Raw genomic sequence first — 59,339 nt, forward strand, 5'->3', positions numbered from 1 at the left:
GATGACTGGGGGGATTCCAGAGTCCCAGTGGCCCTGAGGCAGCCCAGTAGGTGTCTTCTGACCCAGAAGGGATGCAGGCAAGGAGCCAACCTTCCCAAGGAGGAGGGGCCTGGACTGGAACTGAGACAGGAGAACAGGGGCCTGAAGGGGTTTCAGGACTATGACAGGGACATGTGGCCAGGGCGGCAGGGACCCTGGAGACCATGAAATTGCTCAGGTCACCTGCCCAAGACAGTCCCACCAGCCAGGGCTGCAGTCCTGCTCACACAGGGGCTCCTCCAGGGTCCAGTGTGGGGGGAGTGAGGCCCCTCCCAGCCCGCCCCCTCCTGGGACAGCTGCCCTGTTTCCAAGGGACTATTTGCTGAGAGGCCCCCAGGGCTGAAGGGCCAGCACCCTGAGCCCCAGCCCGCTTCCTGCCATCAGGGGCCTGGTCACCTTTGCTGATAACAAACCCTGGGACAAGCTGAGGCTGGAAAGAGAGACAGGGCAAACCTGAGAACCGCCCTGGACTCCCAGAGCTCCTTGAGCCCCAGTTGCCAGGGGAGCCCTGGAGCCTGCGGCCTCCCCGTGGGCACTGCCGGGGGTCGTGGCAGAGCACCAGCTGTGACAGAGGCTGGGGTGTCACTCTGCCTGTCCCTGAATTTGTTCCCAATTTACTGTGAAAATGACCCTGCGACTTATACCTAAGGCTAAATAATAACTTTGGATCCGTTTAATACCACAGAAGCAGAGCTTGGGAAAGGAGAGGCATGGGGGTTCCAGCTGTGTGACCCTGGGTAAGACCTGTGCCCTCTCTGGGCTTCAGCTCCCTCACCTGGAAAGCAGGAGGTTTACCTGAGTCTCCCCAGTAGCCTCTCCTAGGCTATAATCTGTGAGCCTGGACGTGGTGCCCCGGTCAGAGCACAGCCTGGATGTGGCTGAGCCCTGCCTGCCCAGCTCCAGGCATGTGGACTGGAAGACAGTGAGCTGGGAAGGTCATGGCCGGGACAGGGGAAGGAGGAGGGAGTGTCAGAAGGCAGAGAAGGTGGAGGGGAGATGAACACTCAGAGTGACAAGGAGTCTGTGGGACCTGGAGGAGACTCTAGAGCTGGATGATCCTGGGCAAGTTATTCATCAGAGGTTCCGTTTCTTCATCTGTGCAATGGGCTTAATACCTGATTTGTGTCAAGTAAATGAATAAAAGCATGTGAAAGTCTCCTCAGAGAGCCCAAAACAAAACACAATCATGCCAGCTAACTGTTCCCCTCCCCCTCCCCCTCACAGAGGACCCAGAAGGCCCTGACCCCACTCTGAACACAAGTGCATGCAAGCTTGATTTGCTCCAGGCCAGGGGCTGCAAACCTATGTGTCTTAAAGGTGGCCCAGGGATGTGTTTGATTTCCCTTCACTGAGTTGTCAGGAAAAGAATGTATAAAATGTGTATTATTTCTTCCCTAAGTGTTTGGTAGCTGCAGTGTTTTTATTTCACAATAAAACCCACATTTCCAGCTCCTTTAGAAGCCTCAAATTTTTGTTTCTGCCCTCCAAGAGTCTGTTTCCCCAGTCCTTTGGAAGTTCTGCAATCAAATCCCACTGGCCTCCAAAGTCAAATTCGCTGGGGTTCTCAGTCCCTTTGCTGGATCCCCAGGTTGGGATATCTCTTGTGGGTCCTAGAACTTACTGAACAGTGTGAGAATTTCTTTGGTCTAATTGTTCTGCAGTTTGTGGGTCATCTGCTCAGTGGCTCTATGGTGGGGCTAATGGTGACCTCCTCCAAGAGGGCTTATGCCGCATGCTGCATGACCCAGGTCTGCTGCAGTCACAGCCCCTGTCCCTGCAGCAGGCCACTGCTGACCCATGCCTCTGCAGGAGACACTCACTCAACGGCAGGTCTGGCTCAGTCTCTGTGGGGTCTCTGGGTCCTGGTGCACACAAGGTTTTTTTTTTTAGTTCCCTGAGGGTCTCTGGCATGAATGGGATTTGATTCTAAATGTGATATCACCCCTCCAACCATTTTGTTGGGGCTTCTTCTTTGCCCTTGGATGTGGGGTATCTCCTTTTGGTGAGATTCAACATTCTCTTGTTGATGGTTGTTCAGCAGCAAGTTGCAATATTGGAGTTCTCACAGGAGAAGATGGGCACACATTCTTCTATTCCACCATCTTGCATTAGTCTAAAGAATAACAAGGAGAGATAAGAAAGCCTTCCTCAGTGATCATTGCAAAGAAATACAAGAAAATAATAGAATGGGAAAGACTAGAGATGTCTTCAGGAAAATCAGAGATACCAAGGGAACTTTTCATTCAAAGATGGACACAATAAAGGACAGAAATGTATGGACCTGAGAGAAGCAGAATATATTAAGGAATGGTGGCAAGAATGCACAGAAGAACTATACAAAAAAAGAAATCTTCATGACTTAGATAACCACAATGGTGTGATCACTCACCTAGAGCCAGACATCATGGAGTCCAACATCTAGTGGTCCTCAGGAAGCATCAGTACAAACAAAACTAGTGGAGGTGATGGAATTCCAGATGAGCTATTTCAAATCCTGAAAGATGATGCTGTGAAAGTGCTGCCCTCAATATGCCAGCAAATTTGGAAAATTCAGCAGTGGTCTCAGGACTGGAAAAGGTCAGTTTTCATTCCAATCCCAAAGAAAGGCAGTGCCAAAAAATGATCAAACTGCCACACAATTGCATTCATCTCACACACTAGCAAAATAATGCTCAAAATTCTCCAAATCAGGCTTTAACAGTACGTGAACTGTGAACTTCCAGATGTTCCAGTTGGATTTAGAAAAGGCAGAGGAACAAGAGATCAAATTGCCAACATCCTTCTGGATCATAGAAAAACCAAGAGAGTTCCAGAAAAACATCTACTTCTGCTTTACTGACTATGCCAAAGCCTTTGACTGTGTGGATCACAACAACTGTGGACAATTCTTAAAGAGACGGGAATACCAGACCACCTTACTTGCCTCCTGAGAAATCTGTATGCAGGTCAAGAAGCAACAGTTAGAACTGGACATGGGACAATGGACTGATTCTAAATTGGGAAAAGAGTCTATCAAGGCTGTTTATTGTCACCCCTGCTTATTTAACTTACATGCAGAGTACATCATGCAAAATGCCCAGCTGGATGAAGCACAAGCAGGAATCAAGATTGCCAGGAGAAATATCAATAACATCAGATATGCAGGTAACATCACCCTTATGTGGTGGTGTGAAAGTGAAGAAAACTAACACAAAGTGAAGAGGAACTAAAGAGCCTCTTGATGAAAGTGAAAGAGAAGAGTGAAACAGTTGGCTCAAAACTCAGCATTCAAAAAACTAAGATCATGGCATCTGGTCCCATCACTTCATGGCAAATAGATGGGGAAACTATGGAAACAGTGACAGACTTTATTTTGGGGGGCTCCAAAATCACTGCAGTTGGTGACTGCAGCCATGAAATTAAAAGATGCTTACTCCTTGGAAGAAAAGTTATGACCAACCTAGACAGCATATTAAAAAGCTGAGACATTACTTTGCCGACAAAGGTCCATCTAGTCAAGGCTATGGTTTTTCTAGTAGTCATGTATGGATGTGAGAGTTGGACTACAAAGAAAGCTGACTGCCAAAGAATTAATGCTTTGCAGTGTTGGAGAAGACTCTTGAGAGTCCTTTGGGCTACAAGGAGATTAAACTAATCAATCCTAAAGGAAATCATTCCTGAATATTCATTGGAAGGACTGATGTTGAAGCCAAAACTCCAATACTTTGGCCACCAGATGTGAAGAGCTGACTCATTTGAAAAGACCCTGATCCAGAGAAACATTGAAGGCAGGAGGAGTAGGGACAACAGATAATGAGATGTTTGGATGGCATCACTGACTTGATGGACATGAGTTTGAATAAGCTCTGGGAGTTGGTGATGGACAGGGAAGACTGGCATGCTGCAATCCATGGAGTCAGACACGACTGCGTGACTGAATTGAACTGAACTTGAAGCCTCAGGAGATCTGGTGTCACTGGGCTGTGTTGCCTTGTGGAGGACAGGTGAATGGAGATGAGGGACATCCTTTACTTTATATGGTTTTCATTCTTATACTTATTTAGTTTTATATATTTTCTTCTTCTCATGTATAACTGACATACAGCAAGACTATGGTCATCTCACATGTCCCGGTTTCCCCTCTTGGGCATGGCCAGTTTTCCTGCCTGCTCAGAGGAGCATCCACACCTCCATCAAGGAAGCATCTATGTTCTCAACCTCTTGTACAGCCTTCAGCACATATCACATGCCCTAAAATCATATTTAGACATGTGTGTACATATGAAGCTTCCCAGGAGGCTCTAGTGGTAAAGAATCCACCTGCAAGGCAGGAGATGCAGGTTCCATCCCTAGGTCTTGAAGATCCCCTGGAGAAGAGAATGACAACCTACTCTGTTATTCTTGCCCAGGAAAATTCCATGGATAGAGGAGCCTGGTAAGCTACAGTCCATGGTGTCTCAAAGAGTCCAACAAGACTGAGTGACTGAGCATACATAGGTATACATATATACACATGTTTGTGATACATATCTGTAGTTTTTTTTTGCAGTCTTATAAACATGAGATTATGTCATGCACAGGGCATTTTGCTTTTCCACCAGCATTGACAAATACAAGTGGTCCTCCCCAGGGGCCTTAATCATCTTAATTTCCTTCACTCCTGGCTCCTGTGGGCATTTGGACTGACCACCCTTCTCTAGACCAATGGAGCCTCCCCTGTGAATCTCAGACACTGGGGGACAAAAGATATGACAAGGAGTCCTGGGATCCATGTGACCACCATACTCTAGTGCAGAAGATTGGCAATCCCCTCTGTAAACTTTTTAAAAATATGACAAAGACTCTTCTTCATTTCTGGAAGCTTATCTTGGTTTCCTAGAGCTACTGCAACAAGTTAGCACTAGTTAGGTGGCTTAAAACAACAGAGATTTATTCTCTCACAATCCTGGAAGCTCGAAGTCTGAAATTAAATGTGTCAGCAACGCTGTGCTGTCTGTGATGCTCTGATAGGGTCCATCCTTGCCTCCTTCAGCTTTTAGAGGCCCCTTAGCTTGTGGCCGCTTAATTCTATCTCTGCTTCCACCTTTATGTGCTCATCTTCTCTCAACTCTGTGTGTGCAAACCTTTCTGTCCTTTCTCTTATAAAGACACCTGTCACTGGATTGTTGGCTGACACTCCATCCAGGTGATTTCCATCCCTAAATCCTTAACTAAATGTGTCTGCAAAGAACATAACTTCTAAATAACATCACATTCTGAGGTTCTGAGTAGACATGAATTTGGGGAGATATTCTGCAACCCATAGCAAACATCCTCTTCCCACAACACAAGAGAAGACTCTACACAAGGACATCACCAGATGCTCAATACCAAAATCAGATTGATTATATTCTTTGTGGCCAAAGATAGAGAAGCTCTATACAGTCAGCAAAAACAAGACTGGGAGCTTACTGTGGCTCAGATCCTGAACTTCTTATTGCCAAATTCAGACTGAAATTGAAGAAAGTAGGGAAGACCACTAGACCATTGAGGTATGACCTAAATCAAATCCCTTATGATTACACAGTGAAAGTGAGAAATAGATTCAAGGGATTAGATCTGATAGAGTGTCTAAAGAACAATGGACGGAGGTTCATGACATTGTACAGGAGGCAGAAATCAAGACCATCCCCAAGAAAAAGAAATGCAAAATGGCAATATGGTTGTCTGACGAGACCTTACAAATATCTGAGAAAAGAAGAGAAGTGAAAGGCAAAGGAGAAAAGGAAAGATATTCCCATTTGAATGCAGAGTTCCAAAGAATTGCAAGGAAAGATAAGAAAGCCTTCCTCAGTGATCAATACAAAAGAAATAGAGGAAAACAACAGAATGGGAAAGACTAGAGATCTCTTCAAGAAAATTAGAGATACCAAGGGAACTTTTCATGCAAAGATGGGCACAGTAAAGGATAGAAATGGTATGGACCTAACAGAGCAGAAGATATTAAGAAATGGTGGAAAGAATACACAGACGAACTATATAAAAAAGATCTTCACGACCTAGATAATCATAATGGTATGATCATTCACCTAGAGCCAGACATCATGGAGTCCAACATCTAGTGGTCCTCAGGAAGCATCAGTACAAACAAAACTAGTGGAGGTGATGGAATTCCAGATGAGCTATTTCAAATCCTGAAAGATGATGCTGTGAAAGTGCTGCCCTCAATATGCCAGCAAATTTGGAAAATTCAGCAGTGGTCTCAGGACTGGAAAAGGTCAGTTTTCATTCCAATCCCAAAGAAAGGCAGTGCCAAAAAATGATCAAACTACCACACAATTGCATTCATCTCACACACTAGCAAAATAATGCTCAAAATTCTCCAAATCAGGCTTCAACAGTACGTGAACTGTGAACTTCCAGATGTTCAAGTTGGATTTACAAAAGGCAGAGGAACTGGAGATCAAATTGCCAACATCCTCTGGATCATAGAAAAACCAAGAGAGTTCCAGAAAAACTTCTACTTTATTGACTATGCCAAAGCCTTTGACTGTGTGGATCACGATAAACTGTGAACAATTCTTAAAGAGATGGGAATACCAGACCACCTGACCTGCCTCTTGAGAAATCTGTATGCAGGTCGAGAAGCAACAGTTAGAACTGGACATGGAACAACAGACTGATTCTGAATCGGGAAAGGAGTATGTCAAGGCTGTTTATTGTCACCCTGCTTATTTAACTTATATACAGAGTACATCATGAGAAACACTGGGCTGGATGAAGCACAAGCAGGAATCAAGATTGCCAGGAGAAATATCAATAACATCAGATATGCAGATGACACTGCCCTTATGGCAGAAAGCAAAGAAGAGCTAAAGAGTCTCTTGATGAAAGTGAAAGAGGAATGTGAAAAAGTTGACTTAAAATTCAACATTCAGAAAACTAAGATCATGGCATCTGGTTCCATCACTTCATGGCAAATAGATGGGGAAACAGTGGAAACAGTGACAGACTTTATTTTGGGGGGCTCCAAAATCACTGCAGTTGGTGACTGCAGCCATGAAATTAAAAGACGCTTACTCCTTGGAAGAAAAGTTATGACCAACCTAGACAGCATATTAAAAAGCAGAGACATTACTTTGCTGACAAAGATCTGTCTAGTCAAAGCTATGGTTTTTCCAGTGGTCATGTATGGATGTGAGAGTTGGACAACAAAGAAAGCTGAGTGCCAAAGAGTTGATGCTTTTGAACTGTGGTGTCAGAGAAGACTCTTGAGAGTCCCTTGGACTCCAGGGAGATCAAACCAGTCCATCCTAAAAGAAATCAGCCCTGAATATTCATTGGAGGACTGATGCTGTAGCTGAAACTCTAATACTTTGGCTACCTGATGCAAAGAACCGACTCATTTGAAAAGACCCTGGTGCTGGGAAAGTTTGAAGGTGGGAGGAGATGGGGATGACAGAAGATGAGTTGGTTGGATGGCATCACCAACTCAATGGACATGAGTTTGAGTAAACTCTGGGAGTTGGTGATGGACAGGGAAGCCTGACGTGCTGCAGTCCATGGGGTCACAAAGAGTGACATGACTGAGCAACTAAACTGAACTGAACTCTGCAACCCATTAAGGTTCTCTCTCATATCTTCCTGTCCTTATTTCCTGAAGTCTCTTTCTAACGTGTTTATCATATTAAGTGTATTTATTTGCTTTATCTTTTAAATTGGTGTTTTTTCACTGGAGTCCTTGTGACTCACAGTGGGTCAATCCCTCATGTACCTTGTCATTTAACTGTGAGCCCCCTTTTATAGGACCCCCTTTTCCTGGAAGGATCCTGCCACTTGGGTTGGGAGCTTAACCCAGAATAACTGCACTTTTTCCTGCTCGGGACCCTCCAGGCCAATCTCTTACTGGGCACCAATTGTGTTAATTTCCAGGTTGGAGTTGTTGGACCTCAGAGATCATGCATATTTGGGCTCAACACACAAGAAGTAAGACTTAACATTTTTATTACTCCTGTGGAGACTTAAAAAATTCCAAACTCCTGTGGAGGTAGCTATCAGCCTTGACCTTTCTTCTTGCTGAAGGGTAGGCTTTCCTTGTCTACCCTTGCTCCTAGGCTGCAGTCCACATGGCCCTGGCTTTAGGGAAGTGTCTCAGCTCCAACTTCTTACCTTGCACCACCTCGAAGTCTCATTTATGACCCAAGTGGGCGTATAGACCAGCCTCCAGTTGGCCAGGCTCAATTCTCCATTTCTTTTCACCTCCCACATCCAGTCAGTAGTCATATCAGTTCTGCCACTGAAGATTTAGGGACACTTGAGTAAAGGATATAATTATACAACTCCTTCCTCTCTTCTGTGCCTTGTGAATTCTAACTTGTCCTTGATCCCAAATCACCTCCTCTAGGAAGACTTCCTGGATCCCACCAGCTCCACCTCTCATTGCTCACAGACTGATACTTCTCAGCCTTGGTCCTCTGGGAAGAAGCAATTGTAGACAGGTCATGACAGGGTCCTGCATCTTATGTGAGCATCACAAGTGAGGTGGGGAGTAACAGAGGTGTTGGATGGGCCTGAACACTGTAAAAATAAGTTGGATTTTAGCCGTGAGTGATGACGCCTCACTGACATTTTCTATGGTTGGGCCATTCAATCAGATGCCCACACTGGAAGTGTGCCTCCAGTTGTTAGGAGGAAAATGAAATGGAGGTCAGTGAAGAAGCAACGCAGAGTTTAGTGGTCATGTGGAGCAACTGGAACATGCATACATCACAGTGGGCGTGTAAAAGCTACACTCAAGAGTCTGATAGTTTCTTATACAATTAAACATAAATTACCCCATGATCCAGCAATTTCACACATAAGTATTTTCCCAACAGAAACGAAAGCTGACTCTATAAGACTTGTATGAGAATGTGGATCACAACTTTCTCATAATAATTTCACACTGGAAGCAAACAATATGTAAATTAACTGGGGAATGAACAAACAGTAATATATTCAAGGGAGGTTTCCCTGGTGGCTCATCAGTAAAGAATCCACCTGCAAGGCAAGAGATATGTGCAGGAGGCACGGGTTTGATCCCTGGTCCAGGACTATCCTCTGGAGAAGAAAATGGCAATCCATTCCAGTATTCTTGCCTGGGAAGTCCCATGGACAGAGGAGCCTGGTGGGCTACAGTCATGGAGGTCGCCAAAGAGTCAGATCCGACTAAACGACTGAACAACCAAACAACAAATATATTCAAAAGTAGAGTATTACCCACAATAAAAACGAATGAATCATATATCTACATAAACATGGATGCATCTCAAAAACTGTATGCTGAGTGAAAGAAGTCAGGCACAAGATTCTGAAATAGGTTCAAGTAATCTATGAGGGCGTGCTGCATCGTGTAATGCAGTCCATAGGGTTGCAAAGAGTCAGACATGACTGAGTGACTGAACTGAACCGAACTGAATCTATGAGGAGAAAAAGTCAGAAGCAGTTCTCTTGGGTTGGGAACATGGATACACTTAGAAAGTTATGAGGAAACCCTCTGAGGTGTTTTAATTGCTTTTAATAGTTTGCAACACATAGGTGTTGCATTTATCAAAACTCATTGAATGGTGCTCTTAAGATTTGTGCCTGTCCTTGTATATAAAATTTACCTAAAGAAGTAAATGAGAACCATAAACAAATACTATGCTAGCAACACTGAAGTACTCAGGGCTGAAGTGAAGCATACTTGAAGCTTACTTTAGTGCATTTTTAAAAAGATGTGTTAGTGGATAGAGAGAGAAAAGTGTAAGTAGACATATATATGGTGGAGTTAAGCTCATTTATTTATTGAAGAACTAGGTAATGAATGTATGGGTGTTCACTGAATAATTCATTCAAATTAGAAAATTTTCATTCTGCATATTAACCCCCAGGACACACATTTTGAACAAAAATCTAATATCTTTGTTTTGAATTGATGACAATGTTAGTCACAGGAGACAAATGTGAGTAAAATGGTTTTTGTGTTTTGCTTTAACAATATCCACTGTACAGAAAGCAGTCTCATAGGACTATAATAGGGTCAGATAAAGAGATTTTAGAGTAACTTCACCAAGCTCAGGATTTAACTACTTTCCAAAGCAAGGTAAATACTGGTGTTTTTAAAAATTTATCTTTAGCGCTTCTTTAGTAGACCATGAGAGGGTAACAGGCAGGTAGGCTAGGCCTCTCCAAACAGAAGAAATAGGCTGCGTGTGTTAGACATTTTTTTCTCTCTCTTAAGTGGCAGGAGGAAACAAACTACAACCTGAACTTAACTTTTCTCAAACCTTGAGCTAGCCAATGCATTTTTCTTATGGAAATGTTTTTCTTAGGCTATGTTAATGAACTATGTATTTACCCTAGACTCTGTCTTTCTTCAAGTCTGTTCCTTTTAAGACTCAGAACTGATAAGGGCTCAACAAACCAGTATGTTTTACTCGTACATTGTTCTCTTAACCTTTGTTAATGAAACTATATATTTTCTTGGAAACCTGCCTTTCTTCAAGATTCATGTCTATCGTTTTTATGGCCTGGGATGACTCACCTTGTGCCAATGGTATCTCAAAACGCATGTTGTGGGTGAGGGTGCCACTCTGAGTTTTGAGACATTTCCTTTCTCTAATTAACAGCTTGCTGATGGGTATATAACATACTGCTAAAGGCTAGCAAGGGCCCTTCTGATGTCTATGTCAGAGGCTTTCTCTATCTCTTTTATACTTTAATAAAACTTTATCACACAAAAACTCTGAGCGATCAAGCCTCATTACTGGCCCCGGATTGGATTCCTCTCTTCCAGAGGCCAAGAATCCTGGCATCTTTCATGGTCCAGCAACAACCTATCAACAGTATCAACAATTACTCTGTAAAACTATAATTTTGTTCTATAACTATAGGTTTATTACAGTCAACTTTTCATTGAAAGAAATGAATTCTGGATCTATAAATTTTTGGTGCACAGGTTATCTTTTGATGAAAAACAAAATTCAAGATGTCCTCTCATTCTGTAAAGTGTTTGATAACATTTTACAAATAAGCAGTATCAGGACATGCATATGCCACCTTTTGATAATGTTTTAAATGATGGAACACTTTATAAAAATCTGTAGAAATTCTATTTTTCCAAATTTCCAATTTTAGCTTTTGCCCTTTCATCTTATCTGATATTAAAGAGCATGGCAATACGAAAATAACCTTAGTGTCCATCAGTGGGTGAGCAGAATTAGAAACACACACACACAGAATATTATTTAGCGCTAAAAAACAAAACGAGATTCTGACATTAGCAACAACATAGATAAACCTGGAGGAGTTTAAGTGAAAAGAGAGACACAGAAAAACTAGCACAATCGCTCTTATGTGTGGAATCTAAAAAAAACAAATTCACAGAGGCAGAAAGTAGAACAATGATTACCAGGGGCGAGGAGGTGGGGAAACAGGGAAATGTCAAAGGATATAAAGTTGCAGTTCAATCCAGGGATGCTTGGATGCTGTAGTTTGGGAAAGAGACAAGCTGGGTAAATTAAATGCTCAGGGAGGCTACTAGATCTTTCTGAACCTGCTTCTCCTGGTGCTAAGGGAGGTCGCTGCTCCAGACGGACAACACAGAGAGAATCCTAAATCTATGCTCCCTCACTTACTCTGTTTGGTGCACAACATTAGGAAACCCAACTTCTTTTGGAGATACAAGAAAGCCCCTTGGAAACATTTCAGCTTTTCCAGTACACAATTCCCTTTGAGAATATGACTATCCCAGAAATATGCATGCACATACCCTGGATACATTGCATTCTGTTACAAGGCTCTTACAGACCTCCTAGAACCCATCTCCCAGGACATTAATGGACTGATAGGACTCAGGGTAGGAAGCTGACCTTAGAGGTAAGTCAGGTGATTCCTGCACTACCTTCCCCTCAGGTGTGGGTGAGCAGAGTCCTGGGCTCATACTCAGGGCTCCCCCTTGTGGTGCCCCCCAAATGCCAGAGGTCCCCAGATAGACAAGAGAGTCCTCTGGAGGCAGATCAAGGAGTCTGAGTCCTGACAATGATGCTTACACTCATCATAATGGTCCCCTTTTCCTTCTATGACAAAGGAGTTCTGCGACCCCCATCGCAGGACCCTCGGAAGGTGACTATTGAAGCCTTTGGGGAAGGTGGAGTGCTGCTGTATTCTCTACTATTTGGATCAAACTCTTTTCAGAGAGTTGATTGTGGTCTAGAGTTTGCATCCTGAGGAAATGAGGGGCTTCTGAACTAGGGCTCTGCTAGAGGAGGGGTACTTCTCACAGGGGAAGCCAGGGACAGGGAGGACTGAGCAGTAATTATGGGAGAGAAAGTAGACTCTGGCAGGGACGGGCAATCACAGTCTTGGGCACCACATTAAGCACTTAGGACTCAGTGGGAAGCCACTGCTGAGATGTAACCCAGGGACTAACTTTCAGTTACAGAAAAGCCTCTGGGATTTCACCCCAGATAGGAAAGTGACAGATATGCAATGAGGGGAGTTCAAAAAGTGAGAGAGGGACCCTGAGCTCAAACCCACAGGCCCCCCTGAAGCCCAGGTTGGGGGCAGGCCTGTGTTAGGGGTTGGGAGCTCATCAGGGTGGAAGGGCCCAGGGAGGTGGGCTGGACACTAGGAGCTGCAGCCACATGGGGGCCCTTTCAGCTCTGTGGATGTTTATAAAGCATGTGCTCTGGGCCAGGCTGGACCAGATGCTGAGGACCCAGGTGAGCAAGGCCCAGCAGGTCCTTAAGAAACTCTTAGATGAAGAGAGGGAGGCCCATGACCTGACCATCACACATCTGCGGGGCATGTCCACAGAGGGAGGGTAGGTGTTCTGAGCAGGGTTGGAGGATGGGGAGCAGGCAGGACACCAGGTCTGAGTGGAAGGTGAAGGGTGTTTCTTAGCAGAAAAGGACATGAGAGGGGGGCTGGGGAAGGGATACCTGGAGCTCCAGCCCAAGGAGTGGGGGGGCAGCTTGTCTGGGGAGCAAGAATGTGCAGGAGGCTGCAGATGGGGCTGAGTTTGTGCCCCTCTGTAGGGCTTAGGGCACCAGGGACCCAGGACAGAGTGTCAGCTCCTGGAGTCACTGAAGATCCCTGTTCTCAATGTACTGAGCAAGGAGCACTCTAGAAACATCTGTGTCCACGTTCCTCAGGCTCTGGGCTCCCTGTGAGAACTGCTTGAAGCCAGGCCTGCTCCAGCCACCCGCTGATTCCAGGGTGTCAGAGACCTGGAAGATTCACCCCCGACCTACTTCTGCCCTGGACTCAAGGTGTGAGCAGGGAAGGCCTGGGTCCCATGGCACCTGGATTCAGCCCCCAGGCCCCTCTCAGTCTTGAGTCTGCAGGACAGTGTGCTGGGACACAACTTGGAGGAAGACGCCGGGGCAGCCACCCTTCCAGGGCAGCCAGGAAGAGCCAGGGAGCTCTACCGCATCTGCAGGAGAATCGAGAACAGTGAGGGCTGCACGCTTGGTGGAGTTCATCCCACCCCTGCCCGAGGACTAGATCCTCATCTTTCCAGAGCAAATACTCCCGTGCTTTTGGAAAATGCATTTTTAGTAGTAAAATGGTTCCATACTCTCTCTACTCCCTCGGATCCTCCTCTTTTTCTTTCTTCTCTCTGAGCCAGGTGTCGGTGGACACCACCCAGCCTTGAGAGGTTGACGAATACTTGAGCCGGGACAGGAACACCCTGAATCCTGTGGGCCCAGGGAGCAGACCACGTGACTAATCAATATCCCTCCGCCTCCCTGTTCCAGTTCCATTTGCTCATGGGAGGGGGGTATTATTCCCTGGGGGTGGCACCTGGCTCAAAGGTCCGTTCATCCCATCTTGAAGCTGGTGCCCTAGCACTGGGGAGCTTCTAGATGAAAGTATACGAGGAGTGATGGGTGCTCCCTGCTGACCTGCAGCACTTCATCTTTCTGTTGGTGCAAGTTCTTGGGCCCCATGCACAGTGAGGCCAAACTGAAATGTTGAGGTTTGAACCAGAAAAAGGTTTATTGTAGGGCCATGCAAGGAGACAGGTGGCTCAAGTCCTAAAGAAAAATCCCAAGATCCCTGAAAAGTTCAGCAAAGCAGTTTAAAAAGCTTGGTTAGAGGGAGGGGGCGGTGTCCCAGGGTCTGTGGTTATCTCCTGCACAATTCTCTGATTGGCTGATGCTGGGACAGCAGGGTGGTGTCACAGGGCTGAATTCTATCTGTCCTTAGGCTCCAGGAGGCCTGGGGCTATGTGCTCCTGGTCATCAGGCAGTTAATCTCTTCCATTTGTTGGACAGGGGGTTGGTTTTCACATCTGCAGAACATCTCAGGAAATGTGCATCCCCTACTATTTATTATCTGGGAACTTCAGAGAGGAGCTAAAGCAGAGGACATGGGGGGAATCTTGTCCTGGGACAGCCTCATGGGGTCCTGCTCAGTTACACTTCCTCTCATTTGTAAAATGAGGAAGCAAAGATGATGAACTGAGTCTGAGGGAACTAGGTTGGAGTCCTGGTTCTGCTATTTTGTAGCTGTGTGACCTAGGGTGAGAGACCTAACCTCTCTGTGACCCAGTTTCACAATCTATAAAGCAGGGGACCCTAACCATTCATAGGGTTCTCGTGAGGTGTTGATATAAAGCCGCCAGCACCAGGCCCATCATAGCTCAAGCTGCCACCAAATGTCTGTAACTGGCATTTCCTCTCTGCACCACAGGTCCATCTAGGAGAGCAGTCCCTCTGCAGGGCCTCCTGTGAAGAAAGGCTGTGTGTACTGTACCGGGAGAAGGATTTGTGAAATGAAAATATCTCCTGCCATATCAATAAACAAGAAATGTCACAGCCATCAATGATTATTCTGCCAGAGCCCCATGAACATACAGGTGTTTCAAAAGACAAAGGCAGCCCTGTGCGCTGGTTCCCCTGGCTCAGCTGAGACCTGATTTTCCTCCCATCTTTGAATTTGTTAAGAGTCCCCTGAGAATGGGTTTGGGGGACGTGGGCAGAGAATGGGAATAGAGAAGCAGCCGCTCAGCTCGAAGCAACCTCCTCTAGAGGCAACACAACCCTGTGATACCAGAGCTCCCGAGACTTCAAAGGGAGCTAGAAATACAGATGCTCTTTGATATTAAAGCACTGTGCAGTTAAACATGTAAGGAAAATATAACATCAATTCTATACCATCTCACACACAGGAAACACTGAAAAGAGAAGCCAAACACAAGTACCGACCACCTGCATGACAAACAGGATTGCAGCCCCTGATCTGGAGCAAATCAAGCTTGTGCCTGTCTCCAAGCCTTACCTCTTCAGCACAGTTCTAACAGCTTTCTGAAAGACTGGCTCCCTGCTTATAATTCTTCGTTGACTTGAGTAAAATTTTTCACTTTTTTTTGAATTGACTACTGATGAATATTTTTTACTGATATGAATAGGTATGCATTTATCTGTTGCAAGTTCATTGCAAGAAATCTCATTATCTTATATTTTCCTGAATCAGACTGAACACAAAACCCCTACCCGAGGGAGGTGATGAGGCTGGAGACGTAGAAAGGGGTGTGAGCTTGCAAAGCTTTGGAGGTGAGGTTTTAAAAGTATGTCTTTCATCTTAAGGCAGCAAAGAGAATCCATCAAGGTTATTTCAGTTTGCGTTCAGCACGAACAGACATTGAGGGAAAGAATGGGAATAGAGGAAGCAGCTAGAAGCTAATGGGAAGAGTGCGGATGAGGGGATGGATGGATCTCAGGTACATCTTTGTTCAAGGCTGCCTTTCACCAGCCCCACTCTGTGCCTGGCCCCTCACTTCGCTGTCTCTGACTCTCATACCAGCCCTAGGAGAGTTATTATAATCCCCAATCTACAGATGAGGAACTAGAACCTCAGCAGAACTAGAGCGCAGGACCTCCCAGCCTGGGAACCACCGAGCAGGGTGTGGTCTCCAGCCTCTGCCCACCAGGTCCTCCCTTTCTGCGGCTGCACCTTGGGCCAGGCTCCTGGGGCTTCCAAACAGCAGGGGAGCCCCAGCCATGGTCTCTGTCTTCCAGCCTTTCCTTCCCTTAGAGGATAGATGCTAGTCACATAGAGAGAGTTCTTATTATAAATCCACTCCTCCTTTCTATAGACTGCAGTGAGTCCTGGTGCAGTTAGACTGAACCACCAGGCCTGCCAGCTCCCCCTCATTCTGAGCTCTTCCTCCAGACAGAGGGTCCTTAATGGGGGTCGTTCAAGCAGAACAGCTCCAGCCTCCACTGAGGACCCCGGGGGTGAAGAGCTGGGATTGGCTGGCAGGGCAGTGTCTGCAACCTTGTCTCTCTATCCCAGCCTTAAACCCTGGGGATAGGAGGACACCAAGAGGTGAAGACGCCCAGTCCTCAGCGAGGGACCAGCTCAGGGCCCAAAACAGGATCCCGACAAGCGTCCCTGGGCTCCAGCACCTGGGAATAAGGGCAGTGGTTCTTCACAGATATGAGAAGCTGGGCTGAGTGGCACTTGCCAAGGGTAACTGACCCTGCACTGAGCCAGAAGCAGGAGGCCAGGTTAGAGATGTTCTCTGGGGAAGCTCTTCTGGGAATCCTGGTTTCTCTCCTTCCAAAAGCCTGAAACCCTGGGAGGAACCTAGGCTGAGAGGCAGGAATCCTGGGGTCGCCTCTCACACCAGGCTGCAACACTGCTCCAGGCCTCTCCCAACCTCAGCTCACTGGCTGAGAGAGGGAATCTAGGGGTCCCTGGAGCTAACCCCTAACCAAGTTGGAGACCCAGCCCCTCCAGCCTCCTGCCAGAGTGTCCCTCAGGCTGGTTCTCCCTGCAAGTCAGCCTCAGGGCGAGATGGTCCAAGAGCTCCACCTGGTGGCCGCTCCACAACCAGACAGTCGCCTCCAGCAGAGACCCCTGAGAAGTCAAGCTGCATCTCCCCGCTCTCTCACACTGGTTCCCAGGTGTCATAGCTGGGAATGCAAAGTACCGGCTCTGGAAACCTGTCTGAATGAAAAGCACTGGCATTGCTGTCAGATGGGCCTGGACTCGAATCCTTTGGGTTCTTAACCTCACCTGGAGCCCCTCATCCCTGCAGAGGGCTGTTTGGGACACGTCCTGTGGAACTGTGTCTTCTCTCTGCATGAACAGGCAGCCCAGGGAGATGGCAGGGGCAAGGCTGGACCAGTGACAGGAGTCGCCCTGGAGGTGCTTAGCCCTTAGGCCAGTGGCTCATCCGTGGCTGCACATCACGGTTGCCTGATGTGGACAGTGCTTCTCAAAGTGTGGTCCTCGGACCAGCAGCAGAACATCAACAGGATGTCATTGGGGATGCAGATTCCTGGGTTCCACCCCAGACCTGCTGAGTCAGAAACTCTGGGATGGGGCCCCCAGGTGATGCTGATCCTGGTTCAGTGTGAGAACGCAGTGCTCAGGTACCAGGGTGCTGAGAAAGCTCCCCCGGGTATCCCAGTGTCTTAGGCATCAGAAATATCTGTGAAGGTCAACAGGGGCCACTCCACCCCCACCCCCAGGGATTCTGGTTCCTTGGAGCTGAAGCAGTACCCAGGCACAGCTCTAAACAGCAGCATGCAGCTGGTCTTAATGTGAGTCACTGCTCTGGTATGGACACTTCTATACGTACATTGTGCATGCTCTTCCTTTAGCGGCCAGGCCCTGCAGCACAGGACAGCTGCTCTCTGCTAGGTCACTGGACTGTGCAGAGAATAATCACCAGATATTGACATTTAGTGGCAGCTTGAGCTATGACATGCATGGTGCTGGATGGTTTGCGTGTAACATCTCAGAAGAGCCCAGTGAATCATTAGAATTCCCTGCTTTACAGATCAAGAAACTGAAGCACAGAGAAGTTAAGTCCTTAGTCAAAACAGCTACTAAATGGCAGAATCAGAATCCCAGCCTAGTTCTCTCAGACTCCAGAGTCCACCACTTTTGCTTCTTCATTTTACAAACAAGAGTAGGAATGAGGTGCTGAAGGTCACCAGGCGGGGCACCCATCCCTCCTGCTGTACCTTTGCCTGGAAGCTCCCCAGTGCTGGGGCATCAACTTCAAGATGTGATGAATGGAACTCGGAGCTGGGTATCACCTCAGGAAATAAGGTCTCCTGCATAGGCATAGATGTAGTTGGAAAAGGAAGGTGAGGTTTCATCCTGGACTCACAGGATGCAGGATGTTAAGGAATTTGACACTTGCCTCATCCCAGCTCAAGGGTTCCTTGCCCTCTCAGTCCTGAGTGGTGTCCACCAACACCCACATCAGAGAGAAGAAGGAGAAAGAGAAGGCTCTTAAAGAGTAGAAAAAGTATAGATCCATTTTACCGCTAAAAATGCACTTTCCAAAAGCAAGAGAGTTGCTATCCTGAAGGGATGAAGGACTCTAGTCCTTGGGGAGGGGCTGATACCACCAGGCGGGCAGCCGTCACTGTTCTCGATTCTCCTGGAGATTCGGTGAAGCTCCATGACTGCCCTGGCATCTTCCGCCAAGCTGTGTCCCAGCACGCTGTCCTGCACACATGGGACAGAGAGGGGACCGGGGGCTGAATCCAGGTGCCATGGGACCTGGGCCTTCCCTGCTCACACCCTGATGTCCAGGGCCGAAGTGGGTCAGGGGTGAGTCTCCCAGGCCCCTGACACCCTGGACTCGGCAGGTGTCTGGAGCAGGCCTGGCTTCACCCATGAGCCCGGGCCCAGGCAGGACCAGGCACAGAATCCAGGTCCTGAGGCCAGGTGTGCCCTCCAGGGGCTCCCAACTGCTGGGTGGGGGCAGGGCACTGCAGACTTGGCCTCAGACCCAGAGGGGCTGGAGCAGTTCCCACAGGAGCCCAGGGGCGGAGAACATGGACAGAGATGTTTCTAGAGTGCTCCTTGCTCAGCACATTGAGAACAGGGCTCTTCATTGAGGCCAAGAATTGACACTCTGTCCTGGGTCCCTGGTGCCACAAGCCCTACAGAAGGGCCCAAACTCAGCCCCATCCACAGCCTCCTACACATTCCTCCTCCCCAGACAAGCTGCCCCCTACTCCTTGGGCTGGGGCTCCAGGTCTCCCCTCCCCAGCCCCCCTCTTGTGTCCTCTTCTGCTAAGACACACCCTTCACCCTCCACTCAGACCTGGTGTCCTGTCTGCCCCCGCCCTCCGTCCCTGCTCAGGACGCCTGCCCTCCCATCTGTGGACACACCCCCCAGATGTGCTGATGGTCATGGGTCACCATCCCTTCCACCTTCTCAAGGACAGGCTAGGACTTGTTCACCCAGGTCCTCAGCCTGTGGTCCAGCCTGGCCCAGAGCGGTGCTTCAGAAAACATCCACTGAGCTAGAAGTGCCCACGTGTGGTCACCGTTCCTAATGTCCAGTCTGCCTCCCTGGGCTCTTCTACCCTGGTGAGCCCCCAGCCCCCAGCACGTGCCAGCCCCCTCTGGGGCTTTGAGGGAGCCTGCTCAGTCTGTGGCTTCGTGTTCAGTGCTCCTCTCTCACTTTCTGAATCCCTCTCATTAGACATCTGCCACTTTCCTATCCTGGTTGCAGGGGGAGGATTCCCAGAGGTTTCTCTGTAAACGAATGGTACCAATACTGGCTTTCCACTGAGTCCCAAATGCTTAATCTGGTGCCCAAGGCTGTGATTGGCCTGTCCCTGCCAGACTCTACTCTCTCTCCCACAAACATTGCTCAGACCACCTGCCCCCTTTCTTCTGCCCCTTACCGCAGTAAGTGCCCCTCCCCCAGCACAGCCCTGGTTCAGGTGCCCCTCATTTCCTCAGGGTGCACCCTCCAGATCCCAGTCCACTCTCTGAAAAGGGTTTAATCCAAATATTGGAAAATACAAAGCAATGCACATTTGCAAAGTTTTCAACAGTCACCTTCTAGAGGGTCATACAATGGAGTTCCCCATTGTCTGAGACTCACAGGGGAGGGTCCACTGATCTAGAGAAGGGGGATCTGTCCAAATGCCCATGGGAGCCAGAAGAGAAGGAAATAAGTAAAGGGGATGGAGAGGACCAGGGCCCCTGGAGAGGACCAGCTGCACCTGTCAGGGGTGGTGGAAAAGATGCCCTGTGCATGACACGAGCTCATGCATATACAACAGGAAAAAAGATAGAGATACTCCCTACAAACACAGGTGCATGTATGTACACACATGTCTAAATATGATTTCAGAGCGTAAGAAATGTGTAGAAGGCTGTACATGAGGTTGAGGACATGGATGGGGAGGAGGACGATCCTGTGAGCAGGCAGGAAGCCTGGTCATGCCCCAAAGGAGAAACTGGGACATGTGAGATGATCATAGTTCAGCTTTATGTCAATTATACATGAGAATAAGAGAAATATGGAAAACTACACAAAGATATGAATGGAAAAAAATATGGAGGACGTAGCTGTTGCTCAGGTCCAGCTACCTCCCCCAAGGGAACACAGCCCAGCGACATCAGATCTCCTGAGGCTTTTAAAGGAGCAGGAAATTTGGATTTTCATGTGAAATTAAAACAACGGGCAGGTACCAAACACTGAGAGAAGAAATAACACCTATTCTACATCTCTTCCAGAAAACACTGTGAGGGAAAACTAAATGCATTAAGAGATTGCCTCCAGTACAAACTGGTTTGCAGCCCCGGATCTGGAGCAAACCAGTCTTGCATGAGCTTATGTCCAGAGTGCAGCAGGGTGGTCTGGAGCCTCTTTGAGAGCGATGGAGGGGAACAGGTAGCTGGCATGACTGAGTGTACCTTGTGCCAGGTCCTCTGATAAGCCCAACATGTACTTTTTATTCATCGATTGACACAGAGTAGGTATTCAGCCCATTGCACAGATGGGGAAACTGTGGTTCTGTTAAGTAACTTGCCAGGTTCCTCTATGACACACAGCCTCCTTGTCACTCTGAGTGTCCATCTCCCTTCCTCCTTCTCTGTCCTTCTGGCACCTCCTCCTTCCTCTGACCCAGCCATGACCTTCCCAGCTCCCTGTCTTCCAGTCCACACGCCTGGCCGCTGGGCAGGCGGGGCTCAGCCACATCCAGGCTGTGCTCTGACGGGGGCACCAGGTCCAGGCTCACAGACTAGAGTGGAGGAGGGGCTGCTGGGGAGACTCAGGCAAAGCTGCTGCTTTCCAGGTGGGGGAACTGAGGCCCAGAGAGGGCACAGGCCTTACCCAGTGTCACACGAAGGAACCTCATCCTCTCCTTCTCCAAGTCCTCCCTCTGTGGCATGAGAAGGATCCAAACTTGTCATTTAGCTTTAAGCAGCATGTGTGTGTGTTAGTAGCTCAGCTGTGTCCTACTCTTTGCAACCCACTGAACTGTAGCCTGTCAGGCTCCTCTGTCCATGGAATTCTCCAGGCAAGAATAATTGAGTGCATTGCCATTTCCTTCTCCAGTAGCATACACAGGGTAAATTCAGAGAGGTTGTGGGAACAAAGTGGAAGATAGATAGCATGACATCCCCAGGTCCCTTAAAGCCAGTGCCCCTCCCCACCCCGGCAGTGCCCACGGGGAGGCCGCAGGCTCCAGGGCTCCCCTGGCAACTGGGGCTCAAGGAGCTCTGGGAGTCCATGGAGGTTCTCAGGTTTGCCCTGTCTCTCTTTCCAGCCTCAGCTTGTCCCAGGGTTTGTTATCAGCAAAAGTGACCAGGCCCCCGATGGCAGGAAGCTGGCTGGGGCTCAGGGTGCTGGCCCTTCAGCCCTGGGGGCCTCTCAGCAAATAGTCCCTTGGAAACAGGGCAGCTGTCCCAGGAGGGGATGAGCTGGAGGGGCCTCACTCCCCCCACACTGGACCCTGGAGGAGCCCCTGGGTGAGCAGGACTGCAGCCCTGGCTGGCGGGACTGCCTTGGGCAGGTGACCTGGGCAATTCCACAGTCTCTGTGGTCCCTGCTACTCTGGCCATGTGTCCCCGCCCCAGCTCCAAAACCCCTTTAGGCCCCTGTTCTCCTCTCTCAGTTCCAGATCAGGCCCCTCCTCCATGGGGAAGGTTGGCTCCACGCCTGCATCCTTTCTGGGTCAGAAGACACCTACTGGGCTGCCTCAGGGCCACTGGGACCCTGGAATCCCCCCCAGTCCTCTCCACTCTGTGCGCCCCACCCCCACCCCAGTTCCAGATGCATTCTCAGGACTCTCCCCTCCCAGGGGTTCAGCAGGGGGCTCCTCTTTCATCTCCTGCCCTTAAAAGGGGGCTGATCATCTGTCCATCCCCACCCCTTCACTGGAATACCCTGAAAGTCGCCATGTCAGCATCAGATACAGCATCCTTGTTCATTTCCAAAATCCCTTCTTCCTAGCTTGGAAGCTGCTAACCAGTCTCCTAGGCCAGGAAAATCCTGCTCAGGTAAGACTACTCCTAGATCTTTCCAGACTCACATCTGGATGGCAGCTTTGGAGTTTAAGAGCCAAATATGTTAATTTATTCTGTGATTCCTCCGTGATGCTCCACCTTGGAGTCATGCTGGGTTGGGGGTCTCCCTTCCCCAGTGGGGAAGAGTGACATGTGAAGGACAAATTGGGCAAAGCATTCAAATTGTTCTCCTTCCCACGTCATCTCTTCCCCACGGCCTTGCTCTCACCCCATGGCTCCTCCCTGTTCACTCCTAAAGCCTCCCTCCTCCGGGTGGGGCTGTGTCCCCTCAGATGGCAGCTCCTTCTAGCGATGCTGCAGGGAGGAGAGGCCAGGGCAGGTGTGTCTCCAGGTTGCTGTGGAAGGAGGCCTGAAGGCAGGTCCTGGGTTCCGGAGCTCCTACCCACAGGCCTTGCTGACACGTGGGATGTAGAGCAAAGGGTTCACGCTTACGGCTTTAGTGTGTTTATCTGGAGTTTCCACTTCATGGTCATGCCACCTTAGGGAAGGACTTAATACCTCCAGCCTTTATTTTCTAATCTGTAAAATAGGGTTAGCACTACAATTGCAATCCCTTTTTTGAAATCCTTAGTGTCAGATCTGCTCTTGAATTCACACTTCTTCAGCTCCAGATAGATGACATGGTGCATTTACTCTGTAGGACATAACATTCAACTGTAGTCTGAAAGTACCTTGTAATGAAACACATTAGTGCTTCTGCAACTGATCTTTTGAACATTCACACTAAGTGAAAAAAAAAAAGAGATCATATATTGTCTCATGTCTCTTCATGTCAAATTTTGTCACCAAACAATTTTTAAAAAATTTGTTTTCAATTTTGAGAGCTTTGAAGGGTTGGGATTGCAGATAATGACCATCCTACCCTGTGTCTCCATAGATAATGGCATACAGCTATTTAGAGAGACCCAAAATGTTTGTGGTTTGAGGCTAGACCACACGTAGCTGTGAGGTTTGGGATAAGACAAGTCTCCTGACAAGGCCAAGGGTGATGGGTGGGGAGAACCATTCTGGAGCGGCTGTGCTGTTACCCGATTGTCTGAGCCACTGGTTCCAACTCCACGGATCCTGAGCCTCAGCGGTCACAGGGCCCTGTGTCATTTCCAGGCGTCTGACTTCAGCCACCTTCGGAGCCAGATCATTCTCTGGTGGATCCTCAGCAAAGACCACTGCTGTACTGGTGACAGTGACCTGCCTGGACATCGAAACATCATGCCCACTCGGGCATCATCTCCAGACTATGATGACTTTTGGGTAGGGTTCTGGTACTTCCGCTTGCCAGAGCTCTTCTCTACCTGTGTGGCTTTCTCTCTGGTGGCTGACATGGGCTTTGGGAGAGGGGACATAGGTAATTGGTCCATGTCCATCTGGTGCTTCTGTTTCACCGTGACCCTCATCATAGTCATGGTCGAGTTATGGAGGCTCCCATCCCGCTTCCCTTTCTACTGGTACAACTTCCCCGTCACCTATGCCTGCTACGCTGCCCTCGTCTGCCTCTCGACCTCCATCATCTACTCCATCACCTACGTCCAATTCCTGCTTTATGGTCCTTCCCGGGACCGGGCCATCACTGCCACTGCATTCTCCTGCATCGCATCTGTGGTTTATGCCCTGGATGTGGCCTGGGTATGGGATTGGTACGATCTCGATGATATCTCCTGCTATGTGCACACTGTGCCAGGCCTGCTGAAGGTGCTGGAGACCTTCGTGGCCGGTGTCATCTTCGCCTTCCTCAGCAACACCTCCCTGTACCTGCACCAGCCGGCGCTGGAGTGGTGTGTGGCCGTGTACTCCATCTGCTTCATCCTGGCAGCTGTGGTCCTCCTGCTAAACCTGGGTGAATGGGAATACAGACTGCCGGTCCCCTTCCCCATTTTCCAGCTTGTGCTCACCACGCTCTCCGTCCTCCTTTATATCAGTGCTCTGGTCCTCTGGCCACTCTACCAGTTTTATGAGGAGTTCGGCGGGCAGCCCCAGAGGTTCAGTGATGGGGACTGCAGGGACGAGCTCACCTACAACATGTGCACCTGGGACCAGCGACTGGCTGTGGCCATCCTGACAGCCATCAACCTGCTGGCTTACATGGCCGACCTGGGGTACTGGGCCTGCCAGGTCTCTGTAGGGACTGAGGACCAGCCCAGGGACTCCTGATCCTCTGCTCACAAAAGGTATTCTCACCGAGCTCTGACGTCTTCTGATGTCCTCTTCCTGGCTCCTCTCTCTCTCTCCTCATATCCTTCCCCATTTCTCCCTTCCCAAAGCACTCAGTGCTCAGGTGCCCAGGGGAAGGGTAGGGTGCTGGGAACACCGTGGATGGGGTCTGAGATGTAAAGGGAGCAGGAGGGAGAAGTGGGGTTGTAGCGGCCCTTGGGGGCACCAAATATCTGGTAATTGCGGCCCCTTCTCTCATCAAGACCAGCTGAATGCTTGCTCCCTAAAGATTTTCATAAATCTGCCCCTGCCCTTCACTCCTGCAGTGTCTTTGCTCAAGGCCCATCATCACATACCACCTTGACTACAGAATTATCCTCCATCCATTTTCCTCCTATAGTCAGAGTGTCAGTTTCAGAGTGAGCCTCCGACTGATCAGTCCCTCCTCAGAGAATGTCAGTGAGGCCTCCACACTTACAGCTAAAAGCCAACCTATGTCTCTGGTGTTCAGATCCACCCACAGTGGGCCCTGTCTGCTGTCCCTGCAGCACCTCCCTTCCTCCCCATCTCACCTGTTTTGCCCAGGTAAGACCCAGGAGCTTGTGATGACCTGCTCACACCAGGCTGCTTCACAGAAGGGCAAAGGCTGAGAAGTGTCATTCTGGGAGCAATGAGACATGGAGCTGGTGGGATCCAGGCAGGCTTCTGGGAGGAGATGACTAACAGTCAAGTCTTTAAGGAGAAGTTTAGGTTCACAGGAAAGAAGAAAGAAAGGCCATTTAGAATAATTGATTTGCCCAGGGATCTCATGAAGTTTGAGTGGCAGAGCTGATGTGACTGCAGGATCCTTGTGTATAGCTGCGAGGAAGGAGGAGGGAGAAGGGAGAATTGAGCCTGGCCAACTGGAGGCTGGTCTATTTGCCCACTTGGGTCAGGAATGAGGCTTCAGGGTGGCACAAGGTGAGGAGCTGGAGTTGAGACACTCCCCTAAAGCCAGGACTATGGGGCCTGCAGCCTCAGAGCAAGGGTAGGCAAGGGAAACTATGCCCTTCAGAGAAATATCATATGACATGCCTTACATGTGAAATCTAAAAACAAATGATACAAATGAACTTACAAAACAGAAAGAAAGAGACTCACAGACTTAGAGAATGAATTTATGGTTGCCTGTACACCCTGTTACATTTAAACTGGATAACCAAGAAGGACCTACTGTATAGCACATGGAACCCTGCTCAATGTTATGTGGAACCTGGACGGGAGGGGAGTTTGGGGGAGAGTGGATACGTGTATATGTATGGCTGAGTCCCTTTGGTGTGCACCTGGACCTATCACAGCATTGTTAGTCAGCTATACCCCGATGCAAAATAAAAAAGTTTAAAAACAAACAAACAAAACCATGCCCCTCAGAAAGACAAAAGGACAAAGTTGATATCTGCTTCCAAAGGAATTTGGGATTTCTTTTAAGTCTCCACAGGAGAAATAGAATTCTCAGGTCTTCACTTCTGGTGTATTTAAACCAAAATGTACCTGATCCCTGAGATCCAACAACTCCAACCTGAGAAATTTATGCAAGTGGGGACCAACAGGCAATTGGCCTGAAGGGTCCTGAGCAGGAGCAGGTGCTGTTATTCTGGCTGAAGCTCCCAACCCAGGCAGAGGACCCTCCCAGGAAAAGGGCTCCTGTACAAGGGGCTCACAGTGTAATGACAAAGTACATGAGGGAAAAATCAACTGAGTCCCAAGAACTCCAATGAACACTCACCAATCTGAAAGAGACAGCAAACAGGTACACATATGATTAAACACATTAGAAAAAGACACCATGAAAAAAGGACAGTAAGATAGGAGAGAGAACCTTAATGAGTCGAAGAATGACCCCCACCCCCCCAAAAAAAATCCATGTTTATGGCATTATTTAGAAGTAGGGTCTTTGTGGACATAATTATTTAAGGATCTTGAGATGAAAGTCGTCCAGGATGGAGGGTGGCTGGCAATCCAGTGACTGGTGGCCCTACAAGGGAAAGGACAGAGAAGTTTGCACACAATGAGTTGAGAGAAGATGACAACATGGAGGCTGTGGCAGAGATGGAATAAGTGGCCACAAGCTGAGGGGTTTGAAATATTACTAGTGGATATGAATGAGCTTCACCCAGAGCGCTGGAGACAGCATGGTCCCCCTGACACCTTGATTTCAGACTTCTGGCCTCCAGAACTGTGGGAGAATAAATTCCTACTGTGTTAAGCAATCAAATTTCGAGTTCCAGTAGCACTAGGAAACTAAGATGAGTTTCCAGAAATGAAGAAGAGAGTCTTTTTCATATTTCTTAAGTTTACAGAGAAACCAGCCTTCTGCCGTAGAACATGGTGGTCACATGGATCCCAGACTTCTTGTCATATCCTGTGTCCCCCATGATTGAGACTCAGAGAGGAGTATTTAGAGACAGGTGATCAGTCCAAATGCGCACAGGAGCCAGGAGGGAAGGAAGTAAGTAAAGGTGGTGGAGAGGACTAAGGCCCCTAGAGAGGACCAGCTGTACTTGTCGGGGGTGTTGGAAAAGCGAGATGCCCTGTGCATGACAGGGTCTCAGGTTTATAAAACAGGAAAACAATCTACAGATGTGCCCTACATACATGTACATATATGTCTACATATGATGTCAGAGCATGTGAAGTGTGCTGAAGCCTGTACATGAGGTTGAGGACACAGATGCTCCCCAGTAGGAGGGGTGGATGCTCATGTGAGCAGACAGGAAGCCTGGCCACGCTCAAGAGGGGAAACTGAGCACATGTGAGATGATCATAGTCATGCTTTATGCCAATTATATATGAGAAGAAGAAAACATAGAACATGCTAAACAGAGATGAGAATGGAAAACAATATAAAGTAAAGGGCATAGCAACTGATTCATGAGACTTCTAAAAGGAGCTAGAAATCTGGATTTTCATGAGAGATGAAAACACGGTGCATCTACCAAATAGTTCAGGAAGAAATAAAACTGATTCTACACCATTTCTTCCTGAAAACACTCAGAAGGAAAAACAAACACATCCCTGGGCCACCTCCAAGACACACAGGTTTGCTTGATCTACAGCAAATCAAGCTTGCATGTGTTTGTGTCCAGAGAGGGGGCAGGGTCTTCTCAGTCCTCTTAGAATGGGAGGGAGAGGGGAACCGGAAGCTGGCATGGATTGAGTGTGCCGTGTGCCAGGCCCTCTGATAGGCCCTTCACAATCTTTCATCCACTTCATTGACATATTCCCTGGTCGCTCGATGGTAAAGAATTTGCCTGCAGTGCAGGAGGTGGAAGAGATGTGGGTTTAAAATGTGGGTCAGGAAGATTTGCTGGAAAAAGAAACGGCAAACCACTCTAGAAATTCTTGCTTGGAAAATCCCGTGGACAGAGTAGCCTGGGAGGCTCCGGTCCAAGGGATTGTAAAGAGTTGAACATGACAGTATGCATGCACAGGTATTAAGCCCACTGCAGACATGAAAAAACTGAGGCTCAGTGGGTAACTTGCCAGGTCCCCCCATGCCCCACATCCTCCCTGAAATTCTTTCTTACCATCCATCTCACCTCCTCCTTCCTTCCTCTGTCCTGGTTGTGAATTTCCCGGCTCCCTGTCTTCCAGTTCACACGCCTGGCTGCTGGGCAGGCGGGGCTCAGCCACATTCAGGCTGTGCTCTGACGGGGGCACCATGTCCAGGCTCACAGATTAGAGTGGAGGAGAGGTTGCTGGGAAACTCAGGCAAACCTGCTGCTTTCCAGGTGGGGGAACAGAGGCCCAGAGAGGGCACAGGCCTGACCCAGGTCACACAGCAGGAACCCCCACGCCTCTCCTTCCTAAATCCTCCCTCTGTGCCATTAAATGGATTCAAAGACTCTACATGAGCACACAGATACAAAATCCTTGTTCATTTTCAGCCTCTTCTTCCCAGCTTGGAAACTTTCATCCAGTCTCCCAGGTCACAGAAATCCTCGTTCACATAGGATTACTCCTAGATCTTTCCAGACTCCCACCTGGATGGCAGGTTTGGAGCTTGAGCCAAACATTATGTTATTTATTCTGTGGTTCCTCCAGGACACTCCACCTTGAGTCACGCTGGGTTGGTGTCCCCTGTCCCAGTGAGGAAGAGTCACATGTGAAGGCAAAGTTGAGGGGAGGGGATTCAGAACAGTCCCTACTCCCATGTCATCCTGTCCCCATGGCCTTGCTCTCACCCATGGCTCCTCCCTGCTCACCCTTGAAGCTGCCCTCCTCCGGGTGGGGCTGTGTCCCCTCAAATGGCAGCTCCTTCTAGTGATGCTGCAGGGAGGAGAGGCTGGAACACATGTGTCTTCAGGTTGCTGCAGAAGGAAGCCGTGGCTGTGAAGGCACGTCCTGGATCCCACAGCCCTGAGCTTTGGTCTTGGTCTCCCACCCACGGGCCCTACTGACATGCTGGGCTATAGATGAAAGTGTTCAAATCCATGGCTTTGGCATTTTTATATGAGGTTACTACTCCTAACCTTTTGACCTTAGAGAAGGCCCTTGATTCACCAAGCCTTAGTTTTTTCATCTCTAGAATGGGATTAGCAGGGGTGGCAGCTCAGCTGGTAAAGAACTCGCCTGCAATGTGGGAGACCTGGGTTTGATCCCTGGCTTGGGAAGATCCCCTGGAGAAAGGAATGATTACCCAATCCAGTATTCTGGCCTGAAGAATTTTCTGGGTCTCAGAGTCAGACCTGGCTGAGTGGCTTTCACTTTAGTTTTCTCATCTCTAAAATGGGATTAGCAGTACATCTACAGTCCATTTTATGAAATCCATGGAGTTAGATATGCTCGAGAATTCAGGATTTTTTCAACTCCAGTTGCATATAGTGCGTCTACTCTATAGGACATCCCACCCCACCCCACTGGGGTTTGAAAGCACTTGTAATCAAACACATTAGTGTTTCTGAAACTGAACTTTTAAATATTCATACTAAGTGAAATAGAGATCATAGTTTGTCTCATGTCTGTTCACATCTAATTTTGTTACCAAATAATTTAAAAATTTTTTTTTCAATTTTGACACACATGAAGGGTTGGGACTGTAGAAAGGACCATCCTACCCTGTGTCTCTGTACATAATGACACACAGCTCAGAGGGGTCCAAAATGTTCCTGGTTTGAGGCCAGACCCACCCTGCTCTGAGCTTTTGGATAAGACAAGTCTTGTGACAAGGCCAAGGGTGATGGGTGGGGAGAATCATCTTGGATCAGCTGTGCTGTTACCCAACTGTCTGAGTCATTGGTTCCAACTCCACAGATCTTGAGTAGCAGCCGTCGCAGGACCCTAGGCTCTCTTCAGATGTCTGATTAATCCACCTCCAAAGCCGGATCTTTCTCTGGTGGGTCCTCAGTGAAGACCCAGTCTGATGACAGGGACCAGCCGGACCACCAGGCTCACCATGAGCTCGTCCTCTGGCCTGGCCTCTGCAACCGTCATGGGCCACTTCCTCCGCCTGCTGCAGCTGCTCTCCACCTGCCTGGCCTTCTCGCTGGTGGCTACCACTGACACTTGGAGGGAGACCATAGGTAACTGGTCCATGTTCATCTGGTGCTTCTGTTTCGTCGTGACCCTCCTTACTTTCATAGTCGAGTTGTGTGGGCTCCAGCTCCTATGGCCCTTTTCCTGGGACGATTTTCTCATCAACTATGCCTCCTACTCCACCCTCCTCTGCCTCTCGGCCTCCATTATTTACCCCACCATGTACATCCAGATCATCCCTCATGGCAACTCCCGGAACCATGCCATTGCTGCTACTGCTTTCTCCTGCCTCGCGTCTGTGACTTATGCCACTGAAGTGGCCTGGATCTCCGCGTGGCCCAGCCAGATCACCTGCTATGTGCTCCGCATGCCGGGACTGCTCAAGGGGCTAGAGAACTTCGTGGCCTGTGTCATCTTTGCCTTCATCAGCAACACCTCCCTGTACCTGCACCAGCCGGCCCTGGTGTGGTGTGTGGCCGTGTACTCCATCTGCCTCTTCCTGGGGGCCGTGGCCCTCCTGCTGTATCTGAGAGGCTATAGCAACAAGTTGCCCGTTTGCTTCCCCATTTTCCTGTTGGGGTTGGCCCTGCTCTCCGTCTTCCTCTACACCAGCGCTCTGGTCCTCTGGCTGCTCTACCAGTTCGAGGAGAATTTTGGTGGCCAGCCCCAGCGGTCCAGTGATATGAGCTGTCGCCATCAATTCACCCACTTGGTGTGCATCTGGGACCAAAGACTGGTTGTAGCCATCTTGACAGCGGTCAACCTGCTGATTTACGTGGCCGACCTGGTGTACTGGGCCCGCTGGGTCTTTGTTAGGGACTGAGGACAAGCCCAGGGACTCCTGATCCCCTCTGTTCACAGGAGGTATCTTCACCGAGCTCTGGAGTCCTCTGATGTCTTCTTCCTGGCTCCCTCTCTCCCTCCTCACATCCTTCCCACTTACCTCTCTATCTTTTCTGTTTCCTTCCCTCCTTCTGCTCTGTCTCCTTCCTCTTTTGTGTGGTTGCTCACACCCTGTTTTACTGTTTTCTCTTGCTGCTCTCATCTTTTCTACATTTTCTGCTTTCTGCCCCTTTTCTGGTCATCCTTGGTTTCTCATTTCCTGTGTCCTGACCACCTCTCCCCATTTTCCTTCTTCTGATCCATCAGGACCTGAGACTCTTTCGTTCCCTGCCCACCGCCGTCTCCCACCTCCTAAGGTGCTGACTCCAAAGCACACAGCCCTCTGTGCAGCTGTTCACACCCTGGGCCTCCAGAGGGGCCTCATTGCCAAAGTGTGTCTGTCCCCCTGGCAATGTCTTGGTGTGTGTGTGTGTGTTTGTGTTTTGCGGTGGGAGTAGGTAGATAGGCATTGGGCTCACTTTCTCCCAGTAGAGGGGGCTGCACAGCGTGCCTCCCATTTAAGTTGAAAAGAAATATCTGGAGGTCAATAATGTCCAACGGGCAGGATACTCAAAACAGAGACCTTCAGTCCATGGGCCCCACCTGGCGCTCAGCCTCACCTGAGATTGGCTCCAGAATTTTTGCGGGCTTACTAAACACCGACTGACTAAAGGGCATTTTAGAGGAAGCCAGGAGTGAATGCCTTCCAGCCCAACTACTTTCTGTGGAATCAAAGGAGCTCTTGATGAACCCCGGGGTCTTGAAGACACCTGTCTGCAATGTGGGTGAGGGGCAGTAATGTGGCCCTCCTGTCTCAGTGATCAAAACAGCTCGTCCTGCCTCTGCAGGGAGAAGAGCATGGATCCACCAGCATTAGAAGTGATGTAAATGTGGACAAAGAATTCTGCCTGCATTTTCAGAAAACAGTGAATTATCTTGTCCATCATGTCCTCAGGGCGTCAGCCTCTGTTTCAACCCTAATATCCTATCCCGAGGGGAATTCAGGATGGAGAAAAACAAGGTACTGATCCTGAAAAGTTAAGATGCATATCAGAGAAATAATTTTTGTGAGCCCAGAGCACTGTATCTTCCCATACATAGAAAAGCAGTATAATCATTGACTTGAGACATCTGTTTTTTGTGATCAGCAATAATCTATTGATTTTAACTCTATGTGTTCCGCCAGCCCCAGTAAAATCTCCTGTATATCCTGACTCCTCCCTTACCTCTTTGGAACAGTTCCTCAGAGCTATCTGAGAGTGTCTCCTTGGCTAGAGTCCTCAGTAACATCTCCAAATTAAACATAAATTTGTGACTTTTAGGTTTTGCTTTTTTTTCCCCCAGTCAATGGTTTTGGTGACTACAGAAGGCACCCAGGGAAACCTTCTCCTCTTCTCCTGAACTCTATGAAGCACTGAGCTTTCTATACCACCAGAGGCCTCTTGTGTCCATCTGCCTCCTTAGGGAGTCCAGATGAACTGAGGTGAGTCTGTCTTGGGTTTTGGATTTCCTGTTATTGTCTGATAATCCTAAATTTTATTCTGTGGTGTTAAGCTCCTCTCTGGAGGAGTAGGTTCTCCTTGAAACTTAGTTTTGAGAAGCAGTAACTGGTTTATCTTCAGTTAAAAGATGTGGGAAGATTTTGCTCAGTTGAAACACACTGAATGGTAATGAAATAAAATCCATATTTATGGCAAGTTGAGAAAAATTTAAGCATAAGACTTTTCTCTGCTCATCTGTGTCTCCTCCTTCACTTTTTTGTGTATTGTGCATCTGCATGAACTAGGCCTCCTTGGGAGACATTTTTTCTTGATTTCATCAAAGAACACGGTTTCTTAGGAGATAATCTTCCTTCTTAATTCTGTGAGGGATCAAGATGACCCAGGCTTCTCAGGTAGATTCTTCCCAGCAGTAAAGAATCCACCTACCAATGTAGGAGATGCAAGAAACGCAGGTTCAGTCCCTGGGTTGGGAAGATCTCCTGGAGGAGAAAATGCAACCCACTCCAGGATTCTTGCTTGGAAAATCCCATAGTCAGAGGAGGCTGGTGGGCTACAGTCCATCAGATCTCGAGTCAGAGACTGAGCATGAACAGGATGACTCACACCCATTGTTCTCTTTGTTTGTGTAGATCTGGATTGAGTAAACTGACAATAATATATCATTAATGTATAACTCTTTGTCTCAAAATCTTATACAACTGTGCTTTAACTTATAATAGGTGGAACAGTCCTCAGAGAGATTTTTGAAAGACTGTCTCTTGGGTTATAATCCTCCAGGTTAGCTCAAATAAAAATTTCTACTTGTTTCTTAGATCAACTATGATTTTTTTCATGAACATTGGATTATTCTCAGTTGAAGGACACTGGAAATAGTTTATTATGTTCATACAGAATTTATTCTTACAAGTATCTGCTTAATTGATAATTAAAGGAAATCTCACCTTAAATTGGCAAGATTGGGGTTCTTTTGACATTGCAAAATTAATATATTTTTGCATGTGCAGTTGGAGAAAACAGTTTGATAAACCATCCTTTTAAAATTCTTACCTTAAAGGAACAAAAGCCCTGTAGTGAAAACTTACATTTCTTTTCCTGTGTCTTTGCGATTAAATGTACCTAATCTTAGGCATTTCCCCACTCTTCCCTGTGTTTTAAGAGCTTGGTCTCTATTATCCAGAGGAACTCATATGGTAGCCAGTGAAATACATTGGGATTCCAAGGAGACTTTTTGTCTGGCTCTGCCAACTCTCACGGAAATTAGCCATAAGGGATCCCAACCCATAAGGGTCCTTTGTCATCTTAACCTTCTTTTTAATTTCTTATGCTAATTTTGGGAGTAAACTTTCTACATTTTGTGAAGGCTACATCCTTTGCACCTTCTTGTGGTGGCACCTCCTTTTATTTTTGGCTTTGGTGGGTCTTTGATGCAGCTCTTCGTTGCTACACAAAGCTACCCTCTAGTTGCAGTGTGCGGGTTTCTCATAGCAACAGCCTCTCTTGTTGCATAGCATGGGCTCTGGGGTGTGTGGGCGCAGTAGTTGTGGTGCACTGGCTTAGTTGCTCCGTGGCATGTGGGATCTTTCCAGACCAGGGATCGAACCCATGTTTCTTGTACTGGCAAGCAAATTCTTTACCACCTGGTCACCAATGAAGCCCTGAAATCGAACTGTTTTTACTCTTTGGTTTTCAGAAAACATTTCCTCTTTTGCTATGATCTACAACAAGTTGTTAAAGTATACATTTGTAAATAAAGATGTAACATTTATCTTTTTCTCTTTACCTGATCCCTTTAGAACTTGGCTTATCCAGCTTGCTCTTCTGTGGATTTGATGATTTATTGTGACCAGATTACAACTAGTTATACTATTCACTGTTTTAATTTGTTGTCTCTTACTATTTTCAAATTATGTATGCCTCATGGCCCTCCCTGCTGTACTATGACTTTATTAATGTCTCTGCTCTATCACTTATATTCTGTCTACTTCTAAGATTGCTATCTCTTATTTTACCCAATGTGTAACCAAGCCTCTGACAAAATTAATGATGGCTAAACATGTTATTCTATCATGTATAAAACTCTACATAGAATAACTGTAATACTGCAACTCTAGATTTTAGGAGAAGCAACAAGAGAAAACATTTCCTGGATCACAGAAGACTAGTGAGACAGGTGATCCATAGAATTTTGGGTTATCAACAGGACCTAATCTGAAAAATTAGCGTATTTTTAAGATTAAAAGGAATCCTTGCCTGATTTAGGAATGAGTCTTTCTAGTGTCCACAGACAAACTGGCGATGAAATGCCTCACAAATCTTGGTCAAAATTTGACCAGGAGGAATTGCCAAGGACAAAGAACATGGTTTGCCGTTTCAGTAAACAATGGATGTTGCCCTCTATCTAGCCATCAGCCACTGCAGCCACCCTCAAAAGTGCAACCAGGGAGGAATTCAGAACGGATAAAAACAGGATACTAGCTCAAGATGGTTAACATGCACATCTAATAATTTCAGTGAGCTCACACTCACTTCCTACAGATAGGAAAGCACTAAAATGATTAACTTGAGGTGCCTGGGTTTTGTGGCTAGCAATAATCTTTTGATGGTCAACTTCATGCTATTTTTTGTTTTTTCAGCAGAAACATATGCATATTCTGGCTCTCCCCTTAGCTCACTGGAACAGTTCCACAGAACTATCTTAGAGGCTGTCTTCAAGGCTATGTTCCTCCACAGGTTCCTTAGTAAAACATAATTTGTAAACTTTAGTTTGTGCTTTTTTTTTTTCCAAATTGACATTAACCTGGATTTTTTTCTTCTGTTTCCTGGTTATGAGGGCAAAAAGTACTAGTGGCCCTATTCTTAAATAGGAAGTTGCTTTTCAATTTTTGGGGGAGTGGAGGGGTAGATTGGGGGCAAGCAGAGGGGTAGGTTTGAAACCTGCTGCTATAGTGGAAGGAATTGCATAGTTTGCGTGTGTAGAGCATGCACACATATGTTTCTATGTCAGATGTTTCTTAATGCTCAGAGAAAGATAAAGGAAAAAACCAACCAGACAAACAGGCAAAACACAAAATCCACAGACCCTGATTACCCAAATTTGCTTAGAATGCAGAAGCAACTAAGCAGATGTCAATCTTCACCCAAACCAACAGTTTTACAAGCCCCTGCTATTGCCTCCCCACCCCAGAGCCTTAGACAGGGCTCATCCCTGGGAAACTAGGGGTTGGGCCCCACCCCAATGCCCAACATCTTATCCTGTAGCTCTTAAAGTTCCCTTGCCAGCACCTCAACGCCTGTCTTTAAAGTTCTGTGCCTGCGTGCTTGCTCAGTGTGTGTGTGTGTGTGTGTGTGTGTGTGTGTGTGTCCGTCCGTCCGTGCACTCCCATGCACTGAGATCAATGGCCCTTTACAGTAATCAGTGGCCAAAAACACACCACAGTCCTTCTTCCTCTCCTAGTCTCAGAACAAAACCTCAGAGCCCTGCATCCTAGGGTCACCAGGGCCAGAGGGGCCAGGCAAGCAGAGCTGTGGGAAGGGCAGGGGAAGGACCCCACTGTGCCCCTCACTCCTGTACTGGGATGAACCATGTGATCTTCACCCAGTGGCAGGTGCGGTGGGTGGGGAGGGCTCCCAGGAGGCGGTCCCCATGGCAGGTAATCTTAAAAAGTAATGAAATAAAATTAATATGTTAAGGCAAGACAAAAATTTCATATGGCCAAATACATTTAACATCATGTTAAAAAGTTAAACAGATTTGTTTATTGCAGGACTTCCTAGGGCCTTGAATAGAGCAGTATGCATTATAAAATTGCCAATAGCAGGAAGTGTTTCTCAAACTTGCACGGTCAGGGAACACTTTCCATGCAGCATCTTGGACTAGTGTTCCATGGGATATCCTTTGGGAACAATTAGTTTCAAGCCTCTGCTGGGAGTGATCCAGCAGTGCTGGCTGGAAAGGCTCTAATGACATCACCTCCCACAGTGGCCCATCTCATTTGGGGGCATTTTTAATTCCTTAAGTGGTGCAAAGCCCACTTTCCCTGCTCTCTGGAGTTTGAACAGAACAGACCCAACCCTTTTCTTTTTCAGACTCCTCTGAAAGTTCTGCTATGTCTCTGGATCTTCTGTCTTCACATCCCCTAGTCTGAATGTCTCTGCATTAAGCCAGATGCTCCTTCAGGACAGGAACCAGCTTCACTGTGGGGTCTGCAGTGCCCAGCACACAGCAAACATGCGGTAAATCATTGTTTAGAGCAGAAGTGCATAGAGCCTCCCCGGATTCCTCATGCAACCGCAACTGTGCCCCCATCTCCAGACCTTCCACCCTCCTGGCTGTCTGCGATGATGAGTTGTGGAGCCACACATGGTGCCTCACATGTTTCCAGTGACATTTGGTCTCCAGTGCTCGTTGTTCTATGGTCCCTTAACTCTCCAGATCCCACAGCTCTCTTACACGTAATCTCGAGATGGCGACTTGTTCCCTGCTCAAGATCTTGCACAAGCCGTTCCCTCTACCTTCAATGTGGCCACCTCTTTGTCAGTCTTCAGTTCTCAGCTGAAAGGTCACCTGTGCAGGAGGATCTTCCAAAACTCATCTGCTCCGTCCCAGGACATTGTTCTCTTCATCGTGTTGGTCACTTCCTGAGGTTACCTTGTTAGAGGATTTAACTAGTTTATGGATTTGTCATCTGACACACCCACTGGAGCAGAGCTCCATGCAAATAAGCATCTAGTCTCTGTGGTCACCTCTGGGTCTCTGGGCCAAGTCCATCCAGGGCGTAGTTTGGACAAATGAACAACTGGAATCAGTGATCATTGGAAAAGGGGGTGTTCTTATCACATGTAGACAAAGTGATAATTATTATGATAAATTGGATGGGGAGGAAACTTTGGGTGGTGATGGAAAAGTTTATGGCCTTGAGACTGTTGATGGTTTCATGAAGTGTATATTTATCTGAAGACGCATTGAGTTGTATACAGAACAGCTTCATGTCAATAATACCTAAATAAAGACGTTTTTTAAAAGCTAACATAAAAAAGTAATTAAGAACCCCACATGGTAACATAAAAACCAAGTATAATGTTTGAAAAGACAAAATCATATATATTACAATTACGATAAGGTAGAAATAAGCTTTACATGGATATACATTACAAAGAAACACATTTGTGTTACTAAAAAAAAGTTGATCGTGGAGATCTTGTCATCTAGGACCACACAGACTCTACTCCAACATTTCATCATAAATGATCCTGTCACTGTTCAGCCCAGGGCACAGTGAAGCTGTGAGGTGCTTACTTTTTACCAGAGGCAAATTCAGGAGCTGTGTCTGGCTGCCTGGGCAGCTTGGGGCAGTTGGAGCAATGAAGGACCCTTGTCACCTTTCACTGTGTGGTCACTCACCAGGGTGGGCTGGTCTGCCTGAGAATTCTCATGTCTTGATTAGTTCCATCCCTCTTGAAGTGCACGAGGCAGGCCTCCAGGTGCAGGTGCAGGAAGAGCACGTGTATCAGGAGGGTTCTCCAGGAGACACGGAAGCAGGAACCCCGGCTGTCTCCTTGACGCTCTGGCCTCCATTCCATTTTCTTCCTATAGCCAGAGTGTCAGTTCCAAAGTGGGCCTCTGATGGATCAGTCCCTCCCTAGAGAATGTCAGTGAGGCCTCATCACTTACAGCTAAAAACTTATGTCTCTGGCGTTCAGGTCCATCCACATTGGGCCCTGTCTCCTGCCCCTGCAACACCTACCTTCCTCCCCACCTCACCTATTTTGCCCAGGTAAGACCCAGGAACTTGTGATGACCTGTCCACACCAGGCTGCTTCACAGAAGGGCAAAGACCTAGAACTATCATTCTGGGAGCAATCAGACATGGAGCTGGTGGGATCCTGGAAGCCTTCCTGGAGGAGGTGATTAAAAGTCAAGTCTTTAAGGAGGATAAGATGAGAGAAAGAACCTTTAGAATTAATTGATTTGCTCAAGTTTCTCCTGAATCTTCAGTGGCAGAACTGATGTGACCCCTGTTTGTCTGTAGGAGGGAGGAGGGAAAAGGGAGAATTGAGCATAGATATCTGGAAGCTGGCCTATTTGCCCACTTGGGTCAGGAATGAGACTTTGGGGTGGCACAAGGTGAGGAGTTGGAGCTGAGACACTTCCCTAAAGCCAGGATCACATGGTCTGCAGCCTCGGAGCAAGGGTAGACAAGGAAAACCAGGTCCTTCAGAAAGAGGAAAGGTCAAGGCTGATACCTACCTCTACAGGAGTTTTTGTTTTTGTCTCCACAAGAGAAATAGAAGCTTCAGGTCTTCACTTGTGGATTTGGGCCCAAAAGTTCTCTATCCCTCAGGTCCAATGGCTTTACAAACTGGGGAAATTAACACAATAGGTGCCAAACAGGTGATTGGCATGGAGGGTCCTGAGCAGAAGCAAGTGCAATTATTCTTTGGTGAAACCTTAGTGAAACTCCCAACACAGATGTCAGGATCCTGCCAGGAAAAGGGATCGGGTAGAAGGGGTCTCACAGTGTAATGACAAAATACACAAGGGATCAACCCACTGTGAGTCCCAAGAACTCCAGTGAACACAGAACAATCTGAAAAAGAAAACAAATTCACTTAGTATGATAGACACATCAGAAAAAGACACAGTGAAAAAAGTACAGGAAGATTTGAGTGAGGACCATAATGGATTGAAGATTGTCCTCCGAAAAGGTCATTTCTACCCAGAAAACACATTCATTTAGAAATAGGGTCTTTGGAGACTTATTTAGTTAAAGCCTCTGGGATGGAAAGCATCCTGGATGGAGTGTGGAACAAAAATTCAGTGACTGGTGTCTTCATAAGAGGAAGGACAGAGAGGCTTGCACACATAGAATTGAGAGAAGATGAGCACGTGAAGGTGGAGGCGGAGATGGAGTTAAGTGGCCACAAGCTGAAGTGGGGAACTGCCTTGGATTGAGTGTGCCATGTGTCAGGCCCTCTGATGAGCCCTTCACATGTTTTTATTCATTATTTAACACAAAGTAGGCATTAAGCCTATTGCACAGGTGGGGAAACTTCAGGATCATTTAGCTATGAAGTGTCTGCCGAAGCCCCAGGGCCTCTTTGTAACTCTGAGTATTCATTTTCCTTCTTCCTACTCTGCCTTTCTGGCACCCCCTCCTTCCTTCCTTTTTTTCTGGCCATGACTTTCCCGGCTCCCTGTCTTCCAATGCACACGCCTGGCTGCGGGGCAGGCAGGGCTCAGCCACATCCAGGCTGTGCTCTGACGGGGGCACCACGTCCAGGCTCATGGATTAGAGTGGAGGAGGGGCTACTGGGAGACTCAGGCAAAGCTGCTGATTTCCAGGTGGGGGAACTGAGGCCCAGAGAGGGCACAGGTCTTACCCAGGGCCACACAGCTGGAACCCCCATGCCTCTCCTTCCCCAGGTCCTCCCTCTGTGCCATCAAATGGATCCAAAGCTGTCATTTAACCTTAGGTGGAATCAAGGGTGACTTTGGAGAGCCTGGGGGGGGCAATTGGGGAACAGACAGCATGACACCCCAGCTTCCCTCATGCCAGTGCCCCTCCCCACCCCAGCAGTGCCCACGGGGAGGCCAGCAGGCTTCAGGGTTCCCCTGGCAACTGGGGCTCAAGGAGCCTTGGGAGTCCAGGGTGGTTCTCAGGATTTGCTCTGTTTCTCTTTCCAGCCTCAGCTTGTCCCAGGGTTTGTTATCAGCAAAGGTGACCAGGCCCCTGATGGCAGGAAGCTGGCTGGGTCTCAGGGTGCTGGCCCTTCAGCCCTGGGGGCCTCTCAGCAAATAGTCCCTTGGAAACAGAGCAGCTGTCCCAGGAGGGGGCGGGCTGGGAGGGGCCTCACTCCCCACACACTAGACCCTGGAGAAGCCCCTGGGTGAGCAGGACTGCAGCCCTGGCTGGCGGGACTGTCTTGGGCAGGTGACCTGGGCAATTCCATGGTCTCCAGGGTACCTACCACTCTGGCCATATGTCCCTGTCACAGCCCTGAAACCCATTTAGGGCCCTGTTTTCCTCTCTCAGTTCCAGTCCAAGCCTCTCCTCCACGGGGAAGGTTGGTTCCATGCCTTCATCTCTTCTGGGTCAGAAGACACCTACTGGGCTGCCTCAGGGCCACTGGGACCCTGCAATCCCTCCCTCCAACCCCCGCTGCCCCCAACATCTCCACTCTACTGCCCCAGCCCCCACCCAGTCCCGGGTGCATCCTCAGGGCTGTCGCCTCCCAGGGGTCTAGCAGGTAGCTCCTCTTTCAGCTCCTGCTGTTAAAAGGGGTTAGATTCTCGCATGCATGGCAGCTTTGGAGCTTAAAACCTGGCATTTTAACATTTGTTTCTTGGTTCCTCCAGGACACTCCCCTTGGCGTCATGCTGGGCTGGTGTCTCCCTTTCTATGTGGGGAAGCGTCACATGTTAAGGCAAAATTCCCCAGGGTGGGGAGGATTCACAACAGTTCCTACTTCCCATGACGTCTTGTCCCCACGGTCTTGCCCTCAACCCATGGCTCATCCCTGTTCACCCCTGGAGCTGCCCTCCTCCAGGTGGGGCTGTATCCCTCAGATGGCAGCTCCTTCTAGTGATGCTGCAGGAAGGTGAGATCGGGACACATGTGTCTTCAGGTGCTGTGGAAGGAGGCTGTGGCCCTGAAGGTGGGTCCTGGGTCCCAGAGTCCTGAGCTTTGGTCTTGGGCTCCCACCCACAGGCCCTGCTGACGTGTGTGCAGTGGAACAAAAGGTTCAAACTCACAGCTTTGGCATTTTCATCTGAAGTTCCCACTTTCTAGGCATGGGATCTTAGGGTAGAGATTTTTTCCCTCAAACATTAGCTTTCTTATCTGTAAAATGGAGTTAGCAGTACAATCCACAATGCCTTTTATGAAATTCTTGGGACCAGATATACTCCAAAATTCAGAATTTTTCACCTTTAGGCAGGCGGCATGTTGCTTCTACTCTATATGACCTCACACCCCACTGGGGTCTGAAAGCATCTTGCAATCACAGTAGTGTTTCTTCAACCAAACTTTTGAACATTCACACTAAGTGAAATAAATAAAGGCCATAAATTGTCTCATGTCTGTTCAGATCAAATTTGTTTCAAATGACTTTTTAAAAGTTTTTTACATTTTTCAGAGCCTTGAAGGGTTGGGCTTGCAGATAAGGACCATGTGTCTCCTTAGATAATGGCACATAGCACAAAGACATAAAAAATGTTCACGGTTTGATGCCAGACCCAACCCAGCTGTGAGGTTTTGGATAAGACAAGTTACCCAACAAGGCCAAGGGTGATGGGTGGGGAGAATCATTCTGGAGCGGCTGTGCTGTTACCCAGGTGTCTGGGCCACTGGTTCTAACTCCACAGATCCTGAGCCTCATCCATCACAGGACCCTGAGCCTTTCCCTGGTATCTGACTTAATCCACCTCCGGAGCTGGATCTTTCCTTCGTGGGTCCTCAGCGAAGGCCAGGGCTTACCCGGGACAGTGACCAACTTGACCATCTGAACCACCATGCCCAGCACTTCGTCGTCCCCAGGCCTTTGCTCCTGGACCATCATGGGCTGCTCCGTCCGCCTGCTGCAGCTGCTTTCCACCGGCGTGGCCTCCTCCCTGGTGGCCAGCGTGGGCACTCAGCGGGTGGGCGTAGATAACTGGTTCATGTTCTTCTGGTGCTTCTGCTACATTGTGACCCTCCTCATCATCATTGTGGAATACAGTAAACTCCGGTTCCACTTTTCCTCCCACTGGTACAACTTCCCCATCAACTATGCCTGCTATGCCGCCCTCTTCTGCTTCTCAACCACCATCATCTCTGCCACTACTTACGTCCCGTTCTTGCCTCAGGGCCCCTCCCGGAACCACGCCATCACTGCCACAGCATTCTCTTGCATCGCTGCTGTGGCTTACGGGACTGAATTTGTCTGGACCTGGGTGGGTCACCGGCCCAGAAGGATCATCACCTATGTGCATACGGTGCATGGCCTGCTCAAGCTGCTGGAGAACTTTGTGGCTTGCATCATCTTCGCCTTCATCAGCAACACCTCCCTGTACCAGCACCAGCCAGCCCTGGTGTGGTGCATGGCTGTGTATTCCACCTGTTTCATCCTGGGGACCCTGGCCATCCTGCTGGGCTTGGTCTACTGTGACAACTGGCTGCCCATCCGCTTCCCTGTTTCCCAGCTTGGGCTGACCCTGTTTTCCATCCTCCTCTACATCAGCGCTCTGGTCCTCTGGCCGCTCTATCAGTTCAATGAGGACCTGGGTGGCCAGTCCCAGCGATCCAGTGATATGACCTGCAGAGATGAGTTCACTACTTACGTGTGCAACTGGGACCAGCGACTGGCTGTGGCTGTCCTGACAGCCATCAACTTGCTGCTTTACGTGGCCGATCTGGTGATCGCCAGCTGCCTGGTCAGTGACAGGCTCCACACACGGGCTCCAGATTTCCTCTACTTATGGAGCTATTATGTCGTCTGATGTCGTCTCCCTGGCTCCCCTCTCTCCCTCCTCACATCCTTCTCTGCTCATTTCACTCCTTTCTGTTTCCTTCCCTCCTTCTGCTGTGTCCTTCCTGTTCTGTGGTTGCCCACACCTTGGTTTTGCCTCTTTCTCATTTTTCCTACATTTTCTGCTTTTTGCCCCTTTTCTGGTCATCCTTGATTTTCTTGTCTCCTGTGTCCTGACCCCCTCTTCCCATTTTCCTTCTTCTGATCCATCAGGACCTGAGACTCCTTTCTTCTCTGCCCACTGTCCCCTCCCGCCTCCTAAGGTGCTGACTCCACAGCATACAGCCCTCTGTGCAGCTGTTCACACCTGGGCCTCCGGAGGGGCCTTGTTGCCAAAGCACATCTGTGCCCTTGGCGGTGCCTTAGTTGGTGTGTGTGGGGGGTGGTTTGGGGTGGTGGTGGGTACCTAGTGATTGTGTCCCCTTTCTCCCAGTGGTGGGTGCTGTACGGTGTTCTTCACTTCTAACGGAATAAAAGCGAAATAAAACTCACAGGGTTAGTAATTTCCAGTGGGCAGGAGGCTTAGAGCAGGGAACCTGGATTCTGACACCCCACCTGGATTGCTTAGCCCCACCTGAGACTGGCTCCAGAACTTTTGCAAGCTCACTAAATACCTGCTGCCTAGAAGGCATCTTAGAGGAAGCCAGGGGAGGATGCCTTCCATCCCAACAAATCTCTGGGTGTCAAACAAGTGTAATAGAAAGCAAGCTCTTGTGCCTTGTGCACTGTAAGGCCAAACAATACCAAAATGTCTGACTTTGGAGTAGAAAGAAAGATTTACTATAGGATAATGGGAGGAAAAATGTGGCTCATGTTCAAAAGCCCTGAACTCCCCTAACAGTATCAGCATATTTAAAGGCCAGGTGAGGGAGGAGGGTCTCAGGATAGCGAGCAGCTCCTATGCAATGTTCTGATTATTAGTCCTTACCTCCAGGAGGCCTGGGGGCTGTGTGCTCAAGGTCTTGAAGTAGTTCTGTTTAGTTCAGTTTAATTGCTCAGTCATGTTTGACTCTGTGACCCCAAGGACTGTAGCATGCCAGGCTTCCCTGTCCATAACCAACTCCCGGAGTTTACTCAAACTCATGTCCATTGAGTCAGTGACGCCATCCAACCATCTCATCCTCTGTCGTTCCCTTCTCCTCCTGCCTTCAATCTTTTCCAGCATCAGGGTCTTTTCCAATGAGTCAGTTCTTCACATCAAGTGCCAAAGTATTGGAGTTTCAGCTTCAGCATCAGCCCTTCCAATGAATATTCAGGACTGATTTCCTTTAGGATGTACTGGTTTGATCTCCTTGCAGTCCAAGGGACTCTCAAGAGTCTTCAACACCCCAGTTCAAAAGCATCAGTTCTTCGGCGCTCAGTTTTCTTTATAGTCCAACTCTTGAAGTGGTTAAGATGTCATATTCACTCAGGGTTTTTCACATCTGTAAAACAACTCTGGAAATGTGCATCAGATAGTGCTTTCTAGGTACTTCAGCAGGAGCTAAAGCAGAGGATTTGAGGGAGGGATCTCCAGTATTCTTGCTTGGAGAATCCCAGAGGAGCCTGTGGGCTACAATCCATGGGGTCACAAAGAGTTGGACACAACTGAGCGACTAACTCTTTCTTTCTGGTCCAAGAAGCCCCCATAGGGTCCTGCTCGGTTACAAAAGAAATGATCAAAAAAATCTCATGGTCTTGGAGACACCTGCCTGCATGTTTGCGAAGGGCATCCCGTGGCCCTCCTGCCTTAGTGTTCCCAGGCCTCTGCAGGAAGAAGCAATGGCCCCTGCTAGCCTTAAAGGTGATGATAGGATGGGTATTTTTTGTTTTGCTTTTCTAGTCTGGGTGGCAAAAATTACTGGGTGACCCTATTCTTAAAGGGAAAGTTTCTTTTCAAATTTTTCTTGGGAATGTGGGATGGGTGGATGGGGAAGGAGGGAGGCGGGCAGGGCACATTTAAAAGAATGACATAGCCCAAGGACAGGACATAAATTGATTATTACTGAGGTGGGGGATAGATGGGCCCCTGGACTGGACAGCTGGTATTTGTCAAATGGGCTAAAGCTGAAGTTCTTTTCTCACCAGACACTCCAAGGACAAAGCTAGTGGCAGAAGCTGAGCAGAGTTAAGCTAGTGGCAGAGTTAAAGCAGAGATAAGGTTCCCACTCCTGAGGTCAAGGAAGACTTCCCCGTCTGCACATGTGTGGAAGGCTCCTTGTAGTTCAAAAAGGAAAAGGGCAGCACCCCGTAATAAGTGTGGACATGCACCCACAGGCTTCTGCATTGGGATTCATCTTAGCAAAAATTTGTGAACATGTCTTGGTCAAATGTAAACAAAGACCTTGAAGGATTATCCTATAGCAACATAAATCACCTCCTATCGCACTCCTTTCCAAGTGTATATTTCTGGCCTCCTTCTGACTTAAATAAAAAAACTGTTTCTCTGTGTGTTTTCCCACATGTTATGCTGTGTCTCTAATAATAAACTGTGTACCTGTTTTTACGGTTTTTGCCTTCTTGAAACATTCTTGCTTTCAAACAAGGGAAAGAGCAGGGCCACTTTTCTTTTAGCCTCCAGCTCCTGGTGGTGAGAAGTCTTAGTTTTCATCCAGGCTACCCAGGTTCAATTCCTCGGCAGGAAGCTAAGATCTCTCGTCAGGACCACTCACAGCTGTCTCTCCGAGGTCAATGCCAGACTGCTTTAGCTAAAGAAAGTGGGGGGTGAGGCCAGCATCTTACTTGCAACAGGCAAAATAGGATGTGGGCAAACCAAACAGGAGGAAAGAGTGAAAGGAAGGAAGGAATCAGAAGTCTGTTTAGAGTCGGATGGGCCTGGAATGAATCCCTTAGGTTCTTAACCTCACCTGGAGACCCTCATCCATGTAGTGGGCTGTTTAGGACACGTCCTGCAGGGTAGTGCCCTCTCTGGATGAACAGCAGCCAAGGGAGGGGCGGGGAGAGGCTGGATGGTGACAGGAGTCCCCCAGTGGTGCTCAGCTCCTAGGCCAGTGGTTTATCCATGACAACACAGCATAATCACCTGATGCTCCTGCAGTGCTTCTCAAACATGGTTCCCGGGCCACCAACAGAACATCAACAGGAGGTTGAGGGTGTCAACTTAAAAAACAGGACATGAGAGTTGTGCATTAAGTTTTATTTGGGGCAAAATGAGGACTGCAGCCCGGGAGATAGCATCTCAGGTAGCTCTGAGAAACTGCTTCAAAGAGGCAATTTATATATGATTTTCACGAAAGGGGAATATGTGCAGTCAAGCACATATTTTTCCAGAAGATTCCAACTACTCTCATGAAACTTTTGCTAGTCACAAGGAACAGTGATCACCATGAAGGATTTAATGGTTTTGTAGATATGAGGAGGTACAAGAACTAGGCTCATAAAATCGGCTCCTGAAAACATCTCTCTGAAGACCCGTCCTGCCAGTACCCCAAGCACAGAGTGCCTCATTTCTGCTCTCCACCCTGAGCTCCTTTTAGGGGGTGTTGAAGGTCAGCAGCTTCAGCAGCACATGATTTAATCCTTATAGAGGTAGATGGCAAGTGCCAATTTGTAGCTGATGGGGGGAACTTGTTGGGAATGCAGATTCCTGGGTTCTACCTGAGACCTGCTGAATCAGAAATTCTGGGATGGGGCCCAGGAGCCCCCAGGTGATACTGCTCTTGGTCCAGTGTGAGAACATGGTGCTCAGGTCCTGGGGTGCTAAAAAACTCCTCAGGTGATTCCAATGTCTTAGCATTCAGAATCACCTCTAGAATGGGACTTCCATGGTGGTAGTGCTTAAGAATCTGCCTTGCAGTGCAGGGGACATGGGTTCAATCCCTGGTCAGGGAACTAAGATATCACAAGCCATGGAGCAACTGGATCCACTGCAACTAGAGTCTATGCACTGTAATGAAAGATCCCACAAGATAAAAAAAAATCCAGTACAGCTAAATAAATAGAAGAAAAGAATAACTCTAGAAGTCAAAATACTAACAGGTTTCTGCCAACCCCGTTGCCCAACCCCAGTGATTCTAGTTCAGTGAACCTGAAACGGAACCCAGGCAGGGATTAAAAACAACTCAGAAACTGATTCCAATTCATAGTCACTACTCTGGTTTGGACCCTTCTCCCCACACACTATGCACAGCCTTTCTTCGCAGGATGGGCCCTGCAGCAGAGGATGACTGCTCTCCTAGGTGGGCCTGTGGTGCAGAGAATAGTCACAGTTACAGACATTTGGTGGCTGCTTGATCTACGACAGGCCTGGTGCTTGGGGGTTTGTATCAACATCTCATGAGAACCCTGTGAATGGTTACATTCCCCTACTTTACAGATGGTGAAACTGAGGCACAGAGAGCTTCAGTCACTCACTCTAGGTCACACAGCTAGCAGAACCAGGATTCCATCTAAGTTCCTCCAGACTCCAGAGACCACCACCTTTGCTTCTTCTTTTTATAAATGAGAGGAGGTGTAACTGAGCTGGAACCCATGAGATCTTCCCAGGACAGGCCCCTCCCCAATATCCTCTGCTTTAGCTCCTCTCTGAAGTTCCCAGATAATAAATAGTAGGGGATGCACATTTCCTGAGATGTTCTGCAGATGTGAAAACCAACTCCCTCTCCAACAAATGGAAGAGGTTAACTGCCTGATGACCAGAAGCACATAGCCCCAGGCCTCCTGGAGCCTAAGGACTGATAGAGTTCAGCCCTGTGACACCACCCTGCTGTCCCACCATCAGCCAATCAGAGAATTGTGCAGGAGATAATCACAGACCCTACGACACTTCCTGCTCCCAACGTGGCTTTTAAAACAGCTTTGCTGAAACTCTTCAGGGAGTGTTTTAGGGCACAAGTCATCTGTCTCCTTGCATGGCCCTACAATAAACCTTTTTCTGGTCCAAACCTCAACATTTCAGTTTGTTTGGCCTCACTGTGCATGGGGCCCAAGAACTTGCACCAACAGAGGGATGAGGTGCTGAAGGTCAGCAGGGAGCACCCATCACTCCTCTTGTACCTTTGCCTGGAAGCTCCCCAGTGCTGGGGCGCCAATTTCAAAATGGGATGAATGGACCTCTGAGCCAGGTGCCACCCCCAGGAAATAATACCCCCCTCCCTTGAGCAAATGGAACTGGAATAGGGAGGCAGAGGGAGGGGTATTAATTAGTCACGTGGTCTGCTCCCTGGGCCCACAGGATTCAGGATGCTGCCATCCCGGCTCAAGTGTTCATCGCCCTCTCAGGGCTAGGTGGTGTCCACCGACACTCAGCTCAGAGAGAAGAAAGAAAAAGAGGAGGATCCAAGGGAGTAGAGAGAACATGGAACTATTTTATGGCTAAAAAAGCATTTTCCAAAAGCAAGGGAGTATTTGCTCTGGAAAGATGAGGATCTAGTCCTCAGGGAGGGGCGGGAGGAACTCTATCAGGCAGGCAGCCCTACTGCTCTCGAATTCTCCTGGAGATGCAGTAGAGCTCCATGGCTGCCCTGGTATTTTCCACTGAGTTGTATCCCAGCACACTGTCCTGAAGAATCAGGACTGAGAGGGGCCTGGGGGCTGAATTCAGGTGCCATGTGACCCAGGACTTCCATGCTCACACCCTGAGTCCAGGGCTGAAGTGGGTCAACAGTGAGTCTCCAAGGGCTCTGATACAATAGTCTCAGCAGGTGCTGAAGCAGGCCTGGCTTCAAGCAGTTCTCACAGGGAGCCCAGGGCCTGGAGAACATGGACACAGATGTTTCCAGAGTGCTCCTTGCTCAGCATGTTGAGAACAGGGATCTTCAGTGAGCCCAGGAGCTGATACTCTGTCCTCGGTCCCTGGTGCCACAAACCCAGCAGAGGGGCCCAAACTTGGGTCCATTCCCCACCTCCTGCACATTCCTGCTCCCCAGACAAGCTCCCCTCCTCTACTCCTTAGACTGGGGCTCAGGCTTTTCCCTTCCCAGTCCCCCCTTCCTGCTTCCTCCACTAAGACACACCCTTCACCCTCCACTAGGATTTGGTGTCCTGCCTGCCCCCTGTCCTCCATCCCTGCTCAGGATACCTGCCCCTCTGTGGACACACCCCCTAGATGTGTTGATGGTTAGGTCATGGGTCACCCTCCCTTCAATCAAGAGTTTCTCAAGGACTGGCCAGACCTTGCTCACCCAGGTCCTCAGCCTCTGGTCCAGAGCAGGTGCTTCATAAACATCCACTGAGTTAGAAGGGACCACATGTGGCCACAGCTCCTAGTGTCCAGCCCGCCTCCCTGGGCCTTTCCACCCCAGTGAGCTCCCAGCTCTCAGCACACACCTGCCCCTGCCTGGGGCTTCAGGGGGACCATCTTTGCCTGTGAGTTTGAGCTCAGGGTCCCTCTCTCATTTTTTGACCCCCTCCCCCTGCTCATTGAATATCTGCCACTTTTCTATCTGGGGGGCGGGGGGAATTCCCAGAGGCTTTTCTGTAACTGAAATTTAGTCCCTGGGTTACATCTCAACAATGGCTTCCCACTGAGTCCTAAGTGCTTAATGTGGTGCCCAAGACTGTGATTGCCCGTCCCTGTCAGACTCTACTTGCTCTCTCTCCCATAAACATTGCTCCGTCCCTCCTGCCCCTGGCTTCATCTGTGAGAAGTACCCTTCCCCTATCATTTCCTAAGGATGCAAACTCCAATCTTTCTCTTAAAACAGTTTAATCCAAATAGTGGAAAATATAGCAACCCACCTTCCCCAAAGGTTTCAATAGTCACCTTCTGAGGGGTCTGTGATGGGAGTCCCAGAACTCCTGAGTCACAGAAGTAAAAGGGGACCATGAAGATGAGTGCAGGCATCACTGTCAGGACTCAGACTCCTTGGTCTGCCTCCAGAGGACTCTCATGTCTATCTGGGGACCTTGGGCATTTGGGGGGCACCACAAGGGGGAGCCCTGAGTATGAGCTCAGGATTCTGCTCAACCACACCTGAGGGGAAGGTAGTGCAGGAATCACCTGACTTATCTCTAAGGTCAGCGTCCTACCCTGAGTCCCATGGGTCCATTAATGTCCTGGGAGATGGGTTCTAGGAGATCTGTAAGAGCCTTGTAACAGATTGCAATGTTTCCAGGGTATGTGCATGCATATTTCTGGGATAGTCATATTCTCGATGGGAATTGTGTACTGGAAAAGCTGAAATGTTTCCAAGGGGCTTTCTTGTATCTCCAAAAGAAGTAGGATTTCCTAATATTGTGTACCAAACAGAATAAGTCAGGGAGCAAAGATTTAGGATTCTCTCTGTGTTGTCCGTCTGGAGCAGTGACCTCCCTTGGCATCAAGAGAAGCAGGTTCAGAAAGATCTGGTAGCCTCTCTGGGCATTTAATTTCCCCAGCTTGTCTCTTTCCCAAACTACAGCATCCGAGCTCCCCTGGATTGAACTACAACTTTGTATCCTTTGTCAACGTCTCCCCATTTCCCACCTCCATGCCCCACCACTGTTCTACTTTCTGCCTCCGTGAATCTGTTTTTTGTTTGTTTATTTAGATTCCACACATAAGTGCAATTGTGCTAGTTTTTCTGTGTCTCCCTTTCAACTCAGTGTAACATCCTCCAGGTTTATCTATGTTGTTAAGACTTTTCTTTCTTTTTTAGGGCTGAATAATATTTCGTATGTGTGTATTTCTTATTCTATTCACCCACTGATGGACACTCAGGTTATTTTCATATTGCCATGCTCTTTAATATCAGATAAGATGAAAGGACAAAAACTAAAATTAGAGATTTGGAAAAATAGAATTTCTACAGATTGTTATAAAGTGTTCTATTATTTAAAACATTATCAAAAGGTGGCATATACATTTCTTGATACTGCTTGTTGTAAAATGTTATCAAACACGTTATAGAATGAGAGGACTTCTTGAATTTCATTTTCCATCGAAAGATAATCCGTGCACCAATGTTTTATAAACTACTGTTAAAATATAGAGCAATATAAACACCCCAGAAAGTTTCTGTGTGTCCTTTTGAGTAAATCCACCTCCCCAACCCAAGAGGGGACCACTTTAGATCTGCATAGTAGATTAGTTTAACCTATTTCAGAATCATACTGTGTATATTCTTTTGTTTCTAGAATCTTTCAATTATCACAAAGTTTTTGAGATGCATCCACATTTTGTGTAGTTTACAGTTCATCCTTTGTATTGTAAAACTCTAGGTCTGACTATATTACTGTTTTTACTCCCCTGTTAACTGATATATTGCCTGTTTCTAATTTGGGATTATTATGAGAAAGCAACTATGAATGAACATTCTCATATAAGACTTGTAGAGGAAGATTTCATTTCTGTTGAGAAAATATTTATTGTTGAAATTGCTGGGTCATGGGATAATTTATGTTTAATTATATAAGAAACTGTCAGACTCTTGAGCGTAGCTTTTACATGCCCACAGTGATGTACACATGTTCCAGTTTCTCCACATGACCACTGCATTCTGCATTGCTTATTCACTGACCTCCATTTCATTTTCTTCCTAACAACTGGAGGGACAGTTCCAATGTGGGCATCTGATTGAGTGGCCCAACCGTAGAAAATGTCAGTGAGGCATCATCACTCATGGCTAAAATCCAACTTATTTCTCTGGCATTCAGGCCCATCCAACACCTCAGTTACTCCACACCTCATTTGTGAAGCTCAGACAAGATGCAGAACTCTGTAGTGACCTGTTCACAATCACTGCTTACCACAGGGTAAAGGCTGAGAAGTATCAATCTGGGAGCAATGAGAGGTGGAGCTTGTGGGATCCAGGAAGGCTTCCTGGAGGAGGTGATGTGAGGGTAAAGGACAAGTTAGAATTAACAAGGTAAAAAGAGAGGAAAGAGTTGCAGGATTAAATGCTTTGCTCAAGGATCTCATGAGTCTTCAGTGGCAGAGCTGATGTGACTGCTGCTTGTGTATAGGAAGGAGGAGGGAGAAGGGAGAATTGAGCCTGGCTAACTGGAAACTCCAGTACTTTGTTCACCTCATGCAAATAGAGTTGACTCATTGGAAAAGATCCTGATGCTGGAAGGGATTGGGGGCAGGAGGAGAAGGGGGTGACAGAGGATAAGATGGCTGGATGGCATCACCGACTCGATGGACATGGGTTTGAGTAAACTCTGGGAGTTAGTGATGGACAGGGAGGCCTGGCGTGCTGCGATTCATGGGGTCGCAAAGAGTCGGACACGACTGAGCAACTGAACTGAACTGAACTGAACTGGAGGCTGATCTATATCCCCGCTTGGGTCAGGAATGAGGCTTTGGTGTGGCACAAGGTAAGGATTTGGAGCTGAGACACTTCCCTAAAGCCAAGACTGCATGGTCTACAGCCTTGGAGCAAGGGTAGACAAGGAAAAACTATGCCCTTCAGATAGAGGAAAGGTCAAGGCTGACATCCACCCCACACGAGTTTTGCCTTTTTTTTTTAAAGTTTCCACAAGAGGAATAGAAATTTCAGGTCTTCTTTTGTTGTGAGTTTGGGTCCAAATGTGCATGATCCCTGAGATCCAACAACTCCAACCTGGGAAATTAACACAGTCAGTGCCCAATAGGCAATTGATCTGCAGGGTCCTGAGCAGGAGCAGGTGCAGTTATTCTGGGTGAAGCTCCCAACCCAGTAGGACCCTTCCAGGAAAAGGGGTCCTGTAAAAGGGGGTCTCAGTTTAATGACAAAATACATGAGGAACAACCCACTGTGAGTCCCAGGAACTCCAGTGAACACACATCAACCAGAAATACTCGGTAAACAAATTCACTTTATAGGATAAAACACATTAGAAAAAGAATCATGAAGTAAGGACAGGAAGATGTGAAAGAGGACCATAAAGGGCCGAAGAGTATCTTCCAAAAATTCATGTCTACTCAGAACTTCAGAATGGGCCTTATTTAGAAATAGGGTCTTTGCAGACATATTTAGTTAAGAATGGATGGTGGGCCTGAAATCTCATGACTGGTATCTTTATAAGAGAAATGAGAGAGATTTGAACACACATCGTTGAGAGAAGATGAGTGCATGAAGGTGGAGGCAGAGACAGCTAAGTGGCCACAAGCTAAGGGGCCTCCAGCAGCTAAAGGAGGAAAGGAAGGACCCTCTTTCTGAAGAATCTGAAGCAGCACAGCTCTGCTGACACCTTGATTTCAGACTTCAGGCCTCCAGGACAGTGAGAGAATCAATCTCTGTTATTTTAAGCCAGCAAACTTATACCAACTTGTTGCAGTAGTCCTAGGAAACCAAGATAAGTTTCCAGAAAGGAAAAAAGAGTTTTTGTCGTATTTTTTTAAAAGTTTACAGAGAGGATGGCTGACCTTCTGCCCTAGAACATGGTGGTCACATGGATCCCAGGACCCCTTGTCATATCCTGTGTCCCCCAGTGTCTGAGACTCACAGGGGAGGATCCACTGATCTAGAGAAGGGTCCAAATGCCCACAGGAGCCAGGAGGGAAGGAAATAAGTAAAACGGATGGAGAGGACTAGGGCTCCTGAAGAGATTAGCTACGCTTGTTGGAGGTGGTTAAAAAGCAAGAGGCCACGTGCTTGACATGGTCTCATGTTTATAAACCTGGAAAAAACTACAGATACGTATCACAAACGTGTGCATGTATGTATGTGTGTGCATGCCCAGTCCCTCAGTCGTGTCAGACCCTGAGAGGGTAACAGGCAGGAAGGCCAGGGGTCTCCAAATGGAGGAAATACGCTGCAAGTGCCAGACACTTTTATCTCTCTTAAGCGGCAGGAGGAAACAAACTGGCGATATTTTTTTTCCTTCGCTATACAAATTGTAGCTCAGTTGGTAAAGAATTTGGCTGCAGTGCAGAAGACCCGGGTTCGATTTCTGAGTTGGGAAGATCCCCTGGAGAAGGATGGCAACCCACTCCAGTATTCTTGCCTGGAAAATCTCATGGACAAAGGAGCCTGGTGGGCTGCAGTCCATGGGGTCACAAAGAGTCCGGCACGACTGAGCGACTAACACTTAACACTTAGCATACAAACCTAAAAGGAGGTTTCTCTTAAAATGCTGTGTTGCCATGACACCTGGTTTCACCTGAAGCTAACTATTCTCAAATCTTGAGTTAACCAATACATTTTTTCTTATGAAAATGTTTGTCTTAAGCTAAGTTAATGTACCCCAGACTCTGTCTTCAAGTTTCACCAAATGGCTCAGAACCTACTTGACAAACCAGTATGTTATACTCAGATATTTTTCCCCTAATCTATGTAAACGAAACTGCCAACTGCCAAGTCACTTCAGTCGTGTCCAACTCTGTGTGACCCCATAGACGGCAGCCCACCAGGCTCCCCCATCCCTGGGATTCTCCAGGCAAGAACTCTGGAGTGGGTTGCCATTTCCTTCTCCAATGCATGAAAGTGAAAAGTGAAAGTGAAGTCGCTCAGTCGTGTCCGACTCTTAGCGACCCCATGGACTGCAGCCCACCAGGCTCCTCCGTCCACGGGGTTCTCCAGGCATGAGTACTGGAGTGGGGTGCCATTGCCTCACTAGCAGTCTGTTAATGAAAAGAAAGGAATGTCTTAAAACTCAGAATGGCACCAGATAATTCATCCCAGGCCGTAAAACGATTGATTTGAATTTTGTAGAAGGGCATATTACCATACCCCACTCCAGTACTCTTGCCTGGAGAATCCCATGGACGGAGGAGCCTGGTGGGCTGCAGTCCATGGGGTCGCTACCAGTCGGACACGACTGAGCGACTTCGCTTTCACTTTTCACTTTCATGCATTGGAGAAGGAAATGGCAACCCACTCCAGTGTTCTTGCCTGGAGAATCCCTGGGATGGGGGAGCCTGGGGGGCTGCCGTCTATGGGGTCGCACAGAGTCGGACACGACTGAAGCGACTTAGCAGCAGCAGCAACAGCAGTGACTATATAGCACCCAGCTGAAGACTAGCAGGAGGGTACTCTTTCTGCCCCCTTCTGATGCCTCTGTCAGAAGTTTTCTCTATCTCCTTTATACTTTAATAAAACTTTAATACACAAAAGCTCTGAGTGATCCAGCCTCGTCTCTGGCCCCGGATTGCATTCGTCTCCTCCGGAGGCCAAGAATCCTGGCATCTTATCGTTCAGCAACAAACTTTCAACCCCATGGACTATAGCCCACTAGACTCGTCTGTCCATGGCATTTTCCCAGACAAGATTACTGGAATGGGTTGCCATTCCCTTCTTCACGGGATCTTCCTGACCCAGGGATCAAACCCATGTCTCCTGAGTCACATGCATAGACAGGCAGGTTCTTTACCAGTGAGCCACATGGGAAGCTGCATATGTACAAACATGTCTATGTATGATTTCAGAGCTTGTGAGAGGTGTTGAAGGCTGTATATGAGGTTGAGGATATGGATGATCCCTGGATGGAGAGGTGGACACTCCTGTGAGCAGGCAGAAAGCTTGGCCATGCCCAAGAGGGTAAACCAGGCACATGTGAGATGATCATAGGCCTGCTTCATGTAATTATACATGAGAAGAAGGAAATATAGAAAATACTAAACCAAGGTGAGAATGAAATGCAGTATAAAGTAAAGGACATGGAAGCTACTCAGCTCCACCCCTCCTGCCAGAGGCAACACGGCCCAGTGACACCAGATCTCCTGAAGCTTCAGGAGGAGCTAGAAATCCGGATTTCCATGTGAAATTAAAACACTGCAGCTACCAACACTTCAGGAAGAAATAATACTGATTCTACACAATCTCTTCCTAAAAACTCTGTAAAGAGAAACAGAACACATCCCTGGGCCACCTTCAAGACACACAGGTTTGCAACATCTGATCTGGAAGAATGAAGCTTGCATGTGTTTTAGCCACATATTCCGGGAAACTAACTCACTCAGAAAGACAATGCAGATAGTGGAGTGCAGTTTATTACACCGGCGGGCCCAAGGCAGAGTCTCCTCTTAGCCAAGGACCCCGACCAGCGTTTGTGAAAATCTTTTATACCCCATGTGTACGTGTCCAAACCCACTACCCCAAATTCCTTGAGACTTACATAAACAAAGGAAGGGTAAATACAACTACAATAACCCCATCATTCATGTGTTATGTGTTCAAACAGTTAATGATCAATAAGCCCACAGTTACATACCAACCAGTTAATAATCGATAAGCCTGTGATTACATTCTGATAGATACAGAAAAAATTTATGACCTGTCCGGAGGCAGGGGTGATTAGGGTATGTTTCCTCTTAGGCGATGAGTAACCTGGATGTGATCTTCAAGATTCCCCTACCCAGAGGGGGTCTTATCCTTCCATTGTCATTCCCATAGGCACTAAGCACAGAGTTCAGAGTCCACTGGAGAGGTGGCCGCGCAGACCAGCACGGACAGGCCTGAGATGGAGTCCAGACCCTATGAATTCCTTCTTCACATGCACTTATGGCCAAAGTGGGGCTAGGGCCTCCTGTGTCCTCTGTGAGAGGGAAGGGATCAGGTAGCAGGCATGGATTGAGTGTGTTTCTTGCCAGGCCCTTTCATGAGCCCATCACATGCTATTATTAATTTAACTGAATAAATCAGGTATTAAGTTTCCTCATCCTGCACAGATGAGGAACTGAGGCTCTGATGACTAACTTGCCCAGGATCATTCAGTTATGAAGTGTCTCCTCCAGGCCCCACAGCCTCCTTGTCACTCTGAGTGTCCATCTCCCTTCCTTCTTCTCTGTCCTTCTGGCACCTTCTCCTCCTTCCTCTGTCCTGACCTTGACCTTCCCGGCTCCCTGTCTTCCAGTCCACACACCTGGCTGCTGGGCAGGTGGGGCTCAGCCACATCCAGGCTGTGCTCTGACGGGGGCACCATGTCCAGGCTCACAGATTAGAGTGGAGGAGGGACTGCTGGGAGACTCCGGCAAATCTCCTGCTTTCCAGGTGGGGGAACTGAGGCCCAGAGAGGGCAGAGGCCTGACCCGGGGTCACACAGCTGGAACCCCCATTCCTTTCCCACTCCTAGTCCTCTGTCTGTGCCAATAAAAGGCTCCAAAATTATCTTTCACCCTAAAGTGGAAATCCCAGTGGCAGTTCAGGGAGTTAAGTTGGTAACAAACTGGGGTACAGAGCATTAACATCCCAGGATAACTTATATCTGGTGCTCCTCCCTCACACCTCGTGTGCCCACTGGGAGGCCAGCAGGTTCCAGGGCTCCACTGACAATTAGCTTTGTGAGTCTAGGGAGGTTCTCAGGTTTGCTCTGTTTCTCTTTCCAGCCTCAACTTGTCCCAAGGTTTATTATTAGCAAAGGTGAAAGGCCCCTGATGGCAGGAAGCTGGCTGGTGATCAGGGTGCTGGCCCTTCAGCCCTGGGCGCCTCTCAGCAAATAGTCCCGAAAACAGGGCAGCTGTCCCAGGAGGGGGCGGGCTGGGAGGGGCCTCACTCCCCCACACTGGACCCTGGAGGAGCCCCTGTGTGAGCAGGACTGCAGCCCTGGCTGGCGGGACTGTCTTGGGCAGGTGACCTGGGCAATTCCATGGTCTCCAGGGTCCCTGCCACTCTGGCCACGTGTCCCTCTCAAAGCCCTGAAACCCCTTTAGGCCCCTGTTCTCCTGTCTCAGTTCCAGTCCAGGCCCCTCCTCCATGGGGAAGGTTGGCTCCACGCCTGCATCTCTTCTGGATCAGAAGACACCTACTGGGCTGCCTCAGGGCCATTGGGACCCTGGATACCCCCCCCCCCCCCCAGTTATCTCCACTCTGCCACTCCCAGCCCCACTTCTGTCCCAGGTGCATTCTCAGAGCTGTCTCCTTCCAGGGGTCCAGCAGGTGTCTCCTCTTTCAGCTTCTGCCCTTAAAATGGTCCAGTCATCCATCCATCCCCACCCTCTCCCTGGGATGCCTTGAAAGGCTCCATGAAAGCACCAAACACAGCATCCTTGTTCATTTACAATCCCATCTTCCCAGCTTGGAACCTGCTAATCAGTCTCCCACGTCAGAAAAATCCTGCTCATATAGAACTACTCCTAGATCTTTCCAAACTCGCATCTGGAAGGCTCCTTTGAAGCTGAAAAGCCAAACATTATGTTTATTCATTCTGTGATTCCTCCATGACTGTCCTCCTTGGAGTCATGCTGGGTTGGGGTCTCCTTTCCCAAATGATGAAGAATCAAACGTTAAGGCAAAATTGAAGGAAGGGGATTCAGAATAGTTGCTACTATTACCAAAAGATGTGGGGTCTGTTTGTTCACTGCCCAAAAGTCAGTAAGCAGGCCAGGTTGGTGGAAAGGAAAATTTACTTCATTTCAGGTGGTGGCAATTTGGCGGGAGAGTGGATGTCTATCCCAAGGCTGAGTCCCTGCCGCACCCTATCTACCGTACATCCCTGCCAAGCAGGAGGTGAGAGCATTTACAGGCTGAGGGAGGGGGCTACATGCAGAAACAGCACAGTCAGCTCTGACAGTCATCTTCAAATTGGTCATCGGTGGTTTGACTAGCATCATCTTGATTATTTTAAGTACAGCTAATCTTCAGTTCTAGGGTTGGTTTGTTTGAGGCCAGTTCTCAAAACTGGTGGCTTATGTCATGGCTACAGTCTGATCATCATGTAGTTGACTTCTTCCACCTGGTGGGGGTTCCAGTATCTATAAGACAGCTCACAGAATATGGCTCAGAATATTATCTATAGCCCTCAAGGAGGAACTAAAGATCGTTGACTACGTTTAATGAGTTCATTACTAGTAGTAGTAGTATTTGGTCTCCTTTGTCTCTTTTCCTTTGTTTCTGCATGTTCTCTTTTCTCCGATTAAACTTTCTTTAACTAAAGTTTTCCATAGACAGAGGTCACGGAGGGAAGGACCTTAGAGTCCTGCTCTGTTTCACTACTTCCCATGGCATCCTGTCCCCACGGCCTTGCCCTCACCCCATGGCTCCTCCCTGCTCACCCCTGAAGCTGCCCTCCTCCAGGTGGGGCTCAGATGGCAGCTCCTTCTAGTGATGCTGCAGGGAGGACAGGTTGGCACACGTGTGCCTTCAGGTTGCTGTGGAAGGAGGCCATGGCCCTACAGCTGTGTCCTGGGTCCCAGAGCCCCGAGGTTTGGTCCTGGGCTCCCACCCCTGGGCCTTGTTGATATATGGGCTATACAGCAAAGCATTCAAATCCACACATTTGGCATTTTTATCTGGGGCTCCCACATCCTGTTCACGCCACCTTAGGGAAAGCACTTAATTCTCTGAGCCTTAGTTTTGTCATGTGTAAAATGGGGTTAGCAGTACAATCCTCAATCCCATTTCTGAAACTCTTGGGTTCAGATATAATTCAAAATTTAGTTTTTTCAGCTTCAGGTATGTGACATGGTATATCTTCTCTATACAACAAGACACCCCACTGGGGTCTGAAAGGACCTTGTAATCAAACACATTAGTGCTTCTGCAGCTGAACTTTTGAACATTCACATTAAGTGAAATAAATAGAGATCACAAATTATCTCATGTCTGTTTAGGTTAAATTTTGTTACCAAAAATTTTTTTAAATTTTGTTTTCAATTTTGACAGACCTGAAGGGTTGGGGTTA

At 48.1% G+C, this 59,339-nt stretch overlaps 3 protein-coding genes across 3 annotated transcripts; all 3 read left to right on the top strand.

Moving 5' to 3' along the window:
- The first annotated feature begins 23,646 nt into the window (after nt 1–23,646).
- LOC110136006 (myeloid-associated differentiation marker-like) lies at nt 23,647–24,479 on the top strand. The gene has a single exon (XM_020891423.2). It carries the CDS (start codon nt 23,647–23,649, stop codon nt 24,472–24,474), a length of 828 nt encoding a protein of 275 aa, XP_020747082.2. The 3' UTR covers nt 24,475–24,479.
- Nucleotides 24,480–29,875: 5,396 nt separating this feature from the next.
- LOC110136005 (myeloid-associated differentiation marker-like) lies at nt 29,876–30,833 on the top strand. The gene is given in 2 exon segments (XM_070477532.1): nt 29,876–30,802; nt 30,804–30,833. Coding segments are annotated over 2 exon segments (957 nt in total).
- An 11,050-nt stretch (nt 30,834–41,883) lies between these two features.
- Nucleotides 41,884–42,849, top strand: LOC110135998 (myeloid-associated differentiation marker-like). The gene has a single exon (XM_020891421.2). The coding sequence runs from the start codon at nt 41,884–41,886 to the stop codon at nt 42,847–42,849; it is 966 nt and encodes a 321-aa protein (XP_020747080.2).
- The last annotated feature ends 16,490 nt before the right edge of the window (nt 42,850–59,339 follow it).

This window comes from Odocoileus virginianus, chromosome 16, assembly GCF_023699985.2.
Source record: "Odocoileus virginianus isolate 20LAN1187 ecotype Illinois chromosome 16, Ovbor_1.2, whole genome shotgun sequence".
NCBI classification, from domain to species: domain Eukaryota; kingdom Metazoa; phylum Chordata; class Mammalia; order Artiodactyla; family Cervidae; genus Odocoileus; species Odocoileus virginianus.

Coding starts and splice junctions, on each gene's coding strand:
- LOC110136006 (XM_020891423.2), top strand. CDS start 23,647: ATGGGCTTTGGGAGAGGGGACATAGGTAATTGGTCCATGTCCATCTGG.
- LOC110135998 (XM_020891421.2), top strand. CDS start 41,884: ATGCCCAGCACTTCGTCGTCCCCAGGCCTTTGCTCCTGGACCATCATG.